The sequence below is a fragment of the Diospyros lotus genome, chromosome 3, assembly GCF_014633365.1.
Source record: "Diospyros lotus cultivar Yz01 chromosome 3, ASM1463336v1, whole genome shotgun sequence".
Classification (NCBI taxonomy): Eukaryota; Viridiplantae; Streptophyta; class Magnoliopsida; order Ericales; family Ebenaceae; genus Diospyros; species Diospyros lotus.
Window position 1 is genome coordinate 23,453,934 of NC_068340.1, and position 72,089 is coordinate 23,526,022.

The 72,089-nt window shown below is 34.4% G+C and overlaps 1 protein-coding gene across 2 annotated transcripts; it reads right to left on the reverse strand.

Moving 5' to 3' along the window:
• Positions 1-20,242: 20,242 nt before the first annotated feature.
• LOC127797457 (leucoanthocyanidin reductase-like) lies at positions 20,243-24,427 on the reverse strand. 2 transcript variants are annotated; one of them, XM_052330378.1, is made up of 5 exons: positions 24,139-24,427; positions 23,887-24,027; positions 23,139-23,376; positions 20,874-21,077; positions 20,243-20,776 (listed from the first exon to the last, which is right to left on the reverse strand). In XM_052330378.1, exons 1-5 carry the CDS (start codon positions 24,334-24,336, stop codon positions 20,508-20,510), a joined length of 1,050 nt encoding a protein of 349 aa, XP_052186338.1. In that variant the 5' UTR covers positions 24,337-24,427; the 3' UTR covers positions 20,243-20,507. The 2 variants fall into 2 exon arrangements, with proteins under 2 accessions (XP_052186338.1, XP_052186337.1); XM_052330377.1 differs by having other exon boundaries at positions 23,887-24,030.
• Positions 24,428-72,089: the final 47,662 nt, after the last annotated feature.

The following is a 72,089-nucleotide window of genomic DNA, read 5'->3' on the forward strand; positions in this document are numbered from 1 at the left end:
GTTGAATCAGAACGGAAATTTTAGAGAAAATTTTTGTGTCCCTTTTTCTCTCAAGTCTATTGAAGTCTTGACGGTTTCGAGTGGACAGACTCGGCATCTCATGCATGGGAGATATCAGATGGGTTATCAGCTACAAAATCAGATTTCGTTTCAAGATAATTTTCACTTTGTGTCTTCGATTTAAACCGTAAGATTTGAAAAACATGATACCAATAAAATCATATTTTATTTTTTCACTACGTATGATCAGATCATGATTTCTAACAAACCCTACATCTCAAACGCATAACAAATTGAATCTCATGCATAGCATGCCATGTAATCTCATAAACTGTCATAGGTATAAATTGTATAAGTAACAATGCACATATATAGGATCTTGGGACCCAAATAAAGAATGAACTAGCACCCAAGTCCTTATCACAAACTTGCTACTGCCCTGAAGGTAGACTATACCTATACTACAAGCCAAAGCTCGCCTGGGTGGGAGCGACCACACCCTCTAGCCTGCATAAGCGACCAAAACAAAAAGCTAGGCATGCTGGGGTGTCCTTAAATAACTTGGTTTTCAGAAAACTCGACACCGTACAGCTGTATCTCAACACTGGCACCATGACTCATGAAAATGCAACAAATAAGGGGTGGCGTAGTAGACTGGATAGGATACAAAGCCCCCATAAGCCAAGCATCCTGCCAAGCCTCGCCCAACTAGTAAATCACACTCCAAATGCAAATGCTTGTGCTTAACAACTAGAAAGTAAATATCATGGTGGTGTGACAAGCACTCGAGTCACATTTATTCCCCAATGCATATCCCAAGCTCTTGCATGCATATCAACTGACCATGTACTAGAAATAAAAGGAACATACCCAAATACTCTTAGCCATAGCAACCTCTGCGAGAACCTACCCATACAACCTAGCTTCATTCCACAACAATGAGAAGGGAGAATCAAGCCCTTCAAAGTTCACAACAATATACTGCTCAAATGTTGGCCAAATGGGTTGAATTCTATACCAAAACAAAGCCTTTCGAGTGTAATTTACAATGCTTTAAATGTATCTTAATTTCGATATTAGCATAAAAAGTTATGACTCAAAGTGTACAACATGCACAAAATCTAAAGCTCATGGTCCTGTCATGGAATGCATTACGCGGTAGGACCGAGGGAAGAAATGCTCGCCGGAGCTCACGGTCTGGCCGCCACAAGCATGCCGCGATAGGATCGCGATTTGACATGAACCTCGCCATTCTTGCAAAATTCCTCACTTTTCTTGCCCAATCCAAACCCTAACCAAAAAATACATCATTCCTTGAGGATGATAGGGTGAAACACACCCTATTTGAACCTCCAATGGAATTTAACAAGATCAAACAAAGAAAAAGAGTGATTTACAAATTACTCTACATAGATACAAGCAAACCCTCATTTTGCAAAACAAAGAGATTTACTTATGGAGCATCATCAAGATTCTTACATTCATGAGCTTAGAAGTGAAAGAGATGATTGGAACTTGCATTTAGAAGAAAGGAATGGAGAGAACTTGCATCCAACAAAAAAAAGAAAAGGAAGAAGAATAAGAAGGAGCTTGCCTTTGCTTCAATGGGTGTTTTAAGTGGAGAAGAAGAAGATCCTCAAGCTAAGCCACCAATACCAAGCAAAAGCCCTCTAATTTCCTCCACCAAATCTCTTCTTAGAGCTTAAATTCAAAGAAGATGGAACTTGAAGAAGGCAAGAAGAAGAGAAGAACGAGAGTGAAGAGAATTGGAAACAAGCTTGCTTATATACCCCTCCATTTTCCCCATTTTGCCCTTACTCTTGCACCATTTCACAATTTTGCCATTTCTTTTTTCTATCCATTTGAATAAATGAAAAAAAATTATATATATATTTTCACCAAACTAACATAAATATTAAATGGCATAGACCCGATAATGGGTCATTACACTAATTCTGTTGACTAACCATTTTCATCTCTCGACTAAGTCTCTATTGCAAAAATCATAACGGCTAGTTTTTACCGCATTTAATGCTCGACCAACCACCCCAACGGCTCGATTTTTGGATTTTTCCATCATCAACTATAAATGGGTGGTTGAAGGATCATTGAAGGTTGCTGAAAAAATTTTAGTATCATCACCTATTGAGCATTCACTTTGTATTCGCACTTTCAATTTGTACTCTCTTGTTTTTCATTTTGAGGCTTCACATTCAACTATTTCATTCATTTACAGCCTCACATTTATTGTAAAGAGGGTTTATACTAAGAGTTTTTAACTCTTAGATTTATCTTTGTTGTATTCGTTACAGTTTACCTAGCGTAAGCTAGAGGGCCCATTCGAGTGGGAGGTTTGTAAATTACCTAGTCGTGGACTAAAGGACCTACTCGGTTTGAGAAGGGGGTTTTAGTGCATTTATTTCAAAATCTTTAGTGGGAAGCTAAGGTAGTGTGTAATACTCGAGAATTTTAAAAAAGTAAAATTGATATGGGTAATTTCTTGGGGTAAAAGTAAAATTACAAATAAATTGAGGCTATAAGGGTAATTTCTTACCGCTATGAATGACCGAATCGACTACAGGGAGTGCCCTAGAGCCAAGATGCCAAAGGAAATTGATATGGCTGTGATGACTATTTCAAGGCATGATTTATGGCATCGAAAGAAACTGAATCAGGAACGATTTTTGGTACAACTAAAATGCAGCTGTAATTTAGGCTGTAAAATTGAATTATTGTAGGGGACTTCCAGGAAGTCAACAGAACCTTGATGGGGTTCATATTCAGTATGCAGGATAACTCTTCAATGGTTTCAGGAAGAAACGAAAGGGGTTTATGGCCAAAACAAATATTTAGGCCTAAGTACAGTTTTCCAAAATTGCTAGAGGGAGGTCGAAATTATGTTTTTTTAGAATCTTTGGGAATGAAATGGATGTTTTAGGACTTGATGGTCTTAAATGCAATTATAAAAAGTTGAGGGGCTTAGTGAAAATGGGCCAAAGTGAGAAAGCCAAAGTTTAAGGGGCCAAAGTGCAATTTCAAGAAAACCTCCAAACAGCCATGGCCGACCAACCCATCCAATCGCCAAAATTGGCCATGGGGAACCCATAGGGTTGGTCGAGGATGCCTTTTGGTGAAGGCTTGGTCGACAACGATCACAAGGGTGGCCGAATTTCAAGAAAAATCGATTGAAAGTTTAGTCATTTTTGTCAAGACCTGGAAATGGCTATTTTGGTTGGCTAGGGTCGATTCCAGGTCGATCTAGGGAAGGTAGAGACTTCTAAGGCATGGTATTAAGCGGCCAAAGGGGTTTCAAGCTTTGGATTTGCTTATAAATAGCAATGGGTGGCCGAGGGTTTCAAGGAATTGGAGCTTCAAATTTCTCCAATTTTTGAACAAATTAAGGCACCAAACCATAGGGCTTTTGTTTCCCATGAGGTAAGGATCATTTCGGGAGAATTAAAAGCGTTTAGGTTGAGGTTTGGAGGAGAATCGATGCTCGTTGGAGAAGAGGGGCGGTAGCTTTGGCCGAGGCTTTAAGCCTCCAGTTGAAGGCCTTCCGGCCATCCGTTAGAGCATCTAGTCATGCCATGTTGATCATCACGTGCAACCCGCTTGCCCTAGCATGTGGGGGAGCGTGGAAGGGCTAAAAAATTTGAAAAAAATCTTAGAAAAATAATTTATGGAGGGTTATGCAAAAAGTTTTGATGTTCGCATTCTAGATGTCTCAGTTTTTGCCATAACCAGCCTCATTTTGCGTGCAAACGAAGTTTCAAGGTAAGTTTTGGAATTTTCTATTAAACTTCTTAGAATATGATGAATTGTTGTGGAAAAAGACCATAGAAAATAGTCTCGAAGGTATTTATTTGGATTTTTAGAAGGAAAAATGGGAGAAAATGAAGGAAAATATTAAAAGACCAAACTTTGTGCTAAAGGTGAGTGGTTTTATCCCAATAACTTATATGTATGATATTATTGCTCATATATGCATGATATTTATGAAGTTATGATCATTTTTGTCATATTGTATGGAAAGTCGTGATTTTTGCATGGCACGATATTATTGGTATATTGACACACGTGCATGGGATTGGGATGTCGCCCTAATAGTGTAGCCGTAATTCCCCAAGGGCAATTGATGGAACAACGTTAGGATTATCCTGTCGAATGTGTCGGGATTCTGCCTAAGGTTTTGTATCGGGCTGGTGGGCCAGGGAAGTTACACTAAGGCATGTGATTGTTCATGTTATTGCATCATTCATTCATGTATCTGTTTTTAGACCCTCACTAGAAGTTTTATCTTCTAATTGTGTTATGCCCCTAGAACATTCAACGTTCCAGTTGAGACTTGCAGCTTAGGTAAGGAAGAGGTTGAGATGTGACGGCATGGGGTGATGTGTCCAATGGATTTAACATGTTGATCCGGTATTTTGTTTATTCATGAAGATCTGGATATCTTTTAGAAGAGTTGGGAAATGGCTATGTATTAAGGCTGTTAAAGATATGATGTTAAACTATGGTACGAATTCTTATATTATGATTAAAGTGAATTGATTATGTACCATATTAGGTTTCGATTATTGCTTCCGCATTTGTAATGATATGTTGGGGGTTTCTCTTTGAAATACGGTATTTGAGGTTTAAGAAATGTATTTAAGAAAGAGAATGTGTATTTATATGTTGGGCCCCAACATAGTGACACGCTCAGGAAGATCAGGGTGTTACATAGTGGATTTAGGCTTGGAAAACTGAACCACTATAAATCATCGTCTCTTGTGTTTGTGCTTTCTGTTTGCTTGTTCTTTTCAGCATCTCTATATTCCCTTCTTAATTTGTGTATTTAACCTCTCATTCATAAAGATTTCATATTTATTATTCTTAAGACAAGATTTTCTTCACATAGTTGATACCTCATCGTGCCATTTTAAGGTCTTGAGGTTTAACGAAGCCGTGGTCTTCACGAACGACATCTTTGTTTCTCAAAAGAATTTTTTTTTAAGGAAAAATGATTTTTCTTTTTTATACCAATTCACCCCCCCTCTTGGTATATGCCATAGCATTTCAATTCTATCAATTGATATCAGAGCTTGGTTCCCGTTGTTTTTAGTTAGGTTTAATAACCTAGGGATAAGGTCCACACAATGGAATACTTTTCTAGTCCCTCTCATCATGAAAGACAGAGCACTTCACGTCCACCTTATTTTGATGGCACTAACTACAATTATTGAAAAGCAAGAATGAATATCTATCTTATGCAGGATTCAAGCTTTATGCAAGCTATTAAGAAAGGAGTCACGTTGGCTGACATGGAAAAAATGGACAAATGAACTGCTGAAGAAAGAACGAGTACGGAGACAAATGCAAAAGCAATGAACACATTGATTTGTGCACTATGTTTTTCTCATTCAACCTTTGATTTTACATTTGAAGAACTCCATGATGCATTCAATGATTTGCTAAGTGAATGTCAGCATATGAATGAGAAAAACATTGATTTAAAAAAGAAATTAAGTTCACAAGAAAGTGAGGTAAATGGTTTAAAAATAGAAAAAGAAATCTTGGAGGATGAAAGAAATAGACTGAGTGTTGAAAAAGAAAGTCTCTTAAAAGAAAATAAAGACATGAAGGAATCCCTAGAAAAATTAGTTGAAGGGAAAAAAGAAACTAGAAATGATTCTTGGAGCTCAAAGAAATTTTGGAGATAAACAAGGAATTGGATTTGATCCATTTCATGCAAGCTCCAGTAAAACTATTTTTGTAAAAGCTTCAAACCAAAAGTTTATTCAAAGAAAACTATTCTTCAAACCAAAGTTTTCAAAAAGAGGCATTGCATGACACTACTATGGAAGAAATAGACATTCAATTAATAAATATGTTATAAGAACTTATCCTCAAAGATTCAAACAAGTTTGGTTTCCTAAGGATGCAGTATCTTCTAACAAGAATGGACCCCAGATGATGTGGGTACCAAAGGGAACAACTTGAATGATTTTTTTCTTATAGGCTACTTTGGTTTCAAATGATTCAAGGAGAAAGTGGTTCCTTGATAGTGGGTACTCAAGGCACATGACGAGAGACCAAGATCTTCTCAACATGATCATCTTCAAAGGGGGAGGTAATGTATTCTATGGTGATAACTCCCAAGGTAAGATCATAGGTATGGGTTCTATTTCTTTTGAACATCTTGTTTTGGATAATGTGTTTCTTGTTGATGGTTTAAAGCATAATTTGATAAGCATAAGCCAATTATGTGATATGAACTATGAAGTTCATTTTGATGCTAGTCTCTATAAGGTCATATGTCCAAAAATGAAGGAAATAAAACTAAAAGAAAAAAGAGTAAGGAATGTTTATCTTACTTTTCTATGATCATCAAAGATAGAAAATTGTTTAGTTACAAATTCCTCTCAAAACACTTGCATGTGGCATAATAGGTTAGGGCATGACAGTATGAACTTAATCAATAAGTTAGTTAAGCATGATCTTGTTAATGGGTTACCCAAGCGTAAGTTTGAAAGAGATCACATTTGTGGCACATGCATGAAAGGTAAGCAAATTAGTGTATCATTCAAACCAACTAATGAAGTATCAACATCTAGACCTTTAACACTACTTCACTTAGACTTGTTTGGTCCAATGAGAACTCTAAGCTCAGGAGGTAAACAATATGTTTTGGTAATAGTAGATGATTATTCTAGATTCACATGGGTAATATTTCTTGCATCTAAAAATGAAACTTTTAAGTCATTTGAAATATTTAGTAAAAGAATTCAAAAAGAAAAAGGATTTTGCATTTCAAAAATAAGAAGTGATCATGGAGGAGAATTTGAAAATGAATCTTTCAAGCTATTTTGTGAAGAGAATGGAATAGATCACAACTTATCTTGTGCTAGGATTCTCTAACAAAATGGTGTAGTAGAAAGAAAGAATAGGTCCTTACAAGAAATGGCTAGAACAATGCTTTGTGATAAAAATCTTCCTAAGTATTTTTGGGCGCAAGCCGTTCATACCGCTTGTCATATACTAAATAGAGTCTCAATAAGACCCATTTTGAAAAAGACTCCCTATGAACTATTCAAAGGAAGAAAGCCTAACATAAGTCATTTTCATGTTTTGGTAGTACTTACTATTTTCTTAACAATGGAAAAGAATCTCTAGGTAAATTTGATGCCAAAAGTGATAAAGGTATATTTTTAGGTTACTCATCTCAAAGTAAAGCTAATAGAGTACTCAACAAAAGAACTTTAGTAGTAGAAGAAACAATTCAAGTAATAGTTGATGACATAAATGTTGAAATCTCAAAACTTCGAGAAGATTGTGAAGATGAAGTAACCCAAAATCTTGAAAGATTTTCAATAGAGCAAAATGAATCAAATACTCAAGATAATGATCCCTTTAAAAGAGAACAAGAGCATCAAGTAGAAAAAAAATCAACATTTCTAAGAGAAACGAAATATGTCAAAGAAAATGAAATCATAAGAGATCCATCCAAATGCATTAGAACTAGATCATCCATTAGAAATAAATGCCAATATGCCGCCTTCTTATCTCAAGTAGAACCTAAAAATGTCAAAGAAGCTTTAGAAGATGAAAATTGGATCATTGCCATGTAAGAAGAATTAAATCAATTTGAAAGAAATGAAGTTTGGAAACTAGTACCAAGACCAAAAGATTATCCAATTATAGGCACAAAATGGGTATTTAGAAACAAGATGGATGAGAATGGTATAATGACTAGAAGCAAAGCAAGGCTAGTGGCTCAAGGATATAGCCAAGAAGAGAGCATTGACTATGATGAAACTTATGCCCCTGTTGCTAGATTGGAAGCAATAAGGATGTTATTAGCATTTTCTTGCTACAAAAAATTCAAGCTATATCAAATGGATGTTAGGAGTGTTGGTTCCTAATGATGGCAAATATATCCCAAGAAGGGGGGTGAATTGGGATTTGTATAAATTTTCGATAATTTAAAATTTTGATTGATGGCAAAACACTATGTTTCAAAATATAGGATATATGTTTCAAAATAAACCTTTATGTTAAGTAGGGTTTGAAACCTACTATATATGTTTCGAAATATACCTCACTATTTTGCAAGTTTCGAAATATGAAATGTATGTTTCGAAATCTACTTTACTGTTTTGCTAGATTCGAAATCTTTTACCTTGTATTTCAAAATAACGATCTTTGAAAAAGATTATTTATATAATTAAGAATATACCAAAGGTGTTTGTATATCAAAGGTATGTTTATATGTATGTATATAATTAAGCTCAAGAAAAACTTTGTTTTAAACTTTAATAACAAAACTTATGAAAGGATGTGCAATAGGCAATAATAATAAGCAAAAGCTAAAGAACACTTGCACACAAGATATATAGTGGTTCAGCACCCCGCCTAGTCCACTACCTTCAAGCTTACCCACTTGAAAGATTTTCAATCCCAATCACTTTTTACTAGTGATCAGCACAACAAGGGTTTTACCACGGTTCACCCTGAAACCTTACAAAGTCAGTTTTTACGGGCTTAACTCAAATCTAGCACCAAGTGAGTTTTTTAAAGGCTTAACTCAAACCTTACACCAAATGAGTTTTAAGGCTAAACTTGAACCTTTGACACAATGAGTTTTAGGCTCAACTCAAACCTTAACACCACAATGAGTTTTAGGTTAAACTCAAACCTTGCAACATTAACAAGATAAATAACTTATCTTTACAGCCTAACAAATTTATAGCAATTAAATGCCTTACCACATGGCTATAAAAACCTCTTGGTTTGAGAGAGGAGAGCTTGAAGGATGATACTTTGAATTTCAACTTGCTTCTCCTTTTTACACCACAATGCACATCCAGGAATGGATGAATGGAACTTCTTTGAAAGCTTTATCAAGAAGGATTTAGATCACTTGTGCTTGTGTGTGTGTGTCTAGTGTGTGCTCACTTGTTCTTGCTTGTTGTCTCTCTATCAATCTCTTATTGTCTTCAAATACCTGCTATTTATACCAAGAGTTAGAAATCTTGCCGTTTATAGCCGTAGACAAGACAGAAAAGTAGGTTTCAAAACATACTTAATAGGTTTCGAAATATCACAGAAATACACTAAGGTTTCGAAACATAGACAATAGGTTTCGAAACATATAGCCTTTTATAGTTGGACAAACACTTCGAGACAACAAAGAATGGGAGACAAAAACTTATACCTACTTTGAATATTTTAAAAGCACTCACATTCAAATTCAAATATGAATCTCATAGCATGGAGAATGCATTAAAAAAAAAAACATGATTGAGAAGCTTTTAGATAGATACAAAAATACAAAGCAAAAGCATCTCAATTTTGAATAATCTGCTGATAGAAATGTCAGAGGTTTCAAAATATGATATGCATATGTTTTGAAACATACCTCTCTAGAAATGAGGTTTTGAAACATGACATATATGTTTTGAAACATAGTCCAAAACCTGAAACAAATGCTAATACATAGATGTTTTGAAATAGCATGCACATTTTAGAAAACATGAAAACCTTTTCAAAGGGATTTCGAAACATGCATAGAAACATGACAGATTTTCCTAAGGATATACTTGAAAGCACAATTATATTTTACCTTCCATTTACTTTAATACATAAATGTAAATAAGAAAGTACCCCCTATTTGGATTCAATAAAAATAACTAGAAAATCAAAATCCACAAGAATAAGAAAGTAGAATTTGGGTTTTAGTACAAACTTAGGATTTTACGATTTTACCACCTCCAAAATATATACTTTCTATTTAATGAAAAATTCATTAAAAATCGTTTTAGCACTAATGAATATTAGATATCAAAATATCGTGATATAGTTTTTCAAAATGAACACATTTTGAAAAACATATCATTTTGAAAAACTTCTAGTTGGTCTTTTGCCTTAGAATATTTTGACCAACGATTTCAAGACTAGTTTTGAAAATCACTTTAGGAGATTCTTTTAAATCATAACACTTGGTTTTGCAAATCTTTATATGAAACTATTTTGGTTTTCATTTGAACAAAATAATACTTGATATTAAAATTGATATATGTTGAAAACCATAGCTTGACTCATGACTTAGGGATTAAGCCAATATATGTTTTTCATCATCAAAACTAATATACAAAAAGTACAACAACAAAGAATGCTTTCTTAAATAGGTATATCAATGAAGAAGTTTATGTAGAACAACCTCCCAATTTTGAAAATCACAAGTATGAAGGCCATGTGGTCAAATTATCCAAAGCATTATATGGTCTAAAACAAGCCCCCGGGGCATGGTATGAGAGGCTTAGTAAATTTCTCTTAGATAAAGGATTCAAAAGAGGTAAAATAGACACAACTTTATTCATAAGAAATCATGACAAGGACATATTATTAGTTCAAATTTATGTGGATGATATCATATTTGGATCCATAAATAAATCTCTATCTGATCAATTTGTAAATCTTATGCAAGGAGAATTTGAGATGAGTATGATGGGTGAACTAAAATATTTTCTAGGATTGCAAATAAAATAAGAAGATGAAGGTATATATATCTCTCAACAAAAATATATACTTCTCAAGAGATTTGATGTTCAAGATTGCAAACCTATGGCTACACCTATGAGTAGCTCTTTAAGCCTAGACAAACATGAATTAGGCAAGGCTATAGATAATAAGCTTTATAGAAGCATGATTGGTTCATTACTCTATTTGACAGCTAATAGACTTGATATTATGTTTAGTGTTTACTTATGTGCTAGGTTCCAATCTAATCCCAAAGAATCCCATTTCAAAGCAGTAAAAAGAATTTTGAGATATCTAAAAGGATCCTCAAACTTAGAATTTTTCTATCCTAAGTCAAACAAGTTTGATCTCATAGGCTATATTGATGCAGACTATGATGGTTGCAAAATTGATAGAAAAAGTACAAGTGGTTCATGTTAATTTTTAAGGCATTATTTGGTATCTTGGTCAAGTAGAAAGCAAAACACTGTTGCATTATCATCTATTGAAGGTGAATATGTAGCAACAGGTAATTATTGTGCTCAAATCTTATGGATGAAATATCAAATAGAAGACTACAGCATAAAACTTGAAAACGTTCCTATAAAATGTGATAATACAAGTGTTATAGCTCTAACAAAAAATCCTGTATTTCATACAAGAACCAAGCATATTGAGGTAAAGCATCATTTTATTAGAGACCATGTTCAAAAAGGAGATACAAGTCTAGAATTTATTAATACAAATCATCAAATAGCTTATATCTTTACAAAGTCTCTTGACAAAGAAAAATTTGAATTCTTTAGAAGTGAATTAGGATTAATTATGTCATGATTGATGATCCTTGAGTTTGTATATTTTGTGCTTTCTAAAAATCATTTTATGATGTAATTTAAATGTTATATGTATATGTTTGATTTTACGGCCAAGTATCGAATCTGTCGTCAAAATAAGATAATTTATCGACAAAATGTTAATAGGCCAAGATTTCATACGATAAAAGCATATCTCTTTGTTGACTAAATTCTTGTGTCAGTCGACAGAAGACCATCCTTTGTAGACCAAGTTTCCTAAAGTTAAAAAGTTAGTCTACAGAATGATATCTGTTGGTCGACCAAGCTCTAGTTTTAAGGCAATTAGTCAACAAAAGCCTCGCATTGGTCGACCAAGCTTGCGATTTTCCTTCTGTTGGTCGACCAAGTGGGTCGATCTATTTAAGGGTTAGGCAACAGTTCGCATTCCAAACCCTAAACCCCTTTTAAATCCGGCCAATTTTTCTTCCTCTTTCTCTCTCTATCGCTCTCATGACAGACTCTTGCATTTCCTTGTGCGACTTCTCTCCCTTCTCGGCCATCTCATTTTCTTCTCATTTCCCTTCGATCTCTCTGTTAGAACAGGTAGGTTCTACGGCACACACCAAGAGGGGGGTGAATTGGTTATTTTAAAAACTTAAATGATAGAACTTAAAATAAAAACTTTTTGATACAGATTGAGGTTTTAGAGTTTTAAAGTGTAAACCATAAAAATGACAAATGAACAAAGATAAATATGAGAACCGAGGAGGAATAATGAAATGCTTGGAAAGATAAATATATCAAAGAACACAAGCATAAGAAAACACAAGGATTTATAGTGGTTCGGCTTAACCAAGCCTAATCCACTACCTTAGCTCCTCACTAAGGATTTTTCAAACCATCCACTAAAACCCCCTACTTAAACCAAGTAGGTCCTCTAGTCCAAGACTAGGAATTATAACCTCTTGCTTATACAAGCAAGCCCTCTAGCACCTAGCTAGGAAATACAAAACCTCCCACTCAAAATGGGCCCTCTAGCTACACAAGCTAGGAAGCATAAGAAATATAGAATGAGAGAGAATCTAAGAGATGAATCTCTTAGTTACAATGTCTCTCAAGATTAAACAAGGCTTAAATGAATGTATTAACAATAATAGAAAGAAGCCTTGGAGAGAAAAGTATAACAATGAAAGCACAGAACACTGTAAATACAAATGAATATAAAATGTAAGATCAATTCAATTCGGTCCCGTCCATTAGCCTTCTCTTGATCATCCATGACATGTATATATAAGTGTCCCACAAAGTTGAAGAGAAATATAGCCGTTTGGAGCCGTTGGGATTTGAAAAAATAGCCATTGGAAGCTTTCTGCGAAACACATAGTCGACAGAGAAAATAGATTTTCAACAGAATGAATTTTGAAAACATTACAACATATTTACATGTCCTCATTTTGTTTAATTTATATTTTACCTTCCATTTACTTTAATACATAAATGTAAATAAAAAAGTACCCCCCATTTGGATTCAATAAAAATATCAAAAAATCAAAATCCATAAGAATAAAAAAGTAGAATTTGGATTTTAGTAGGAACTTAAGATTTTGCGATTTTACCACCTCCAAGATATACACTTTCTATTTCTTGAAAAATTCGTTAAAAATCATTTTATCACTAATGAATGTTAGCTATTGAATTACCGGGAGTTAGTTTTCTAAAAAGGAAACATTTTCATATATATCTCCTTATAAGGTGCTAGTCTTCCAGACTTAGAAAAAAAATATTGAAACGTTATCAAAATGAGTTTCAAGATATGATGCATGAACTAAAGAATTTCTCATATGATTAAGTTTCAAGCCAAAACCTTTCATGCACATTTCAAAATATGAAAGCTTATTTTGAAGTATGAGATTAACATAAATGATTTTTCATACTTAAGATTGGATTTTCATCAAACATATATATGTTAAAGATGGTCTTTTGCCTTAGAACAATTTTAGCTCTATGTTGACCAACGACTTCAAAGCTAATTTGAAAATCATTTTAGAAGATTCTTTTAAGACTAAATACTTGACTTTGCAAATCTCCAACTAATATAGAAAATGATAAATCTTTTTGGTTTTCATTTTAACAAAGCATTTGAAATTGATTTTTTGTTGAAAACCATAGACTTGACTCATGACTTAGGGGATAAAACAAGGTATTGTTTTTCATCATCAAAACTAAACACAAGGGTAGAACATCACTCTCATCCTGTTCTCTTATTTTTTTTTATTGTGTCAGACAACTCCATGCCAAGGGCATCCATTCCATCTTCTCATGGAAAGAACAAAGAATTTGGGTAAGGACAAACGTAAAGGCAAGGAACTGGCATCTTCAAGTCATTCGCCACCTCCACCTACACCTCAAATTTGCCCCTTCATTTCAACAAGTCAACAGGAAAGCTATTCCACTTATTTTGATTCCAAAGAAATTATGGAAGGTCGTTATTTGGATATAGGGTTTTTAGAATCTACCGGTTTTCCATATATTGAAACTCTTAAGGAATTTGGTTGGTGGAATTTTTTGACTATCCATAGAAGTATCTATGAAGACTTAGTCAGGGTTTTTTATTCAAATGCAAACAATACATATCATAAACATCAATCAAATAAGAAATTCAATACCAATATAGGGGATACGAACTTTGAAATTACTACTCTTGTGATCCATAACAAATTTGGAATTACGTTAGATGGTGAAGATTATGCTTCTTGGACCCAAGATTATGTTAAGGAAAGTCAACAAGTCACTAGAGATGATACACTCTCCACTAGAATCACTGATACAAACCTGATGGACTTGAATACTAGGCTCTTACATCTTATTTGTTGTCAAATGATATATCCTAGAAATGACAGTTTCTCATTTGTCACTAGAATGGATTTATGGTTGCTACAATGTATTAAGGCGAAGAGAAGGCCAAATTTGTGTTTGTTGATGATAAACTTGATGATAGAATCATTTACTGGAAAAAATATATCTTTGCCCTATGGTATGGCTGTTAGTGAATTATTGGATAAAGATGTGAAAATTTTGGACAATGAGAGAAAAACCTATCTAACCCCATTTCAACACATAAATGGAAACACAACCATTAGAATTGGATATCACGAGGTGAATGAAGCCTAGGTAAAGTCTGAGAAGGTAGAAAATAATGAGAAAAATAAGAGAAAAACATCTGAAGGACCATCAATAGAATCTTTAGATGAGATAGTGGTTCAGGGGCTAGCAGCTCTCAAGATGGATATTGCAAGGGTGAACCATAACTTCTTAGAATTTAGGGAAGAAGTCAGAGCTGATTTGCAGAGCCTTCATCAGCAGCAGCAGAAGATGTCATCTCAGCTGGGTCATCTCGTGCAGATGATGCTCACCCAGTTTCCTTCTCCTCCTACTCCATCAGCATCTCTGCCGTCTGCTTCTTCTCATCTATCCGATCCATCTTTTCCCTCCTCTATTTTCCCTAATCCTTAGATGTTGCTTTTATCAAACATTTATTTCTATGTATGTTTTTTTCTTTGTATCTCAACTTAATGATTATCCTTAGACATATTCCATATGTTGTATGCATGTCTTTTGACTTTAAATCGTGAATGGTGAATACTCTATTTATGCAAGTCATTGGATATTACTCCTCATTTATTTCATTGTTCTGTCCATGCAATGGGAAGCCTATCTTGTTTTCCAATTCTTTTGAAGCCCTATCTTAAGGAGGAGTCTGTTTCTCTATGTGTAATTCTTTTTTATTATGACAAAAAGTGGGAGAAACATTTAGTTAAAAAGTTAAAATGGAAATTGATTTTCTCAACTTAATGTGTTTTGTCATCATCAAAAAGGGGGAGATTGATATCTTACTCTTGTGATCAAATGGTTTTGATAATGACAAATAATATAAGTTTCATAACTTTGGAATTAATGTATTAAATGTGCTCTATGTGTTTTAAAATTCAATTTCATGAAGTCTTGCAAAAAGAAATGAATTTAGGCTATGCTATTTTGAGTCAAAGGGTTTATTTGAGTCAAAGACTCAAATTAAATTTGTAAAGTTTTTTTCATCAAATTGTTTCCATCCTAAAGCAAATAAGTCGACAAGATTTCAAGATTGGTCAACTAACATAATGTTTATTTTTTTTCTTTCAAAGCTTGGCTTGGTCGACTAACTATAAGCATTGGTCGACTAATAGTGTTCTTGTTTTAGTCTTGGTCAACTAACTTTTAGCATTGGTCAACTAATAGTGTATATGTTATGACTTGGTCAACTAACTCTCTAAGTCTCTCGACAGAGTGTCAGCCTTGGTCGACTAAGTGTCATGCTTGTTTTTGTTTGGGTCGACTAAGTGCCCTATGTTTTTATGACTTGGTCGATCAACCTATTTTGTCTGTCGACCAAGCTTATCATTTTATCTAATTCTGTCAACTAACCATTTTCATCTCTGGACTAAGTCTCTTTTGCAAAAATCATAACGGCTAGTTTTTGCTGCATTTAATACTCGACCAACCACCCCAACGACTTGATTTTTAGATTTTTCCACCATCAACTATAAATAGGTGGTTGAAGGATTATAGAAGGTTGTTAAAAAACACTTAGTATCATCACCTACCAAGCATTCACTTTGTATTCTCTTGTTCTTCATTTCGAGCCTTCACATTCAACTGTCTCATTCATTTACAACCTCACATTTATTGTAGAGATGGTTTGTACTAAGAGTTTTTAACTCTTAGATTTATTTTCATTGTATTCGTTACAGTTTACCTAGCGTAAGCTAGAAGGCCCATTCGAGTGGGAGGTTTGTAAATTACCTAGTCGTGGACTAGATGACCTACTCGGTTTGAGTAGGGGGTTTTTAGTGGATTTATTTCAAAATCCTTAATGGGAGGCTAAGGTAGTGGACTAGGCTTGGAAAGCTGAACCACTATAAATCATCGTCTCTTATGTTTGTGCTTTCTGTTTGCTTGTTCTTTTCAGCATCTCTATATTCCCTACTTAATTTATGTATTTAACTTCCCATTCATAAATATTTCATATTGATTGTCTTGACACGATTGATACCTCATCGTGTCATTTCAAGGTCTTGAAGTTTAATGAAGCCGTGGTCTTCATAGACGACATCTTTGTTTCTCAAAAGAATTTTTCTTTAAGGAAATAGGAATTATTTTTTTTTATACAAATTCACCCTCATCTTGGTGTGTGCCATAGCATTTCAATTCTATCAGTGGGTAAATGTTATCTTCCGTGATAGTAAAGTGTGTGAATTATCATAAGAAAATAAAGCATGGTATATATATACAAATTGAATCATGGGTAATGAGAAGGCATGATTTGTGTGTCATCTAAGTTTTTGAGATTGCAAGTGTCCATATGTGACATGATATACATGATGTTCAGGGAAAGTCTGGTCATATCCAGTTTTCATTATTTTTAGACACTTGTCGAGCCTTATGGCTCGCTTTGAAAAATGTATTTTGATAAAAAAAAGTAAGAATTTGTCTTCTTGGGGGATCATGTTATCAAGCGTAGAAGGCATGAATTCAAGTGAGGTTTAGTTGTCAGAATTGTGATTTTCCGTGGTTTTGAATTGTTAATGCCTTCATATATTATCCTATTGATGTATCCCTTTGATATATATACTTGTTGAGCCTTGTGGCTCACCCTTACTTCTTTGTCATTCCAAGTAAGTGGAAGATAGATATTTGGGGACAGTTCTGGTTAGTTGTGTACAGAGATGTCCCAGCCTCAAAGATCCGTGGGTGTAGATTGGAGGGCATGAATAGAGGGTTTCATAATGTATTTAAAGTCCTAATGCCCTTGTATATTTTAAAAGGTATGGGTTGTAAACCCAAGCTTAATGTAAATAATGTTGTATAATATTTTATGGCTCTTATTGATAATGAGAAAATATGGAAATGAAAAGAATTTTTTGGCAAATTTTGAGTGAGTTGTATCTATATCCATCTTGAATGGACATTCTCTCGGATTTCCTATCCTAACAAGTAATCCGAGAGTGGGCCCTGACAATTGTTGCCTAAAACATTCTTGTGTAGTTAAATTAAAAATTGTAAGGTTCAATTACGACAAGAACAAATATATCAAATGAAGCAATGGTGATTCAATGAAGCAAATGGATTGACAAAACAAAGTAAGTAGATCAAGGGCAAGATGAAGTACCTTTATGTTTAAGGATCTGGAAGTTGTCGAGAGTCTTGGTTCAAGGACCTTGAAGGGTTGGTTGCGACGCCAGAAAAGCTGCAAATCTGAATCCCGATAGAAAATTGAAGGTTGTGGTGGAGAAAGAGAAAATGAGATAGGGAGTCGGATGGTGGGGGCAGCAACGGTGAGAATAAAAGGCCTATGGGGGAGAAGGAAATGGAAAAAGATAGAGAGACAGAGGGTGGGGTGACAGTGATGGTAAGAGAGAGTGGGTTATGGCGAAGAAGAAAAAAGGGAGAGATAAGAAGACAAATGATGAAAATAGGGGTGACGACAGTGTTGACGGCAAGATAAGGTTTATGACGAAGAAAGAGAGGGTGAGAGACAAAATTGGAGATGGGAAACTATCTGTCTCTAATTATAGTTTTCTATTAGAGACAAAATTTGAGATAGATTCCTTATTTTTTAGTAGAGACAGAAAAAAAAATTACAATAATAAATAATATATATTTAGATAATAATAAAAAATTTCTTTTAACCTTAGAGGTAAAAAAAATATCCATCTCTAATCATATGTTTCCATTTAGAGATGGATTCCTTATTTACAAATATAGACAGAAAAAATACAAAGACGGAATTAGAGACAGATTTCTTTTGAGACGAAAAAAGCCAACTCTAATTTTGTTTCTATATTCTTCTTCTACTACTAAAATATAAACTATTGATTTTCTCTACAATTTGTTTTACTTCCATCTCTATTAGATATAAACTAGGTCACACGAAAACGAAAATGAGAAATGTTTCTGATACGAAATAAAAATAAAAATAAAAAGACATTTTTAAAAAAATAATAAGAAATAAAAATGCAAGGTAAAATGTAAATTAAAAAAATGTAGGAGCTTTTTATAAATATAATTTTTAATATAAAAATTATAAAAAATAGTTCAAACATAATACAAACAAATATAAATAATAAACATAAGTTTCATGATACATTCAAACAAACATAAACATAAAATCCACAATACATTCAAACAACCATCAACAATATTTACAAAGTTCTATTATCCTTACCATGACTTGGTAATAAATTGAATATTTAGTATAAGATTAAATGTTGTTCAACCCAACAAATCTCAAGCCTGAAACAGAAATTGCTTATAATTAATCACACAAAAACAGAGAAACAACTATTTATCAAAGTAAAAAATAATTGATGGGGAACAATAAATGAAGTTCTAGAATTGGGGCTCAAACTTTCTTATTAAGTGTTCCTCTAATCGAAACAGTATTAGTTCACAACACCATGGATCTAACAAGAGAAAATGAAAGTAAAATATACATAATAAAAGAAGTTTCTCTCCAACCTAATAGATAGAGCAGAAAAAGAAAAGGCCTTATATGTGAAAGATTAAGAAAAGAAAAAAAAAAAGCAAAAAATATCACTCACACACACATGCACACTCATTTCCTCACCTTGGTCTTCTTTAGGTAGCGTCTGTTTAGCTAACTATGTTATAATCAAGAGGAAAAACTAATATGAGAAGCTATTTAAAGGAATAATTACATAAATATATATGAGAGGAAATGACCGGCGATGACCAGGAGTGGGAAAGGAATGACCCGCAATGACAGAAAGAGGAAACGACTAGCGGAGAACGACGACAGAGAGTAAGGGAATGACGACTGAAAAAGTAAGGGAGTAGCAAGCAATGACGATTGAGAGAAGGAACTTTAGGAGCACCAGAGCAGCAATGGCGAAGGAGCACCAAAGTAGCAAGTTCTCATGACCGAGAGAAGGAACTTAGGGATTCAAAAACAAACAACTGAAATAAGAAAAAAAAAAAAGAAGACTAAAAACAAGGAATTTTGGGTTTCGAGACTTTGATCGTCGAAAATGTGTTTCTGGTCATTTTTTTGTAATTTGGGAAACAGTCCTAAAATGTTTCGCAAATTTCAGAAATGGTTCAAAAAGCATTTCAGGCCGTATTCATCAGTTTTGAAATGAGAAACAATTCAGAAACGATGAAACGTCTCCGAGCCATTTCTATACTTTAGAGGATGTAGGTAGATATGTTTTAGTATCTGATTTTGATAGCTAATTACAATTTTCGTGGCAGTGGATGTGAGTACTATTCATCAATTCGATAATTCACGCATGCCAGATTGCACTCTCACCTTTTTCATCCCTAATTGTACCACTACACCTGTCCTCACCGATTCGTCCTAAAATTTGTCGGGAGAGACGTGTACAAACGCGTCTCATCTTGCAATAAGGATAAATATCTTTGGATCTAGGTGGCGTTGCTGGTGGCCTCTCATTCTCACCGACGGCGAGGGTGGGGGTATACTGCCACCCAACCCGGACTTTAAATATACCAGCACCCCGGCCCACAACGACTTTCAAGTATATTTGTTGTTAAACGCTGTACTTTATATATTCCGATGATACATCGCCAGCGGATTTCCTTCGGTGGCAGAGCAACATTTTGGCCAGCTGGGATCTTGTTCTAATTAATTTTTTTTATTTTTTTAATTTATATATATTATTATTATAAATAATTATAATTTTTATAATTTGACTAAAACTAAAATTATACTTTTGACTCGGATTAAAATTCTTTCTTGGTTATGCCACTTATTTCCTTCCCATGTTCCAGTTAACGATCTTTGAAACAAACTTTGATATAAAACTATGGCAGTGAGACAGAGTGAAGTCTGAGAGTTGGAATAACAAACTCTAATTACCGTTACATAAAAGTACTTTTAACTAGTGAGTTTGAACTTATTTCCTTGAATTATAGCGTTTGTCAACATGCATGCATGCATTGTCGACAAATACAAAAGTCCCAGCCTCTCTCAGAAACAACGCATTCAGACACGTTTATAAGAAAATCATAAATTATCCAAACAAATCACAGCCAACAAAGTTGATTTTTGCTGACTAATGGATGATGGCAAGAAAAAATTTAATAGTGGGCTAAACAGCACGCAGTAATTAATTAAGAAGGCTCCCTCATAAACCATCAAGCACACATGGCTGTGATGGGCAGCATCTTTTCCACAACATGGTTTTGTGCAGCAATGCCGTCGTCCTTGGCTCCTTCTTGGTGCATGTCCTTCATCTTCACAGCAAACTCATCGAAGCATTCATCCACACTTCGGAAGGATTCATCTGGGTACAGGCTGCTCAATTCTACTTCGTTCGGACCATCGATCGAAAAATTCACTTGACAGCCCTTTATGAAAATGTCGTGCGTGAATGATGCCACGATGCTTTGTGGGATTATGTTCTCTGCAAAATTAGACAGAAAATATATAATTATTCCTAAGATGATTTATTCAATGATATACATATATATATATGTATGTATATGAAAAAAGGGAAGGACCTCCGGCGGCGGCAAGTAAATCGTCTTCGGTGACGGTAACTCTGGGGAGGCTCCGACCGATCTTCTTCTCCCACAGAGATGCAAGTTCGTTGATGTTGAGGAAATTGCAGGGTGGTCGGAAGTGAAGCGATTTGTTCAGCGTACGAATATCGTCGGCAGCTTTGATCGTGAATTTCCCGATGTCCGAGCCGGCAACAAAATAAGCTGCGCATTCATGGTCACCGTGCATTACCTCGTCTTCGACATTGATAAACGTGAAATTGGTAGGTGAAAGGGGAAAGTTGATATTTCACCCCTCCACCCACTCTTTTTGGACTCCATATTAAAAGAAAGTTTATTTGGCCCTAGTCTAGAGAGACCAATTAGCTGACTCTAAGAAACTACCAAAACTTGCATACTCAAAAACATGGAAACCTAAGAGCATATGCTCCACAAATAATGGCATACCTGCCTTATTTATATATTAGATATACTTACTTGTGGCAATTGTCTGCTGGGGTACGACGTTTCTATTTAGTGGACGTATTACTAAAAGATAAGCTGTGCCATTTGAATGGTCCATATTATCTAGCTTTTTTTTTCCTTTTTTTTTTTGTGGCATTGATGTGCCAGATGTACTTCCCCTTTTTGCATGTCCCAGGATGGTCATATTAGAAAAGTAAAATATAACTCTTTATTAAAAGATCATCAATTTAAATTATAAAAAATAAGATTCCTTGTAGAAAAAAACAAGCACTACTTCCTTTTATGTGATTACATATTAGGACTGAAATTGAACTGACAGCGATATATGACAGGGAATTCAAAATTCAACATTTTTGTTTTCCAATGGAAATGTGTTCAATGTATTATTAATTAGTTGGAAAGAATGGTAGGTTACTATACGACACTTGTACTCCCACTTAAACTTGAAAGGTCAAATTTGTTCACATGTATGTATGTATATATGCATATATATAATATAAATGTAAATATATATGAGTGAAAAAAAAAAATTCATTCTATGTGCATATAAATAAAATTTTAAAAATTTACTCAAAAAATGTACTTGATAGGTACAAAATATTAATAAATCTTATAATTTTGAAGTGATTGAATTCAAGATCATCAAAGTTGAAAAAAAAAAAAAAAAAACTTTTGACTTGTTTATAAAATTACATAAATTTAGTAAACATGTCATATTCGCGATACTTTTCTTCGTCCACATATGTTTGGTGCCAGACCCTGACAGAGATTTATGCTATCTTGCGGATAACCTACGAAACCGCCGCAACATTGATAAACCATGGCCCAATCCAATGTATGTAAATAATTAATAAAAGAGACTATTGTATTATACTCCAATAATAATACTAGGATGCAGTGTGAAAATAAAAATTTAAAGAAGATGCGGTGTATTTTAAGGAGTCCAATATAAAAAAAATAAAGAGAAGAGTGCAATATAAAATAAGCTAGCAAATATATAGAGTGTAAAAATAAGAAGTAATAATAAAATGTATGTTACAGTTGAAAATAAGATTGCGACAGTATTCACAATGTGTGGGGTAGGGGACTCCTCTGGAGCTTGGCATTAAATATATATAATAGCCTAGTAAAGAATCTTTACTATATATAATAGTAAAGATTCTTTTGCCAGTAAGGAAAGTTGGTATCGTTGTAAGTGCAATAATACATTTTTAATGGACTCCATAAAAGATAAGAGAGTACGTCAGGATTCCCTGAAAGTATAGAATCCAAAAGAATAAAAATAAAAATAAAATATATCAAATTAATAAGGTAAAGTATTCTAATAACATTCAATAGACATCTTCTCGAAATATAGGCCAACTTATTTGATTATGTATAATAATAAAATAATAATAATTAATATTTATATAGTTAATTCGACATAACTATTTATGTAACAAATTTACAAAAAAAAAAAAAAAATGACTCCTATATGGTTGAGACAAGTAGGGAGCTAAGATGTATATAATTGAGTCTAATTTTATTATATTAATACTTAATATATTTTCAAAAAACATGTTGGAGATTTTCCCCACTGGTCGATGATTTTCCCAGCCATTAAATAATTGTTTCATAGGTCCACTTTGGCGTTTTGTTATTTGTCTTGAGATAGAAATTAAGTCAAATCACATTATTGCATATGTACATAAGTGAAGAAAATATGGCAGGCGTCATTCTCAATTCTCAAATGAGCCAATATTTTAGTATAAAGTAATTGCTTTTTAAGTATAAACTTTTTATTGATCCCTAACAGCTTACCTTTGACGCTGCCATCGCCATAAATTTGGAAGTGGTCAAGGGGAGGAAGAACTTCCGAAGGGTGAGTGTTATCGTAGTACGGCCAAGATGCTATGGAGTTGCAGCAGATGTAGGTGTAGGGCACGCCGGATTCCTCAACCACCCGCCGCACCGTCCGCTTTTCGATGTACATTGCCAGCCCGGGCTCCACCGGGTTAGCTCTGTCAACGTCGTGCCCAAACTCTGACGGCAAAAATCTCTGCAACAGCGGCACCAACAATAATAATAAATTTAAAAAAATAATATAGCTAATATATTATATCAGCAATTTTAAAAAAGAAGTTTTATGTGAGAAAAAAAAAATTATTATTAAGTAGTAGTATTTTTATGAAAAACCTTTCAGTTTTTGGATTATCATACTACAGACAAGTGCTTTTTTATTTTTCACTAGAATAAAAAAGGTAACAAACCTATATAAAACTAAAATCTAAAAAGCTATATGAGCTTGGCACGAAAGAAAGATCAACATTTTTCTTTCTTCCACTTACTCCAAGTGAAGGCAACTTCTTGCTCAAGAATAGAGGTATAGCAACATTTTCAATAACTAGAGTTTAAATTTTCTTAGAGGTGAGTCCACATGCACAAATGTCTATGCCCTTACTTTGGTATGCACGGTTTATGGGTTATTACACTTAATAAATCTGAAAGATAATGTCTGTGGACTCTCATTAGTACGAGAAAACAAAGAAAAAAAAAAGAAGTAATTAACCTTGATGGTTCCAACAGCTTTGATGGCATGAACTAGCGTTAACTGGTCCCGGATGCTGGCACCGCCGACAGCAGATATCACGACATCTATCTCATACTCCTTGAGTATCTTCTCCAAGAACTCTTGATCATTGATATTGCCCTGCTATTAACAAAGCCAAAAGTTTAGACACAGAGATGACTAGTTCTTGAATTAAGGGTTTCAAACTAGAAGGAAAATAAATAAAGCGGGGGAGAAAGGTAAAGGTAGTACAGGAACGGGGATTGCCCCTTTTTCTTGGAGAGCTTTGATGGTCTTGGCTTTAGAAGGACCTGAGCGAACCAGCACGTAAGTGATTCGACCAGCTTCGAGGCTGGCTTCGGCCACGAACTGGCCTATGAAACCGGTGGCTCCGATGATGAGGACTCGGCCCTGTTTGGCTGCAGCAGCAAATGAAGGTGACACAGTCATTTCTGCTTTTTGTTTATTCCGTTCTCGCACTGCACCCACTGTATCTTAGCCCTTCCAAAATTTAAGAGTCTTTGACAACATCGAACCAGCGGTGTGATATATATAATTAGGGTTGAGATGGCTCCAGCTAACTTTCAACAAATTTGTTTCCAACTTCATCTTTCTTTTTCCACTTTGTAAGATGATAAATATATTCCCAGAAATTTTATTTTACATCGGGTTACCAGCTAAATAAATTATTAGTTGACATAACAATATCAATTTTTTTTAGTAATTATATATCATTTTAGCAAGTACTTTCTTTCCTAATTAACCTGCGGTCATTATTATAATAGGGTACATAATTATTATATTGATGGAAATTTGTTTTAAAGTAATTTATTCATCTTTCTAACTTTATAGGCAGGTCTACTTCTAATTGGTATTGACGTTTAGCTTTGATTCACCCTGGCTACTTTTTCTGGACTTGACTGTTAGTTGAAACTCTCGTGTCCTCGATAAATTTTGTCCGTCAGAAGGCAAAATCTTTTTCGTTTCTTCGTGCTTTGAAAAGTTATAGAAAGGTTTCAAGGAGAAAACCACTACGCAAGCCATTACATTTAATTTGCGAAGGGAGTAGCTAGTGAATATATAATAATAATTTGCGAAGGGAGTAGTGAATATAATAATAATAATAATAATAATAATTCATTGGATTTGACCATTGTTCACGCACAATTATAAAGTCACATCAAGCATGACTTTCCAATGTACTGTCAAAGATAATCCCACAATTAATGACAGTAGTTGGTTTAGCACATCGAGTTATATACCTTGTGATGAATTGGAGTAGGTTCATTTCATATATCTTATATATATTTCTACCCTACAAGAGCCACGCGTGCTCTCCGTAAGGAAGGTTAGGAACTCACAAGTTGAGGGAAGACATCTTGATGGAAATTATTACATAATTGATAGCTCCAGAACTTTTGTATGTATATAATATATATATATATATATTTTTGAATAACTAGAGCCCAGAATCTGTATTCGTGGGGTTCATTTCATAATGGATATAAAATATCTTCTCTGATTTAATTTCTTACTGTTTATGTTCAACATCATGGGGATCAAAATATAGATTTTAATAATATGGATCCTGAAAATCTGTCTTTTGATCCCCATGATGTTATTGATTATCACCGTGGGGTTTGTTTAAATGAAATGACTATAATTATTGAGCAAACAAGAAACAAAAGATGTACAAATTTTCAAATTTTTCAACAATTTAATATTACTTTCTACCTACACCTAGCTAATATTCATGGCCAGATTAAGTGCAAGTATTTGAAATTAAAGAAGACAAATCAAATAAGGAACTGAATTATCCTTGAATCAGAGAGCCGTATATGTATGTATATATATTCTCTCTCTCTCTCTCCCTCTCTTTCTACATATATAGATATATATCTGCATGATATAAGCTTCTACATAGCTTAATTAAGCTCGTTGGTAAATATTCCATCATTTTTGTTGTTGGTTCACTTCTATGGCCTTTCTGCATGTTGGTCCCTTGTTCATCAATTGTAACTAATAGATTTAGCCACCCGACATGCATGTATACATGAGGAATTGACAATGCGTGTGCTCGAGTTGCTTGATAAGATGAACAAATTATATATCTTTTGATATTAGAGACAACATAATATATATATATGAATTTCATGGATTGACCAAATTTATCAAGACTTTGAAACATTACAAGGCCGTACGTAGGTTGGTAAAGTGACACTACTAATAATAAATACAGTAAAAAAGAACAAAACCTAACTCTGTGTGTGTGTGTGTGTGTTATACACGGTAGCCCACAATGAAAAAGAAAACAAGAAATGGATATCAAATAGTTGGCTGGTTAGAAAACGGGCCTACATTATCGATCAGTATAAGATATAACGAAAAACAAATTCTTCCAACATCCTGACACTGCCAATTACAGACACCAAGTACTACAACAGTGTGTAAATGGGATTGATTATAGATTACCCTACGGCCAGTTACAAGTTCAGTTACAGTAATGTATCCCTACCATGCTTTTCTTTCTTTTATTTTTTTTTTTTTTTTGTATTTGTTAATCAAGATAAAAGAGAAAAAATGCCAGATATGAGAAACATTTCAGATATTTGGCCTTTTTAACGTATTTGTTAAGCTTATCTGACCACTTCCGAAAAAGTCCTCACGTGACCTCTTATCTCTCCTTTCAAGATAAATTTATCCGACCTCCCCCTCGGATAAATTTATCTAACTTTTTCAAGATAAGACTCAATTACTTATATGCCTCTTATAGGATACTTAATGTCATTTAATACATTTTAAAATTTTAAATTTATTAAAAAAATTTATTTATTTAATTCTTATAATTAATATTATTTAATATATTTTTAAATTGTTATATGTTGACAATTTTTAAATTTTAAATAACATTATTCATTTTATTGATTTTTAAAATTTAAATTTCTCTCTCTATATATATTTTATTAACTAATATAATTCCTTTCACCAATTTTTAAATTATTTTATTTAATTTTATATTTTATTACCTATTATGAAAATATATATGTTTTGGCAATTTTTAATTATCTAGGTGGAATTATTGTAATTTTAACAATAATTACTTCTACTTTTCAACTCTTTTTAAATTTATTTTTAAACATGAATTTAGAAAATAAAATATTATTTTTAATTTTAATTTTTTTGACAATTCATATTAATCATAAAATACTATTTTAATCATAAATTTGGTAATAATGATATTTTGGTAAAAAAAAACTCTTATCTTAGTGCTTATCATATGCATTAACAAACACATAAAAAGAAAAAATACAATTATCAGTGAATTCTAAAAAATTTAACAAACACTCTGATAAAAATCTTAGAATATTTTTCAGACTTATCTTGATCATTCCATATATCGATTCGGAATACATTCCAAACTTATTTTGATACCTCTTATCTTGCTCATTTTAACAAATATCCCCCTTACTAAGTATACACACAGAGACTCGCACGCCCACACAACGCATGCTTCCCAATACACAAAAAAACACACACACATATATATTTAGTACATAATAATTAGTCTTATAACGTCTTGCATATATAATTTGGGTTGTATATATTTCGTTTCGCTGTAACATTTGCACTTAATCTAGCTAAGTAGAATGGCTGTAAGTTCTTTATGAAAAAGACGGAAATTTTATTATTAAGGTTAAAATGGCTGTAAATGTGGGAAGTTTAATTATGGACAGCCACAACTGATTGGCATGTAGCACCCGTGGGTCATACAGCTTAGTGACTTTCGTATTGTTCTGCAGGTAGGCTATTGGGGGCACTTAACGGCCGTGGTCTGCCAGTACTGACTAGCTAGCTATTTTAGTTTGGATTCATGTCACCTGTAAATTAGATACAGCCATATGTACTGGAATTTTGTGCAACAGAGTTGGAAAAAATTTGGGTAGCACGATCAATCTGCAATTTCTGGGCAGTTTGGTAGAAGCAACAGTTGGTTGGTCCATCGGGCGCTCGCTGGGCAGCCACTCATCTTATAGCTAGTTAATTAATCCTATGCATGTTCTATTTCTGAACAAAACTTGTCATTTTGTTCGAGAATGCGCGACTCTTCATGAACTTCACTATATTTTATCTCTATTAATTGCCAATTAAATTGCTGGCATTTTTTATAACCAAGTTTGCAAGGGACAACAATATATGAAGATACTTGGGTTAATTTGTAATTAAGTGTACATTTCAAAAGTGGATCTAATCTAAATGTATGTTATGATGCTGGAATTCTTTTTTTTTTTTTTCCTTTTCTTTTCTTTTCTTTCACACACACACACAAATAGCATGACTTAATCCGCCTTTCTAATTAGTGGAAGTCAAAACCTAGATATGTACTCTAATGATTGGTAGCTAGAAATTAGGTGACCGTTCGAAAATGAGAGATGAACAAGCAGCTGGAGCTTTATTCAATTTAGCAATGTTTCCAAAATTGAGTTATTCCGTCGATTTACGGGTACTGGCAATTGATTATTAATTAGACCGATCTGGGCGGCTGAAAAAAAATTGGCCGAGTAATTAGTGAACTAGTTATCCATGAAGCTTAAGATAATCCAAACCTGACCAGACAGGAGCTTTAGTCCATTTAGCAATGTTTCCAAAATTAAGTAATTCCGTCAATGGACGGGCACTGGCAATTGATTATTAGACCGGTCCGGGCGGCTGAAAAAAAAAACCGGCCAAGTAATTAATGAACACTCTGGGTCGGTTTGAATAGAAAAGGCTAATTAAAGAGGTTAAATTTGCCTTTTCCGCATAGCTTTTCGCCGGAACAAAGTTTAGTAATAGGACTAAATTTAATCTTAATTAAATATATTTGAAAAATAATATAATTGAAGTATACAATAACAACAATTCTAATAAAAAGTTTTGAACAGATGCATCTAGATAGCCTACTCGTTCCCTTCTAATTAAGCTTGGATGGAATACGAACGCTCAATATTTCTTTAAATCCCAACTCTGCAGAGCTATGGATAAGGCAAGGGATCTGCAAAGACAAAAATCCCCTCAACCTTGTTCAAAGGTATGGAGAGATGTCCTGAGAGCTAGCTAGGAAGGTGATCTCTAAAGAGTTCTTCCAAAGTGCTTGCTTGCTAGCTAGCTAGGGAAGGGGGAACCACTATAAGTTTAATTGGCTTGAGTTCATTGTGAAGAGCAACAAATTAAAGAGTATTTAGTATTGTTAAAAAACAACAAATGAGATATTGAAGCCCAACGGTGAAATATTTGAAAAAAAAAAAAAATTGTTTAAAAAATTAAGGATAAATTATATGAAATTTCCTGCATTTAAGCTCATGTGCAACTTACACCTTATACTTTCGATTACATCAAAAAAAATTCCTTACACCACTTTCAAAATGTTGCAATCAGTCATAATTTGTTATTATTTTAAATAATTTTGTATAATAATTTACATATAAAATATATAATTCTACATACATAATTTTAATATATAAAAAAAATACATAATTTAAATATATAAAAAATACAAAATTTTACATTAATTAACTAATAAATTGCATAATATTATATAAAATAATAATAAATTGTGGTTGATTGTAATATTTTAAAAATGTAAGGGGTTTTGTGGTGCAATCAAAAGCACAGTGAGTAAATTACATATGACTCTAAGTGTAGGGAAATTTCATATAATTTATCCAAAAATTAAATAATTTGTGATGTAAAAAATTGTTTATGAGATTTTTTTTAATGTAAAAAAAATTAATATAAAAAATTAATTTTTAATTTAAAAATAATAATTTTTAATAATAATCTAATAAAAAAATTACAATCTATAACAAAATCTTTGTGCAGTTCTACACTTTAAAACAAAAAAAAAAAAAATTAACCGCCCTTACATAAATTTTTAAATCTTTTTAGATCCATCCCTTGACAGAAATATGTAACCACCTCCCCTCTCTCTCTCCCCTGTCTCTTTCTCTTTTCCTTAGCTGAGAAGGTTCTTCTCCTTCTCTACCTTCTCTTCCTTATTCACAAACCTCACATTTCACAAACCTCACATTTCTTATCTGAAGCTAACACACGACTCTTCCTCCTTTCGGAGTCCCATAACATTAATTGGGCTAATTTTCCAAATTGAGAAACCAATACAATTAAAATATTAAAAATATAAGAGAAGGGTTTAGGCGCTGCAAATTCCTTCTCTCTGCTCAAATAAATTAATATATTCTAAATATTTGTAAAATTTGAAATGTTACACTCACACTTGCTCAAAAGAATTTTGTCATTAAAATAAAATTATTTTTAACATGTTCTAACATTTTTTTTTTTTTTCTCAAAGAAAACCATTCAAAATATTGTATATATATTATCTCCCAGATCAGGGCAGGGCAGATGGGATGAGTGGTAGATATGCAAATTTGTCAATGTTGGCCCGTTACTCCCCAACTTTTGAGCAGCGTCTTAGGTTAGGGTCAACATCCAACTCCATTCAGCCTCGTCAATAAATTAAGGTTGTGAATTCTCCGATGACAACCACGATGAACTTGCAGGGATCATCATCTAGTGTTGTCATGGGTCCCACTCTCCACCAACATCAGATTGACAAAGAGATTTGCTAATCGATCAATTATAGAAGCCCAAGTTTTTTATTCCACTTGTATAAACACAATATTTCCATCTCTTTTCTTTTCAACTATATATATTTATTCAATAAAATTGCTAATGCAATTTTGGATTTAGAAAACGTTTTTTTTTTCTCAAATTCATCCATCCCCCAATTCGATGGACTTGCTTTTCATGTTCTTTGAATTTTATTTCTTTTAGATATGTGCAAAAAAGAGATAATTATAAAAGTGTATATATATGTGTGTGTACTTTTTATAACATATATATACTTGGACTGTCCGGCCCAATTTGGCCCCTCCCTCTTGGCCCATCTCACGGCTCAATCATGGCCCATCGTCTGGGCCCAATTTAGCCCTTCCCTCTCGGCCCATCTCACGACCCAATCTCTACCCATCCCTCTAGGCCCGATCTCGGCCATATCCTAGCCCTACGTCAGCCTACAACAATATCATTCCAGCTTCTACTAGGTATCCGCACCTCCGTCCCAAATCTCATCCTCATTAATGAGGGATACCATCCACATTAATAAGGGTCTCGTTGACACCATGTGCCTGTCTAAGAACCTTGCTGGTCCTAGATACTCAGTCTCATCACTTACAAACGCGCGACACATGCAAGAGAACGTCTCCTCCTCCTATATCAACTACCTCTCTTCAGAGCCAATGTATGTTATGACCTCTGAATTACTAATACGTTGTCTTTTCTTTACTCTCTTACTCATTCAAGCGTCGGAGTGCTTGCAGGTGCCAGTCGGAGCCCACTCCCTGTAGTCACAATCCCATCTCTAACCACTCCCTTTGGTCAGGAAGAAACATCTGGCGCCCACCATGGGGTCCGGTAAAACTTACCTACCGCATAATCTCATTAGAGCCTTTTAAGTTAACCACATCACCTTACCATGGTGTGAACCAAAAGCACCCCCGCCTAGGAGCCAAACGACGCCGACCATCTCTCACAAAATCCAACTATCATAGAAGTCCTCCCCTAGACTATTCAACAACTCTAGAACCAAGTTATTGAGTTGACCTGAAACTAGCAGCGCGACCAACCCAACGAGCAAGTTGACTGCGACGTAGAAGGTAGTCGTCACCAACACCATCAAGCCACCCACACCCCTATTCCCTCGCCTTTCACATCCTTGTATTCCCATAACCACCATTTCTCAGAGTTCAATATAACCGTCCCTTTACCCGATGGTTTTCTCATTCCCAACACTTTAGAGCCTTCTGACGGCACCATTGACCCTCAGGACCATCTCACCATATTTAGCACCTCCATGTTGCTAAGCAAAATCTCGGACCCAATCATGTGTCGATCCTTTCCTATCACCTTGAGGAAGTCGACCATGTTATGGTTCTCGTCCCTAGAGCCAAACTCCATCCATGACTTTCCCGAGCTAGCCACTCACTTTCTCACTCATTTCTCCACCAGTCGAGCTTATCATAAGACATCAGTCAGTCTCATCAACTTGAAGCAAGGCAAGCATGAGCCACTCTAGGCATTCATGAACAGGTTTTTTCAGGAGGCCCTTCAAATCAAGGACCTCAACTCAACAGTCTTCTTACACGCCATCATAGCCTGACTAAGAGTAGGCCCTTTCGCTGATTCACTGGCCCGAAAGCCTTCTGCCGTCCTGGATGATCTCAGGGCATGCGCGACAGGGTACATCAACATGGAGGAAGCCTCAACCACCCGATACAATAAAGCCGAGCTACAAGCACGACCACAACTGGTCCCCCAACCGGGACCTTCCACCGAGTATCAGTGCAATCCCAGGAGGGACTTCCACGTAAAATAAGAAAACTGAGATCACAACAAAGGGCGTAGAGAACCACCCTGGGCCCCCGAGCCACCTCGGTTGCATTACAACGCGTATACCCCCCTCATTACCAAGCGATATCGGATTTTCCAGGAGGTCTACAACACCAGGGTCATCCCCCTCCTGGATATCAGCGAGCAACGACCTCCTCATGGCAATACCAACACCAACAAGAGGTGCGATTACCACCGTATGTTCGAGCACATGACCAAAGAATGTGCAGCCCTAAAAGACCAGATAGAGCGCCTGGTTAAGAAAGGTTACCTCCACCAATATGTTTACAGACCGAACCGAAGGCGATTCCCTCAGGGCAACCCGAACAGGCGAAGAAGTCATAGCCCTCAGAGACGACCCTGAATAGACAATAGACAAAACGCTAGACCACCCCCGAGGAATCTAATAGCTGGGCTCATCGACACCATCTCGGGAGGTTTCGCAAGCTGGGAAGAATCAAGCTCGGCAAGAAAACGACACCCCCGGGCAGTAATGTCAATAGATAGCACCGAGAGAAAGCTGAAGATGATAGCTCGACATCCCGCAATCTCCTTCACAGATGAGGACTTCAAAGTCATTGATAAAAACCTCGATAATCCCATGGTAATCTCGGTCATCGCCGCAAACTTCTTCGTAAAGAAAGTCCTCGTAGATCAGGGCAGCTCCAACAACCTGTTATACCTATCGACCCTAAGAAAAATGGGTATCCCCAAAAAGGAGCTGAGACCATTCCATAGGAAACTAATTGGCTTTTCTAGAGAACATGTAGGTGTCAGGGGTTATATCAACTTGTTGACTTCATTCAGGATAGCCCCCCTTGTCAAAACAATCAGCATCTGTTATCTAGTTATCGACTGTCAGACACCATACAATACACTCCTCAGCCACCCCTCTCTCAACACCTTGGGAGCAATAGTATCCACTCTCTATTTGGCCATGAAATTCCCAATGTCAAATACCAAGGTCGAGGTCATTCACTCCGACCAAAAGAAAGCCCGACAGTGCTACCACAATAGCCTCAAGGCCGAGGCCCCGAGCTTAGCAAAAACAACAAGGGAAAAAGAACCTCCGGACGCAACAACCAAGCAACAGGAGCCGGTAGCCAAGCCTTGTACCCTAGCATGCACATGGCGAAGGCACGCCAGACCTCGAGTCTACCTCGATCCGATCCTAAAGTCATGCCGGATATCAAAAAGTGCACGGGACCTCGAGCCAGCCTCAGTCTGATTCCAAAGTACATTATTTCAAGACACGACCGAAAGACTAAAAGACACTATCAGCAAAAAGAGCATGCAAAACACAATAGAAAATAAGGTACCTAGATGACACCTACATTTCATTACGAAAGCTACATCTAATTACAAGCTTCATAGCTATAATAATTGCATGTTACACTTGCCTATCACGCTATAACCACTACAAAGCACAAAGCCTAAAAGCACACCCAAAGTAAAAGCAAGGCTAAGCAGCAATAGCTGCAGGATGTGCTCCCCCTATAATCATTAGTAACCGTTTTCCCCACAGGCCACTTGGCAATGGATGAAACTCTTTTATACCACCTGACAGCCTGTCCCCAAAGGGGTCGGATTCTATCGGCCCAACAGCCGCTCCTAAAGAAAGTCCAAGAAGACCTGGCACCCGTGCGATGTCAAGATCTCCCACTTTCAACCTTAGAGCAATCAAACGGCCTATTACGTTCAGCCTAGTGATCTTGGCATAAAAAATCAGAATGCTCAGACACCAAAGTATTGTGCTTCCCTCAGAGGCAAACTGCAAGAAAGCCATATCACCCATTTTAGACACGACATCTCTCACTCATTCTAGTACTGCTCTCACCCAAATGCGCTTAACCTCAGACCTCTCGGTCACTTCTACACCGATTTCAACCCCACCCATGACGTCACTAGTGGAAATGCCCCTCTCAGATAAAAAACCCCCACTGCAAACCATCGACCCTATTTCCTAGTTCCCCAAAACTAGGGCACAAACAAATGTTGACGGCATGGAAAGGAACCAGGGGCTTTCCTTCCCTTTTTATAGGCGCAATCGCCTAATAGTTAAAAGATCCTCACCATTTCTTAAAAATTAAATATGGTCAGACTCTAAAAAATAGTGCCATCAATACGATCATACCCCCACCTCGAAAATTGAAATGCCACTCCCACCATGACTAATTAACTCCTTCCACGTGCTAAATAGAACACCCAAGCGTCAAAATGTCTCGCAAAAAGCAGCACGCCTAGTCCACTCACGTGATTCCGCTGAAGCGTCGCCTTATTTATAACCTCAAACCTCGTGCCACACACGTGATTCCCCTGAACCTCTACAAGTGACATCTCCTTCTCCGGCATCACCAGAAACCTCTATTTTCCTCAAAAATAGCCTTTAGCATTTCCCTACTAAGGCAGGGTGCCATTTCGGAAAGATTAAAGAGAAAGACTTAGGAAAATAGCACACCTTTGATGCAAAGAGGAAGAAGAAGTAACGATGGAAAACCTAGAAGAGAGGGGGAAACACCCTTTATACTATTCTCATACGACGCATCTGGAAGAAAATGAAATGCCATTAGGCACTTAGCAACAGCCGAACGGCATATCGGAGGGTCGAAAATTGTCCACTGCGAATCCACCATTAAGGGCATGCCACCTGTCGCGCATTCAATCTGAGAGGGAAATCATAAGCCGTCGCTTGTGCATACGACACCACGTCTCCTAATAATGACACTCCATATCCCGAAGCTCCAACCGTCATATGTCAGAACATTGGGGGGACTCTAGTCCCAATCTTGTGAAGATTAAAAGGCTGACCATAACCAGAGCACCACTTACAAAAACATATTCAGCCCTCGACAAGAGCAGCTCGGCCTTCTCCTCTACCTTTCGAGTTTGGTTAAAACCAAGCGCAAGCTCGGCCATACCCCAAGCACGTCCCAATAGTAGCTCAAAATCAGCTGGCGGCCACACCCAGATGTCACCTCGGGCTCTCCTAGGCATAACTCCTCGAATCTTGAAACCATGCACATTACGGATCAACACACGAATAAAATTACTTTACCATAAAGACCAAGCTGACGTCAGATACCTCAGAACTAGCATTTGTTCAAACAAGACCATGTGTCAGCTCAGCCGTCCACCTCAGGCCATGCCTTGATGGCAATCCAACTCCCCAAAACTAGCCTATGCAGCAAAATTACCCAGACTTTCTTTTTTTTAGCTCAAACGCTCTCTTCTCGAGCATCCAACTTGAGAGGCTATGGACCATCCGAGCCCAATCTGGCCCCTCTCTCTCGACCTATCTCTTGGCCCATCTCACGGCCCATCGGCCCATCCTTAGGCTCGATCTTAGCCCTGCACCAGCCTGTAGCAACATCATTGCATCTCCTGCTGGGTATACGTGCGTCCGTCCCAAATCCCATCCTTATTAGTGGCAGATCTCATCCATATTAATGAGGGTCACGTCGACACCATGTGGCTGCTTAGGAACCCTCGCCGGCACTAGATACTCAGTCTCATCACTTACAAACGCACGACATATGCAGAAGGACATCTCTTCCTCCTATATAAACAAGCTCTCTTCAGAGTCAAGGTATGTTCTACCATGTGACCTCCTTATACATTATCTTTTCTTTACTCTCTTACTCACTCGGGTGTTGGAGTGCTTGCAAGTGTCAGCCGCCTCCCGGATGGACTCGTCGCCGGAGCCCGCTCCCTATCGTCACGATCCCATCTTCAGCCGCTCCTTTTGATCAAGAAGGAACAATACTATATAACAAATCTCTAAGTATGTTTTTATAATAATTTAATAAAATTAACAAATTAAAGAAGAAAGATATAATACAAAATTTTAAGGAACTGTAACATATATGTTTGTTTATATATAAGAAGAGAAAGTGACAAATTTGCTCTATTATTTGGAAGGACAGTGGAGCATTTCCTTTACCACAAAAAAAAAAAAAAAAAAATGGCACGTAAGAGTAGATAAAGAGAACCTTAAGACTTAAGTTTATCAAACCCATATATAGGAAGTTACAAGTGCATGTCATATTTTATTGAAAAGGATCTCTGCAGATCTCTCTCGGATCTCTGGAGATCTCTCTCTGTCTCTCTCTCTATTATATATATTGACATCCCTGGAAAATTACGTGTTAATGCCAGTTGTTGTCGTCACTAGTCAATTTGCTTAGCTAGCTGTTTGAATTCTGTTTGTGCTAAGATAAGGCAATGGTTTTGTCTTGCACTAGAACATGTAGAAGAACTACAATCGAAATTGACCAAAAAGGCTATAAAACCACGACATCTTAGTCACCAAATCATTAATCAATCGGCAGTAACTTCTTTGTTTTGTCTATAAATCAGTTTTTCTTTTACATATTGATGAAAAATTATTTGATACTTAAAAAGATATTTTGTGTAACACCAAGCATTGGTGTATAATAGTAAATGTGTATTATATAAAAATCTTTCGTGTTATAAGTATACATTCCTTATGTTATATGAACACCCTTCATATTATACTAAACATTTTCAAATATTAACATCCTTAATTTGGTACTATATATAGAATTTCCCTTAGTTACTAACATTTGGTAAATTTTTAATTAATCGAGACAAAAATGTAGTTCATACTAAACTCGGGCCCAAGTCATAATTAAAATTAATTTTGAATAAATCATGCTGAATTAAATCACAACTCATAGAATGGACTTGACTTTTTTTCATTTTGGAATAAAGTTCAAATTAGCTCACTTTTTTTTAATTATAGTCAAGTCAGATTTAATTTTTAATTTATGATCCTGCATGGCATTCACTCAGCTCAAAAGAAAAAATAATAATTTACTGTATTGAAATAATTTTTAAAAATAATTTACAAGATAATTTGTCGTAATTTTTAAAAAAATAATTTTTTAATTTTTTAAAAAAATAATTTTTATAGTTAAAATTTAGTGGATTATCGCAACGTTGTTGCATTGAGAGTGATGATACATGATACAAAGAAGTAGAAGAAAAAGATTTTTTTACATCAATTTGTGTTTATCGCCAAATTGAGAATTTATGAATTTGAAATCGTTGGAGTGGATTGGATTTCACGAAGATTACTTCTTCTTCTTTTCTTAATTTAGTATTTTTTTTTTTTTTTTTTGAGCCTTGTGAATGCCACATATTAAAAGAAAAGCCATTTTAAGTTTAATTGGCCACAAAATAAAAAGTATTGGGTTAACAAGGCGTTGATCGCAATTTAATTTGAAGTTTAATCCTTTCATTTTTTTTTCGTGGGATACTGTGGTGGGGCAAAGGCTGCAATCTCTGTACTGGAAGTTGAAGGACGGAGGCTGTAAGGTGGCGCAGAAAAATTGGCACCAGTGGTTAGGATGCCGGCAAGCCATCGCGGTCGTCGTCGTTGTCGTCGTAATCGTATCTTAATTTCAATCTCTCTCTCGTTTTCGCCTTTGACCGATAGACTTAACCAACTTCTTGATGCCGCCTTCACATGACATCCATCTACCTCACCTCTTTCACGTGCATTGCACGACATTCAATACAGATGGCTTTGTATTTTACTTTTATTAATTAATATTCATCCACATAATTAATAGTGTCATTCAATTGTCTCTGCGTCTTCCAATAATGCTAACAACCACCATGTCACAGTTATAATGTCAATTGAAAATCATATTTATAATCTTTTTAAATTGAAAAGTACTGTTTCATATTAAACATGTATGTTACAGTTACAATTTTTTTAATTCTATTTTTCGTAATAGGCTGAAGTGACGTGAAAGGGCCTAAAATAAAATAAAAATTAAGAAAAAACAAAACATGTAGATGTTTGTGTTATAGGCAAGGTGTTTTAAGAAAATTATCATTAAGATAGTAATTTTTTTCAGGTTTGTGGAAATTCTAATATCAAAATACAATATCTAACTAAAAAAATCAAAATTACACCTTTTGATCTCTTTTACTACCAAAAATTCAAACCCACCAATTGACAGAATAAAGAAGAGTTGTTTTCACACTTTTGCGCCCCCACCCCTCCCCCTTCAATTTATAGATTATGAAATGGTACCTTCCGATAGACACAAAACTAAATAATACGACCCTTTAAAAGATCATATCTCTTAAATAAATGACTTATCTTTTAAAAATATCACAACTCTTCAATATAAAAAGATATGACTTTTAAAATATAAAAATATATATCTTTTCAAATTTAAATCAAAGCACATACCTTTTGGTCTCATAACTATCACTTTCTTTAAATAAAGTCAAACTACATATATATATCATAAAATTATCAATGTTATTATTATCAAATAATATTAATATATATTTATATATAATAATCCCCCACTTATTATCTAATAATAATACTAGAATAAAAAAATAAAAACTTGTTGGATTTTTGTATAACACATAACTAAATGTGGCCAAGACTTGAACTCTTAGAATGAAGCAGCCTCTCACTTTCTTACTTGTATAGGCAATCTCTTCAGAAGTGTCAACAATCGTTTTATCACTCCACTTTAAGTTATGAGAACTATTAAAAACATAGTTCAACCTTCTCATTGTGGAAAAAATAAAAGTGCATATAACCAAACATGAGACTTCAAAAAAATAGTCCTTACATATATTCATTTCACCCCACTATGCCTTGAACATATTATGCACTGAAAATGTAACCTCTATGTTAACATTTTAAGGATAATTCTTGATTGGATTGCCTTTGAACTCTTATACACATAAATTTTTAGTAAAAATTGATATTCATATGAAAAAATAGGATTCAAACAAGATTATCTCTTTAAATTTGTGACAGTTTCATGTTCGTCATGGCTTCCAGAATTTTCTCACCTGACAAAGGTTTTGTAAGAGAACCTGCAAGCATTTGATCTATAAAAAGATACTCAAGAATTCACAAGTATGAGGGATTCAATCAAGATAAAAGAAAGAAAAAAGAGTTCAAATGCAATAAAATGAAAAGAAAAAAGAAATAGATCATTTAGAAAAAATAAATAAAATGGAAAAAAACACACCTGGAACAACCACACACAAAACACGACAACGTACGTGTTCAGATTTGTAAGAATCCTACACATAGCAAAGGGGATACCCCTAGTCAATCCACTAGAAAGATTGAATCAAGGATATGCACAATACATACACAAAATCCTCATAGCCACTCGCAAATTAGAAACCAAAAAAGAGACAAACACAATAGAGTACAATGCTCAAACACATCCCGAACACCTCAACACTCTTTCCTTTCAATTTTTCTCACAAAACCCCTAGTGATTCACACTTATAATGAGTCAATATCAGAATCACCTTGCGATTTTCGTCTGTTCTAATCATCGAGAGTTTCATTCTTATCGCACTACTTTTAGTTGTGTTCTTCAATCCCTATAGGGGAATGAAATGCAAGGCAGTAATAACTATGAAGCAATATGTAAATATACGAAACTTAATAAGAGGTTGAACTGCTATTTATAAAACTCAGTAATCAACAACCTACCTATTTTAGAGTCACACATTAACACAATCAAAATAATTAAACTTTCTAAGCATTTTCTCAATATAATGTGATTGAGTAAGAATATACACATTTTCTCTTCTAATCACTTTTATACCTAGTATCACATCAACAGACCTAAATCTTTGATGTCAAAAATTTGCATAAGAAAATGTTTTTTCTCATTAACACAATCTATATTAGATCTAAAGATAAGCAAATCATTAACATACAAAGTTGTTAGAACTTTATAATCATCAGTGCATTTAGAGAAAACACAACTTTCTACTTTGTTACAATTGAAACCAATAGATTTAATTTCTTTCTTAAACTTTTTATACCATTTCCTAAGTGCTTGTTTAAGACCATATAGTGATTTGTTGAGCTTATATACCTTGTGTTCTTCTCCTTCCACCACATAGCCTTCAAGTTGTTAGATATAGATATTTTCATCTAGCTCACCATTAAAGAAGGCTATCTTGACGTCCATTTGATGAACTTATAGATTATATATAAAAGCAATTGCAAACATAATTCTAATAGTAGTAATCTTAGTAACAAGAGAAAATGTTTCAAAATAATCAATATCTTATTTTTTACTATAACCCTTAGCTATTAACCATGCTTTATACTTATCTATACTAGCATTGGGTTTACGCTTCACACTTCTTCTTTAAAACCCATTTACAACCAATAATCTTAGTATTAAGAGGAAGATCTATCAAAGTCCACGTATTATTGTCATGAATTGACTTAATCTCATCATCCAAAGCCTTCTTCCAAAGATCTACATTAGGTAAAGACATAGCTTCCTTATAGGTTCTAGGTTCCTCTTCTAAAGAATATGTATACATTCCAAGACCTAGATCATTTTCTATCCTACCTCTTTTACTTCTCCTTAACTCAATAGCCTAGGCAGTTGTTTCAATAGTTGTACTAGGAGAAGGTTCAACCACAAGTTTGGACAAAGACTTAGAATCTCCAATATCCTTTATTTGCAAAGAAGATTCTAATTCATTTGACAGATCTTTCTCTAATTCTAAACTATTAGCATCTTTAATAGTTAAATGCTCAAAATAAATAGCATGCACAACTTCAAACATACTATTAGCATGCAAATTGAGAAATCTAGATGATTTAATATGCATAGAATAACCTAAGAAAATAGACTTAACAGCTTTGGCTACCTAACTTAGGTCTTTTTTGTGTAACATCTAATACATAAGCAATGCAACCCCAAACTTTGAAATAACTAATGCTTGGTTTCTTATTATTTAACAATTTATAAGGTGTTTTATCTTGATCTTTGCGCAAAACTCTATTATTAATGTAACATGCAATATATAATGCTTCACCCCATAAACTATTAGGCAATTTAGAATGTAAAAGCATATCACTTACCATTTCTTGCAAAGTTCTATTTTTTCTTTCCATTACTCCATTTTGTGGAAGAGAGTTAGGAGCAAATGAAACACCCCACTTTCTCAGGCGTGTTATAACTTAGGATAATTCTGGGATAATAAATTTTTTCTTTCAAACTAATGCTAAACTATATCATTCTTCATATCTATCCCAAAATTTTCAAACATTTTATCGAAAGAGAATTATTATACACATCAAATGCGGAAGCAAGGATCGAAGCTGACATTTTAACATTAATCAAAATTTAGTTCTTTCATCATCGTTCCTCAACATAACTTAATTCAAAGCATAAGTTCTCAATTAACATTAATCCTAAATAAGGTTGTACATCATCATTCATCAAAACGTTCAGAATTCAAAGTAGCAAAACTTAAATACATGGGCTACATAACATACATTCCATTCATCATACACTTTGCTAAGTGTCATTTCATGTCTCATTCATCCTCGTTTCTGCTACAATCTTTATCTAGAACATTTGAATATTCCAAGGGCAAAGCCCAAGTTAAATGATGAATCATCTAAATAAAGGGATAATAAACATATTTTGTGCATAAATGTAAAATGCAAAATGTCATTTTCATATAATTTTGGTTTGAGTCGACCGCACCCAACTGCTGCTCCCCATTTTTATAGCCTCCTTACCAGGCCTATGTGTATGGGTGCACCCTTGGCAGAGCAATAATGCTAGTTTATAATCTCAAACCCTTATGCGATGCATGATCAATAATATCATAGTGAACATATGCACATTTCATCATTAATACATGTAAATACAATTTACATAATATATTCACATCAAGGCATGACAACATGATAAAATCATTTACTTAATATCGGATTTTGGTTTGAACCAGTACTTACAAACCAACCATTTTTCATAAAAATAAATCCAGTTAGGAAGTACGACTTATCTCATACGCATCTCATAACATCTTGATTCTAGTGTCAGGCTTCTAACGTACTCAATTTGGAACCTCTACATACCCTAGACATCATATTAATTCCAAAATATCAATATTATATCTTTCCTAATTTCCTCATAACTTTCTTCCTATTTTCCTCAATAAATCCATACTAAATATTCTTCAAATATTTTCTCAAATGTTTCACTATGAAAATTCATAAAATAATATTCCTGAATTTATAAAATTTTCTAAAAAAAATTTACTTACCTTAACTTAGCCTTTCAGGCTTCCTCGGTATGCATGTCATATCCTTGAAATACATGCTCGAATCATTTTCTCAGCCAAAATCTTCAGAATATTAATAAATCTCATTTTCCTATTTTTTTAGAAAATTCTAGAAATTTCTGAAATTTTTCCTATATTTTTTCTTCCATTTTCTTTTCTATTTCTTTTTCTTCCTCATTCTCCTTCTTCTTCCTTTACAACTCTCGCGCGCATATCGCGCACCAGCCGCCGCCGCTGCCACCCCCAAGCTAGCCGGCCTTACCGTCGCCCACGCCAGTTGCTAGCGCCTCCGCCGACCACTGCACCGGCTCCCCCCGCAACCGCCGAGAGCAACTACGGCCAGCCCTACAACGCACTGCAACTTTGGTCGTCTTCGGCCATTCCAGTCGACGCTCTGGCCTCCAACGAGCTGCCTTAGACCCGCCATACCTTGCTTGGACATCGCCTTGGTCGCTACCGACCACCAATTTGCTGTCCAGCCTCTTGAGCTCGAGGCCATAGCTACCATGGACGGGGCTTCATTGCTTCTGACCATTCTCGTGGCTGCCTCTTGGCCACCGGCTTAAGTTCCCAGCATCTCCCTCGATATTTAGTTGCTTGCTCGATGCCACGACCGCCCATGCTTGCTGTATTCGACTTTCATCTTGCTGCCATGGTTCATTCTTCTCCCATTCTTGCTTCCCTCAATCTCTTCACTCTTCCTCTATTTATAGGCTCACACCACAGCCTCATGCCTACCTCGCCCATTCTTCCTTGCGTGCAAAACCTTCTAAATCTTGTAGGACATGGGTAAGTTGCAGAAGGATGGCTGTGAATGGCCTCACACACGTGCATACATATATATATAACTATATATTACACTAATTTATACATTTAAACTTTACATTTCATCCTAAATTCATTAGGACAATTCCTTAATTGCAAATACACCCTCAAACGCTGAATTAAATTGCATTTCAATACCGAAAATGCAAAATTAATAATCTAAGATTACTCGATAATGATGATTCTGCCTCAATATCCTCGCCGGGCTATTGTTTCATCCCGAAACCACTTAAGGGTTGCTCATTACGAAAAAACGAAACCCCCTAGGCTTTTGTTGACTTCCTGAAAGTCCCTTACAATAATTCAGTTTTACAGCCTAAATGGCAGCTGCATTTTAGCTGTACCAAAAATCGTTACCGATACGATTTCTTTCGATATCATAAATCTTATCTCGGGATGCTCATCAATGTCGTATCATTTTTCTTTGAAATCTAAGCTCCAAAACACTCCTTGTAGTCGATTTGGTATTGATAACTGTTATCAAGTCAATTTTTTGATATTTTAAACTTGCTTAAATTACGTAGCAACCTCACGAAAATATAGGTTCTTACAGCAAAAAATTCTCTCATAATCACATGTTCACAAAAAACAATAAACTCAGAAGATTAAAATTCATCACCTTTATTAGACCTAATTCTTTTGATTTTCTTACTAGTTTTATTTTCTATTTCTTCTTTAAAAATCTTGAATTTTCAAATGTCTCATCTTTTGTTCTTAATAAATACATGTATGTATATTTTAAAAAGTCATCAATAAAAGTCACAAAATAACATTTACCACCTCTAGTCAAATAATCTTTATTATCACATAAATCAATATGGATGACTTCTAAATGAGATGTGGTTTTGAAAGTAGACTTAAAAGGTGATTTGGTGATTTTAGCTTGTGCACAACATTTACAATTATTTATGGTGAAAATATGAGAAGACTTAAGAATATAATCATCTGAAATCATGCAGTGCATAACATTCCTACCTATATGATCTAATCTATACTGCCAATAATTTTTCACATCATCGACAACATAAGAAAAAGTACTTGAATATTTATTCATACTAAGCGCATACATATAATCCTTAACATATCCCTTCCCACCAAATGATCATTTCTTTGAAATGATTACTTTTTAGGAATCAAACACAACCTTAAATCCATGATCATCAAATTTCTTGACAAAAACAAGGCTTTTCCTAAGTCAGGAATATGATACACTTCTTTGAGTGTAAGCACTTTATAAGGAAGTTGCACGGAGCCTATTCCCAAAACATCACAAGTAGAGGAGTTGCCCATGTATATCATCTTCTCTTCATTCATTGCCCCATGAGTCTTAAAAACATTCTTATAGGGAGTGACATGACAAGTTGCTTAACAATCTAGCCACCATTCTTCATTTTTGTCCACCATTAGAATTTTGAATAAGAAATGTTATCATCTCATCTTTCTCAACAACATTGGCTTTTTCTTTCTTGCCTTTACGAAATTTGCATACTCGAGCCAAATGCTCCATCTTGCCACAAACAAAGCAAGGTCCTCTCTTGTTCTTGTTAACACATTTCTTGGACTCATACCTCTTTTTTTACTTGTTTAAAAAGCCTTTCTTTCCATTATGAAACTTGTTGTACTTGGATTTAAAAGGTTTGGATGTGGAATTCTCAACATTATGCACATTATCCTTTTCAACATTAACAAACATATCTTTAATCCTAGCCTCATTCTCAATTTGAATATGTTGAAGTAGTTGATCTAAATTCAAAGACTTTGTCATATGCTTTAACTTCTTTTGATAATCTCTCGATGACAGTGGAAGTTTACCAATTATAGTAGATACTTGAAAGTCTTGAAAATTGGTTCACCAACATTAGCACATTAAGAAGCAATATCATTAAGTTCATTGACTTGATCTATAACAAGCTTAGAATCACTACAAAAAAATCAGCATTTAGCGATAATTCTTTTTGCATTTTGCGGCAATTTTTTTGCATTTTGCGATGGTTAAAGTAATTTAGTGATAGTTTTGAAAACCGTCGCTATATCAGGTGTCACGAAGCATTTAGCGACGGTTTTCAACAACCGCTGGAGTAACCGCAATTAAATGATATTTTTTTACGGCGGTTTGTAAACCTCCATAAACTAAGTGATGTAGCAATGGTTTCAAAACTACAGCAAAAAAATCGCAAAATATTGAATTTGCAAAAAAATCAAAATTTTTGAATTTTAACGGCGATTTTAAAACCGTCGCAAAAAATTCATAAATTTTGAATTTTAACGGTAATTTTAAAACCGTCGCAAAAAATTCATAAATTTTGAATTTTAACGGTAATTTTAAAACCATCACTATTTAGCGCACCAATGCACAAGTAACCGGCAAGGCCGAGCGCCTGGTCACGGGCCCATATGCCCGCACCTGGCCCTGCGTGCCACGTGGTCATGTTGAAAATTTAATTTTCCAACCTCTTCCTTCCCTAGATTTGAACCCGCAACCTCCCATACACGTGTGTGCGCTCGAAACCATATGATATGTGAAGCCTCCTTATTAAATATTTGCGCATATAAATTATATATTAAACAAATCTCATTTTTTAGAATTATATTATGTATTTTTTTAATATAAATTAAAAATAAATTGAAAAACATAAATTAATGGATTATTTTTTAAAAGGATAATGGAATAAATTTTAAATAAATTAATTAGATTAAACTAAATAAATTAATTGATTACAAAATAAAATGAAGATTTGATATATTTTTTTAAAATTAAATTTTTTAATGAATTTTTATTTTAATTATTTAATTATTTTTAAATTTTGCTATAATTTTTCAACATCGCTGTAAATATTAATTTAATTTTTATTTAATTATTTTTTAAATTTACTGACAATTTTTAAAAATCATTGCTAAAATTGATTAAAAATTTGTATTTTGCTGCTATGTTTCAAAACCACTACACATATTAATTTAATTATTTAATTATTTTTTAAATTTAGCGACGATTTCTAAAAATTGCCTCTAAATTGATTAAAAAATTATATTTTACAATAATTTTTTAAAATTGTCATAAATATTAATTTAATTTTTATTTAATTATTTAATTTTATTTAAATTTAGCGACGATTTTGACTGTTTTTTCAAAATCGCCTGTAAAATTTAATTTAATTTTTTAATTATTTATTTATTTTTTAAATTTAGCTATAATTTTTTGAAAATCGCTGTAAAATTAAGTTTTTAATAAATTTTGCGACGATTTTGAAAAACCGCCACTAAATGTTAAAAAAACCTTTGCAAAATATCGTATTTTGCGGTAGTTTTAGAAACCGTTGCAAAAAAATCATCGCGAAAAATTAATTTTTTTTGTAGTAAATCATCCATATTAAAATCAATATACTTGTTAATTACAAAGGATCTATTTCCAATATTCTCATTAATATACCTTGGCTCAATTGCAACCCATAACTCATAAGCAGGGTAGCACTTGTGGAAGACATTGAGGAGAGACACTCAAAATCATCTTCAATCCATTTGTGTTATGCAACGGAAAGTGGTCATTCACTATTCCTATATTGCGGATGCGGAATGGTTAGAACTTATAGAACTTTGGCAACTATCAATTAATACATCATCTTCATGCTCCAACACTTGAAATTCATCCCATTAAATTTCTCAAGTCTTTTCATATCGTGAACTTGCAGCTTGTACAAAGAAGACTCTATTGGAATATTACTATCATAAACTTATTTCAGTAATATAGGAAAAAAATAATAAAATAAAAATTGAGGAAAGACAATTTTGTCAAAAGAAGAAAGAAGACTTATTTTCACACTATTTTACTCCCGTTAGTCCAAATTTATTTATAGAGTATGAAATAGTACCCGCCAATAAGCACAAAACTAAAAAAACACAACTTTTTAAAAATTCATGTCCCTTAAAGAAAAGATTAATTTTTTTGAAAATGTCATAACTCTTCACTATAAAAATATATTATTTTTAAAATTTGAAAGTATATGTATTTTTAAATTTAAATCAATGAACATGATTTTTTGTCTCATAACTATTATTTTTTTTAAATAAAATAAAAAATATATATATACTATAAAACTATTAATGTTATTATTATTAGATGATAATAATAATATATATTTATACATAACACCATATACGTCTGGGTGTGGGTGTGGGTGTGGCTTACACAAGTCTGCACTCAGTTACAAAGATGCCCGCCGCCCAGCACGGAGGCATTTTAGTCTTGTTACTGTCACCGCCAGGCACGTAGGCATTTTAAGGGTGTTACTGTCACCGCATTTGCCGACAGGAAGAATAGTATTATTTTTAGTTAAACCAAACTGAGAGAAGGAAAAAAAAAAAGATAAATAGTAAAAAAAAATATTTATTTAATTATTTTAATTTCAACAATTATTATATTTTAATTGACTAGATTGGGTGCACGCATTAACTCAAGCTGCGACGTGTCTATTTCAACTAAATGCCAGTGTGTCCTTCGATTCTTTCACGGTACGCATCTGAGTTGCGACGTGTCTATTTCTGCGGAGTACCTTTCCAACGGCAGCCGCCCTCCCCTCCCCTCTGCTACAGTCTGACTTTTATTGTCCTTGCATTTATTTATTTTGCCTTAAAATTCATGGATCAACAACAAACGGCACGAGGACATCACATTCGCAAGAATACTTTTTCTTTTCCTTATTTGTAAATTTGTCTTTTCATTGCAGGACTGAGGAATGCAGGCTGGTAGCGGCTGGTCAACGTCCCTATTTTAATTTGCCAACTGTCTTATAAAAAACTAAGTTGAGAGAGAGATTTTTAATGCCTAAGTTTGAAAAAGACTTATTAAAAATAATATTAGAATTTGAAATGTCACGTATGATATACTTATCGTGTTATATATTTATATTAATTAATGTGATATAAAATATAATATAATATAAAAATATTGTTTAATAATAATTATGTACAACGTGAACGCAAACACAACCAACCAACCAATAGTTTTTGTCAACATTAGAAATATATATATATATATGTGATCCGGCACGCATCGTACTCGCTTCTTTTATTTAGCCTTCAAATGAAATTAATTCATCTTGTGGCTTTTTATCCGCCACTTATGTGTCGACTTTCACCTTGATCATAACGTAACTTATTTTTCATATTATAATAATAATATTGCAGCAAAATTTGTAGAAATATTTAAGTTTTGAAATGAAAATTATTATTATTATATACAACTATAAATATTAATATTATATTTACTTGAATATAAAGAGTTCACATCATCTACGGTACACCTTAATTATTATCAAACCTGACACCGAATCAACACCGGATGCAAGTGAAGATAAGATCCGATCTAAGTCCATTAGGGGACAAGATAGGCCTCATTGAACGATACCCATCATGCTTATACATCATTATCATTAAACATGTAAGGGCCCGCTTCGTTGGGTATCAAAATCAATCCAGACATTGAGACAAAATAGACCCGAACGGGAACGGCCTTTCCCAGTTCCTTCACAAGACTCAAGGGGCGTGTTTGACTGTTTGGCTTAACTAAGGGGGTGTTTGGCTTACATTTTTTTTTAAAATAATTTTTAAATTATTAATTAATAATTATGTATTTGATTCATAAAAACTTATAAATTATCAGAATTTGACAAAAAAATAAAAATAGACATATTAATAAATAATATAAATAAAATTTATAAAAATAATAACTTTTAATAAAAATATTAAATATATTAATTCAAGATATATTAATATATATATACGTTAAATATATATGTTATATATATATATAGTGAACGAAATCATATATGAGAGTGACGAAGATAACCCAAAAAGGTAGAGATAAGAGGCAATGAAGGCGACAGACGACGAGCTAGGACAATGGACTAGAGGACTATAGACGACATCGACTGAAGATGGGTGGTCTAGCGACGACAGAATCAAAAAAGGTAGGAAGATGAAGAAAAATAAATATTAAAGATATGTGTTTTGTTTGAAGATAAATTAGTAATTTATTTGGTCAATACAAAAAGTTCTTAGGAGCTTATTTGAAAAATCTGGAGAATTATCTTTTCTCAAATGTTGTTAAAATAGTTTAAAAGTTGAGTAATATTTAAATTCTTAAATATTGTCAAATACTAAATTACATAAGTTATAAACTAATTATTCAATACCTTATAAGTGGCAAAATCAGTAAGCCAAACACCCCATAAATTAGTGAGATTATAAGTTTTAGAGTTATGCCTTAATTAGAGTTTTATTGGAAAATTTTAAGAAAAGTTGTTTACTTTTTTTATTTGATCATTTATAGTGTTTTGAGAGATCTTATAAACTATAATAAAGAAAAGAATACCAACTTTTGAAAGATGTCGTGAGGAAGAATTCATAAGTCAAAAGTAGTTTATAAACTCCTTTAGATAGACATACAGCTACAGTTTTTTTTTTTTTTAATTTTATATATATAAATTGTTAATTAGTGAACTTATAGACTCTGTTTGATAAGCAGAAACCCCTCTTAGTTACCTTAAAAGCTTTCCTGAAGAAGTAAAAAGTTGCATTTCAATATGGCATATATGATTGCATCTACCACTATATATTCCCGTCGACGGATATTGAAAAAGATATCGCATCCATCAATGACATCATACATCCAGTTGTCATGCCACAATTTTAATTGGCCAAATGCATAATTACGCTCTTAAATTTTTATCTTTTTTTATTATGATACTTTTCTTCTATTTATACATCTAAACTAAGCCATTTTTATATTATATTAACCCTCAAATCAGTTTGCTCAGAGTGTTTGTTGTTCACGCCTATGTTGCACGAAAACGAAAACAGGAAACGTTTCTAATAAGAAACGGAAACGTAGAAACGGACATTCTTTTCAAAAAATAGGCATAAATAGAGTTCGAAACGGAATAGAAAACGTTTCGGAAACGGAGAAATGGCTCCTATGAGGTGTTTTCGTACAACATAGGTTCACGCACTTGGCGGGGAACGACTAGTCTGAACCCAACCCATGTAGCCAGCCTTTGTCGGCTGTCGGCCAGAGCCGTCGTTGTTCAGCCACCGTGGATGTCGCTCCTTGTTTGAAACGGGTTGCTTTCATTCCTTGCCTTCAGATTGAAACCATAACAAAAGATTTTGTTCTCGTCCACAAAGAATGTAGGGTTTCCAGGCAAGAGGGGATTGCAGGGAATGTAGCAATGGTTGAAAATGGGGAATCAAAAGAGGTGCTCGCTTGACAGCGTTTCTAGTGATTTTGAGAGCTTTTTATGGGTCAAATGGTCTTGAGCACCAAGCCTTGGACCAGAGAGCATTGCACGCGATGTGGAATGAGATGGTAGTGATTGGTAGCTCGATGGAAGCGTGAGATGGAGCTGAATGGAACCGAAAGACTGTTAGTCAGGGACCCCTGGCCCAATAGGCAAACAGTCGGAGAGTATGGCCTTGAGATTGAGAGGGAATGCAAATCCAAACTCTGCTTCGGCTGGTGCAAACTCAGCATCGAAAAAGCCAGACTAGACCTGGATTTTGAAGCTCTTCAGGTGGGTGATAACTTTGTTTGCGAGAGTAGTGAATGAAAGTAGCCCATTCTGGACAAGGATCCGTGTCGACGGTGGCTGAACGGTGGTGGCTCTGGTTGACAGTCGGAACATGCAAGCTACGTAGGCCAAGTTCAAACCGGTCATTCTCCACCAAGTGAATGAACAACAAACACCGTGAGCAAAATTGGTCGATGGTTGGCCTCGGGGCACAAGTCAAATGGTTGAATCACGATAAATTAGGATTTGCACTAATAAGTTGTGGGTTTAATTTTTTGTCTTGTATAGTGAGACAAAACTTTTACATGTACTTTATCTCTTCTGTCAAAACTGAAGGCACGAGTGACAGGGAATCGCGCAAGAGTGGTAATCCTAAAACTGATCGAAAGTTAATATCGTGTGAAAATGGTTAGTTCAGGTGTGTAAATAGAACAAATGGATAGTTTAGGTCTGTAAATAAAATTAAGTTAAAGATACTAGAATAAAAAAGGTAAAAGTTTAAGTATAAATTTATTCATTTAGCCATTTTAATTACATGAGTGCATGTTAACAAAAGTAGGTTGAAAATGCAAATTTAGAGTAGTGTAGTGTGATAGTAAGTAGAAATAAAGCATTTATTTCAAAGAGTTTTAACCTACCTATCTTTTAGAAGAGAGTGAGATCATTTCAATCTAGAATAAAAGGTATTGATGGTAATTGAATTGATCAAAAATCACTAACTGAATTAATTGAATTGAGTGCCAAACTGAATCAAATTGACCAATTAATTTCGAATAACCGAACTAACTAATAACTGAAAAAATTGAAAGTAAATTGAAGAAATTGAACCGAAAATTGAAAGAAAATTATAGAAACCGAACTGATTATCAAAAATCAAACTAACACAAACAATTGAATTAATCAATAAACATTTTGAACTGAACAAATTGATTGAGGAAAAAAAAATCAAAAACTAATTGTAAACTACAAGAAATGAGAAAAGGTTTTGAAAGGAGAATAGATTTAGAAAAAAAAAACATACGAAAAGTCAAAAAAATTGAAAAATCCAGTTGAAACTAACCTTTGTCAATTGTCGGTGTCGGTTGGTTATCGAAACACAAGGAAAGGAAGAAACAACTACAAGGAGCAATGGAGTGGCCGAAAGGACAAGGAATAAACAAGAAACAAGGAACAATCATTAGTCGACAATTGACGGTGAAAGGGACAACGATTGATGAGACAAAGGATGACGATGAAGAAAGAAACAAGGATGAAGGGTGAGACAAAAACGACAATCGATTGTTGGAAAAGAACAAGGAAAAAAGAAACAATGATCAGGGGAGTGTGGTTAAAAGGCGAAGGCTTGGAGGTGATGAGTAACAGGAGACCAGAGGACAGTCGTCGATCGACTGCCAATGACAAAGGGAAAGGTAGGGAAAGGCAGAGGCGACGAATGAGATTTCTAATGGTAGGGTTTCAATTTCAATTTAGGGTTTGTGGGTCTCTCTCTCTCTCTCTCTCTCCATCTTGATCTTTCTCGAAGTATTAGTTGGTCTCTCTCTCTTGGTCTAAGTCTCTTCTTCTTCATTTGCAAGCACTAGTTAAAAAATGACATCGTTTTATAAACATCAAAACAACGTTTTTTATAGTTCGGTTATTTTGACCAAGAAAACTGAACCAAAAATCGAAAACTAAACTTCCCAAAAAAATATAACCGAACCAAACCATTGCAAGAAAAGAACCAAACCGAACCGATAAGTTTGGTCAGTTTGATTCGGTTAGTTCGATTAAACCAACCTTCTGCTCTCTCCTTACTATTGACATCTTACAATTATATATATTAAATTTTGATGATTGTTTGTGGGAGGAAGTATATATATATATTTATTCAAAGAATGAGTACTATTAGTCTATACTAGTTGTTATGAAATTAGATCGAATATAAACCACGATCAAACCATCAACCACACATATGAACACAAAATTTTACGTGAAAAATTCAAATCGAGAAAAATCATAGGTAAAAAGAACAAAATATCACAAAGCAAATATTATTACAACAAAAGTGATATTGACGTACCTAATTTCAGAGTATTGTGTACCTATTTATAGACTTAAAATCATCTATGAATGTACACAGAAAATCATATTATGATAAGAAGATGATTCATGATTGATATTTTACTCTTGCTAATAAAATAGTTTTGATAATGACTATATGAAAATCAATCTCTATGGATTATATGAATGAGAAAACAAATTTGTAATATATGATTTTTGAAGCAAGGTATGAAATCCTATGGAAGAAATATTGAGTATGGTTGAGTGAGGTTTTGTTTCAAAATATACTTTTGATAATCTCAACTTACTTTCAAAAGATCAAAATGAGGATTTATTAAGTTTTCAATGTTTTCAAATAGATAGTCGACTATGTGATTTAATGCTGTTGACTATGCTTGAAAATAGTCGACTATGTTATAAGGATAGTCGACTATGTTATAAGGATAGTCGACTATGCTGATTTGATCTGTCGACTATTTAAGGCTTCTGTCGACTATTTTTCAGTCTGTCGACTATCATGTAAGGATAGTCGACTATGGCTTTTCATCTGTCGACTATTTTTGTTCTTAGAATTCAAAATTTTCTTTACATTTTTGCAATAGTCGACTATGCATATGTATCTGTCGACTATGAAATTTTTGTGTTATAAGATAGTCGACTATGCGTTTTTGTCTGTCGACTATGTTTTGTTTTATTTGTAAAAATAGTCAACTATGCATTTTCTTCTGTCGACTATATCTTTTACAGAAAGCTTCCAACGGCTAGTTTTTCAACTCCAACGGTCACAAACGGCTACATTTCTCTTCAATATCTTGGGAAGCTTATAAATACAAGTCATGGATGATCAAGAGAATGCTAATGGATGGAAATGAATTGATTTGAGCTTACGATTTATCTTCGTTTGTATTTACAGTGCTCTGTGCCTTCATAGTTATACTTTTCTCTCCAAGTTTTCATTCTATTATTGTTAATACATTCATTTAAGCCTTGTTTAATCTTGAGAGACATTGTAACTAAGAGATTCATCTCTTAGATTCTCTCATATTCTATATTTCTTATTCTTCCTAGCTTGTGTAGCTAAATGGCCCATTTGAGTGGGAGGTTTTGTATTTTCCTAGTCTTGGACTAGAGGACCTACTTGGTTTAAGTAGGGGGTTTTAGTGGATGGTTTGAAAAATCCTTAGTGAGGAGCTAAGGTAGTGGATTAGGGTTGGATTAAGCCGAACCACTATAAATCCTTTGTGTTCTTCTCTTGTGCTTGTGGTTTTATTTCATTTATTATTTCAAGCAATTCAATAATCCTCACTTGCATCGAATTTTCCATCAAAAGGATTTCAAAGTTCTATCAAAGGTTTTTAAAATATCCAATTCACCCCCCCTCTTGGTGTGTGCCATAGAATCTACTGTTCTAACAATGGGGATATTCCTCCAAATAAAATAAATCTCAATCAAAATCGAATTTGACAACATCCTAATCACAGTCAAATTTGAAGTTATAATCACGGTCAAATTAGGAATCCAAATAACAGATAAATTTGAATTCTGGGTCATAATTATAACAATCTCCACATTGACACGAAATTCAAATATGAAATTATCCAAAATTCTTTTTTTCCAATAAAATCTCGGAGAGTTAATCTCTCTAACAAATACCAACCAAAACTATACCACGGGGAATACCACCAAAATCCACTCAATGGTTACTATAGTGGATATCTTCAACCACACTCAAAATATATACAAGAAGATTAGACTCAGTATCTTTACTGACCTTAATGACTCCATATTCACCAATATAAATCCCCCTTGATGACTCCACCTTCATTTAAATCCATCAGTTCAAAATTACACACATTTTAACGTACCATGATAAAAGTCAAATATTTCGATCTAACAAAGAAATATCGTACTTCAAAGTAGACATCAAATAATTTCAAATAATATCAAACGATTGATAAATAAACCCCAATAGAAAAAAAAAAACCCAAGGTAGCAAATTTGGACAACAAATATGGATGAATCTAGGCTAGACAAATCTGATGGGTTGAATATGGTTTAATGGGTTAGATCTGGGTTGAACAGATCTGAAACGAATCAAGCTTGGCCAGTTGGGTTAGACCAGATCTGAGTCGGATTTGGGCAAGAATTTGGGTGTCCTTGGAAGCATAAAGCTTTGTTAATGGTTGATAGAGACAGGATTGATTGGAAGTCGCTGATACAAGAGATAATGTCCAGTAATGGCAAGGCTTCGGCCACTGTAGTTATTATTATTGTGTGCCCTCATGCTAGATTTGGATGATATTTAGGGGGTTTGTTTTATGCATTCATTGTATGTTTGTATAAATTTATAAAAAATAAGGTTTTCTTCATTCATATTTTCTCCAATCAATTATATGAATGAATCCCTAGATCTTCTGTTTAAGAATCTTATTCTCAAGGTGTTGAAACTGTGTGACATAATTCTCTGGTAACAGAACTTCTTAAACTATTCATAGCTTTTAGATTCTTTGAATAGGGACTTCGATTAATCGAGTATTAACTAGTATAGGGGTTACTACCTCGTTTAGTATAGGGATACTGAAGTGGTGTGTCACGCGTCATATGACATGAGATGTCGCAATAGACCTATTGGTGGTTGTTGGGAAACGATCAGTCGAATGTGACGCCGATGACTGACCACATGACATAATGGATAATGCTCGAGTCATCAGATTGCGATGGTGTGTTGATCCTTAGACTTGAACTGACACAATTGTTTTGTGTATTCCTATGCATGATTTACTAATGAGACGAATCATCCAATTGAGAGGTGAGAACTAACATTTATGTGGTTCCATATTGTTGGTATATATAAACAAGTGTTGGGAATGAGATCTATTACCCTCGTCAATAATTGATGGAGTGAACATCTTATATGATATACTATTAGTGTAACGAGATAGTCTCTGGTTAGGGTAGATTAAGAGTAAAGAAAGGTGTTTCCTAAAGTGTCATTTAATCACATTAATGAGGTCTAACAAATTGTTACTGAGTTTGTGAGTTTGTCACTCCATGACTCTCGCTTAGTCGGAACGTTAGGTGATGGAAGGACTATAGCATACAGTAATCGTCAACAGTAATAGGTTCACTTGAAGTGAGACTTCATTGCCACCTATACTATCATGAACCGTTGCTAGGCACTATTTAAAAACTCTCGGATTGTTGTCGGGATTTGGAGACATTTCGATAATGGGTCAATATATTGGGCAATACCAAAAATAGTTTCGGTATTATCTAATTACTAGCGGGTAGTGAATCTAAGAAGTCATACTCTATATAGTGTTATGTCATGATATCAATATCGTGTGATCGAAATATCTCTAGAAGTGATTGATAAAAAATTGACCATTAGCCTTATCAGCTACCAATAATTATAGTTTAATTATTGGAGCATGAGGGCGGGCAGCTGACGTGAATTTGAATTGCAATCGGAGATAGTGGAAGATAATAATTAAAGGAGAAAAATTTTAATTAAATAATTGAAAGAATGATTAAAGGAGAATCATTGAGAGAATCTGATGAATTAAATGGAGTAGGGCCCTCTATTTTAATTAATTGATTTCTTTTCTCACGCTTCTTTTTCTTTTTCATGTTATTAACTAAAAGGGCCAAGACCCTTTGTTTCTAAAAATTGAGTTCTTTCTCTCTCGCGTTGCTTTCTCTCTTTTATTCTTCCTCTGTTTCTTTTGTAAAATTATACGATTGTTAGAAATTAATATGTGTGAAAGTCACACATATAATTTTGAAATGTGAGTATTGATGATACGCAGAACTTCTGTGTTTAGTACAGGAAGAGTTGATTGAAACAATATCATTCTGCATATTAAGTGTAGACAAATTAGAACCACCACAGTTTGAGGTGGATTCTGTCTAAATACATAAACTATTTTTGTATTCCATATCTTCACCGAACAACATATATGCATTTATTTATATTCATTTGATAAATTTGCATATTGCTTAAATATCAAAGTTATTTATGGTGTATATTTTTTTTCGTTGCGTGTATTTATTATATGGTAAAAAATAATATTAGAATTTGAAATGTCACGTATGATATAGTTATCGTGTTATATATTAATATTAATTAATGTGATATAAAATATAATATAAAAATATTGTTTAATAATAATTATGTACAACGAGAACACAAACACAACCAACCAACCAACCAATAGTTATTGTCAACATTAGAAATATATATATATCTATATAATAAAACAGGATGGTTTTTGAAAATGTCTCAATGGGAGACATTTCAATGGCTAGGATCAATTTCTGATGGATTGATGGCTGGGATTAAAAATTTTCCCGCCCACGCACAGTGCAGCCATTTTTTCTATACACACAGGCACATATATATATCTATACACATATATATTCGCCCATAGCCATGCTCAGCGCAGCCATCTTCCTTCCAAACACACCCACAGCACAACCATTTTTCATATACACACACAGCCACATATATATATATATATCTACATACACACTGAGCCAGCGGCAGGGGCGAACTAGCAGTCTGTAAGGGCCGAACCAGCGACAGGGGCGGCCGTGCAGCAGCGGTCTCAGCGGAGGTGGAAGGCAGTTGTTCGGGGTCTCAGCGGAGGTGGAAGGCGGCCGCGGCGAATTGGTCAGGAACGTTGGTGGCCGGCGATGGCTGAAGCAGCTGCTGCGGTCGATGGCTGGAGACGCAGGGGACCAACTGCGGTGGCTCGCGGCGATCGGAGGCGGCCAACGGTGGCGAGGCTGGCTGCAACGGTGGGTGTGTTTGGAAGGGGCCCAGGTGGCGCTGATCGGCGGCGGCTCTGCGCGCAGCGGGCTGTGCGCATGAAGAAGAGAAGGAAGAAATTTTTTTATTTTTTTCAAACTTAAAGTAACGACAATTAATAATTTAAAAGAAAAAATAGGAAAAAAGTAAAGGAATTTAACTCCTAAAGAAATTAATTAACCTCTAAAGAAATTAAAAAGCCAATAAGTCCATAACCTAAGCACAATTCAATTTATTTTTAAGTAACAAAATCAAATTAATCTCAAATTTATCTTTAATTGTGAAAGTAAAGTAATTTTAACTTTAAAAATTAGAACACAAATATAGTGTTTTAAAATTCAATCAAAAATTATATTAAATAAAAAAAAGAAATTTTAAAAAATTATTATTTAAAATGTCAATAAAAAAACCATGTTTACTAGGACAAAAATAAGAAAACTTAACAAAGTTAATTCTTTAAAAATTATCTTACCCAAAATTCAAAAATGAAATGGATTTTGTTGTGTTATGGACGAATTGATTTTTGTACCTTTTTGGAATAAATCAAGATTTTGTTTAGGTTTAAGGTATGTTTAAAGTTGGTGGTTATATTTTTTTACTTTTTTATCTATTTTTTCTTCCCAAGTTATCAAGTGGTACAAATTTCTTTTACTTAGCCATAAGTTTGGTATTTTAATTGTCAATGATTTGTAATAATAGAATTATATGTAATTATTTAAAATTAATCGAAAGCATTATAGCCATTTTCTTTTTTTATTGTGTAAATTTAATTTTGTTTATTTAAAAATGATATCTAAATTAAATTATCGATAAAAATAAAATTATAAAAAAATGATATTTAAATTATTTTGTGTATTGAAACTATTTGACTTTCATCCAAAACATCAATGCATGGTCATCACATGCAACACAACATTGTATGATTTATGTGATTTTGACATTTGGAATTACATGTTGGAATAACAGTACAAGTATAACTATAATAACAGCAAACCCCCTAGAAATACTATAAACCCAACAAGCAAGCAGCAATAATAAATTTGTATATTAATGCACCTGTAGAACTTTCCATGCATAAATAATCAACAATGTTTTAGCAGCAACATATATATGTATGTATCTTTTTGAAAATTAATTTAGAGTTCGATGAGCATGTCAGAGGCTCAAAAATAGAATCAAGGTACAGGGTGGCAGCCAATAAGGTTTCGAGCTAACGGGAGTGCGTGCAAGTCGAAAATTGGTTATTTCAAGGCAAGTTCCTAACTCTATCATCGTGTTCTTCAATCCCTATGCAAGTCTCTGTCGATTAAAAATAAATACGCGTGGTAACTATTTATATAATAAACCAAAACAATTTTTTGAAAATATCTAAAATGTATTAGAGATACAATCCTATGATTGAGATGAGTTTTGAATGTTAGTGAACGGCTGAGATGAATTAGACTTCCCACCTAATTTTTTTCTCTCTTCCTCTCTCTCAAAGACCCACCCACTCACTCTTTCACACACATGCATATACATACAGAGGCATATACACACACATATGCATATACACACACACATACGCATACATATATATACACACATACACTCGCACGATGTGCTCGCAGCGGGGGAGCAACAGATGGTAAATGCTACTTGCGACGATGGGGGGTGACGACGGTGCTCGCATCTGTTGGCCATCGATAGCGGCCGACCCATTGCCCCCGATCGGTGACTATTGGGGGGTTCGAGGAACCCTCGATTGGTAGTCGGAGGCAACTGGCATGGGTGGGAGGAAGAAGAAGATGAGAAGGAAAAAAAAATAAAGAAAGAAAAGAGAAAAAGGAAAAAATAAAATAAAATAAAATATAAAATATGAAAAAAAAAAGAGAAAATGGGGGAAAATGACATTGTTGATGGGTGGGTTTTAGAGTAAGGGAGGCAGTCAAAGAGGTGATGCGGGTGTAAGCGTTTGCTGGGTTTCTCCTTTAGATTGATTGATGTAAAAATAATTATTTTTAAATTATTTATATTATGTGAGGCAATGTAAAATAAGTATTGGTTTGGTTGAATTAAACTTTTGGTTGGTGTTGTTTGAAAATTATTGATGGGTGGGTTTTACGGGTCGGACTCCCTTCCTATTTTTTTTTTTGTGAAAATATTTAAAAAGAATTTATTTATTTATTTATTTTATTAATTCTATTTTTTAATTTAGGCACAAGGGTTTGGGAACACAAGGGTTCCCGACCACTCACAGTCATGCCCATGGCAGCCAGCGACAGTTGGTATTTATTGTATAACAACTACTGATGTACTTATTATATAGATTTGATAATTTTTTTTCTTTTTATTATAAAATGTTAACAAGTATATACAATAATTTTTATTTTTATTTTTTATTCAGTGTTTACAATTTTTTTTTACTTGCTCTTATATTTTGATTTGCAATATATTGATGAACATTATAAATCTTATATGTTTGTTTATTATTTGAGTTTTGTAGAGTGTTTAATACAAGAAAAAATGTTATAAATTTTTCATAATTTTTAATATAATATGTATAAATTATAATTATATTTTGATCTTAATATTATTTACATCGTGCCTTTAGGCACGGGTATACCTTAGTATATATATATATGTGATCCGGCAGGCATCGTACTCGCTTCTTTTATTTAGCCCTCAAATGAAATTAATTCATCTTGTGGCTTTTTATCCGCCACTTATGTGTCGACTTTCACCTTGATCATAACGTAACTTATTTTTCATATTATAAGAAATATTTAAGTTTTGAAATGAAAATTATTATTATTATATACAACTATAAATATTATATTTACTTGAATATAAAGAGTTCACATCATCTACGGTTCACCTTAATTATTATCAAACCTGACATGACCCACCGAATCAACACCGGATGCAAGTGAAGATAAGATCCGATCTAAGTCCATTAGGAGACAAGTTAGGTCTCATTGAACGATACCCATCATGCTTATACGTCATTACCATTAAACATGTAAGCGCCCGCTTCGTTGGGTATCAAAATCAATCCAGACATTGAGACAAAATAGACCCGAACGGCCTTTCCCAATTCCTTCCCAAGACTCAAGGGGCGTGTTTGACTGTTTGGCTTAACTAAGGGGGTGTTTGGCTTACCTTTTTTAAAAATAATTTTTAAATTATATAAAATTTAAAAATTAATTACCATTTAATTTGATAATATATTTGAATAAATATATTTTTAAATTTTTAATTAATAATTATGTATTTGATTCATAAGAACTTATAAATTATTAGAATTTGACAAAAAGATAAAAATAGATATATTGTTAAATAATATAAATAAAATTTATAAAAATAATATTTTTTAATAAAAATATTAAATATATTAATTCAATATATATATATATATATATAGTGAACGAAATCATATATGAGAGTGACGAAGATAACCCAAAAAGGTAGAGATAAGAGACAATGAAGCTGACAGACGATGAGCTAGGACAATGGATTAGAGGACTATAGACGACATCGACTGAAGATGGGTGGTCTAGCGACGACAGAATCAGAAAAGGTAGAGAGATGAAGAAAAATAAATATTAAAGATATGTGTTTTGTTTGAAGATAAATTAATAATTTATTTGGTCAATACAAAAAGTTCTTAGGAGCTTATTTGAAAAATCTGGGGAATTATCTTTTCTCAAATGTTGTTAAAATAGTTTAAAAGTTGAGTAATATTTAAATTCTTAAATATTGTCAAATACTAAATTACATAACTTATAAACTAATTATTCAATACCTTATAAGTGGCAAAATCAGTAAGCCAAACACCCCATAAATTAGTGAGATTATAAGTTTTAGAGTTATGCCTTAATTAGAGTTTTATTGGAAAATTTTAAGAAAAGTTGTTTACTTTTTTTTATTTGATCATTTATAGTGTTTTGAGAGATCTTATAAACTATACTAAAGAAAAGAATACCAACTTTTGAAAGATGTCGTGAGGAAGAATTCACAAGTCAAAAGTAGTTTATAAACTCCGTTAGATAGACATACAGCTACAGTTTTTTTTTTAATTATATATATATATAAATTGTTAATTAGTGAACTTATAGACTCTGTTTGATAAGCAGAAACCCCTCTTAGTTACCTTAAAAGCTTTCCTGAAGAAGTAAAAAGTTGCATTTCAATAAGGCATATATGATTGCATCTACCACTATATATTCCCGTCGACGGATATTGAAAAAGATATCGCATCCATCAATGACATCATACATCCAGTTGTCATGCCACAATTTTAATTGGCCAAATGCATAATTACGCTCTTAAATTTTTATCTTTTTTTATTATGATACCTTTGTTCTATTTATACATCTAAACTAAGTCATTTTTATATTATATTAACCCTCAAATCAATTTGCTCAAGTGTTTGTTGTTCACGCCTATGTTGCACGGAAACGAAAATAGGAAACATTTTCAATAAGAAATCGAAACGTGGAAACGGACATTCTTTTAAAAAAATAGGCATAAATAAGGTCCGAAACGGGAATAAAAAACGTTTCGGAAACGGAGAAATGGCTCTTATGAGGTATTTCCGTGCAACATAGGTTCACGCACTTGGCGGAGAATGACTAGTCTGAACCCAACCCATTTAGCCAACCTTTGTCGGCTGTTGGCCAAAGCCGTCGTTGTTCAGCCACCGTGGATGTCGCTCCTTGTTTGAAACGAGTTGCTTTCATTCCTTGCCTTCAGATTGAAACCATAACAAAAGATTTTGTTCTCGTCCACAAAGAATGTAGGGTTTCCAGGCAAGAGGGGATTGCAGGGAATGTAGCAATGGTTGAAAATGGGGAATCAAAAAAGGTGCTCACTTGATAGCGTTTCTAGTGATTTTGAGAGCTTTTTATGGGTCAAATGGTCTTGAGCACCAAGCCTTGGACCAGAGAGCATTGCACGCGATGTGGAATGAGATGGTAGTGATTGGTAGCTCGATGGAAGTGTGAGATGGAGCTGAATGGAACCGAAAGACTGTTAGTCAGGGACCCCTGGCCCAATAGGCAAACAGGCGGAGAGTATGGCCTTGAGATTGAAAGGGAATGCAAATCCAAACTCTGCTTTGGCTAGTGCAAACTCAGCATCGAAAAAGCCAGACTAGACCTGGATTTTGAAGCTCTTCAGGTGGGTGATAACTTTGTTTGCGAGAGTAGTGAATGAAAGTAGCCCATTCTAGACAAGGATCGGTGTCGACGATGGCTGAACGGTGGTGGCTCTGGTTGACAGTCGGAACATGCAAGCTACGTAGGCCAAGTTCAAACCGGTCATTCTCCACCAAGTGAATGAACAACAAACACCGTGAGCAAAATTGGTCGATGGTTGGCCTCGGGGCACAAGTCAAATGGTTGAATCACGATAAATTAGGATTTGCACTAATAAGTTGTGGGTTTAATTTTTTGTCTTGTACAGTGAGACAAAACTTTTACATGTAATTTATCTCTTCTGTCAAAATTGAAGGCACGAGTGGCAGGGAATCGCGCAAGAGTGGTAATCCTAAAACTGGTCGAAAGTTAATATCGTGTGAAAATGGTTAGTTCAGGTGTGTAAATAGAACAAATGGATAGTTTAGGTGTGTAAATAAAATTAAGTTAAAGATACTAGAATAAAAAAGGTAAAAGTTTAAGTATAAATTTATTCATTTAGCCATTTTAATTACATGAGTGCATGTTAACAAAAGTAGGTTGAAAATGCAAATTTAGAGTAGTGTAGTGTGATAGTAAGTAGAAATAAAGCATTTATTTCGGAGAGTTTTAACCTACCTATCTTTCATAAGAGAGTGAGATCATTTCAATCTAGAACAAAAGGTACTGTTGGTAATCGAATTGATCAAAAATCACTAACTGAATTAATTGAATTGAGTGCCAAACTGAATCAAATTGACCAATTAATTTCGAATAACCGAACTAACTAATAACTGAAAAAATTAAAAGTAAATTGAAGAAATTGAACCAAAAATTGAAAGAAAACTATAGAAACCGAACTGATTATCAAAAATCAAACTAACACAAAAAATTGAATTAATCAATAAACATTTTGAACTGAACAAATCGATTGAGGAAAAAAAAATCAAAAACTAATTGTAAACTACAAGAAATGAGAAAAGGTTTTGAAAGGAGAATAGATTTAGAAAAAAAACCATACGAAAAGTCAAAAAAATTGAAAAATCTAGTTGAAACTAACCTTTGTCAATTGTTGGTGTCGGTTGGTTATCGAAACACAAGGAAAGGAAGAAACAACTATAAGGAGCAATGGAGTGGCCGAAAGGACAAGGAATAAACAAGAAACAAGGAACAATCATTAGTCGACAATTGACGGTGAAAGGGACAACGGTTGATGAGACAAAGGCTGACGACGAAGAAAGAAACAAGGATGAAGGGTGAGACAAAAACGACGGTCGATTGTTGGAAAAGAACAAGGAAAAAAGAAACAATGATCAGGGGAGTATGGTTGAAAGGCGAAGGCTTGGAGGTGATGAGTAACAGGAGACCAAAGGACAGTCGTCGATCGACTGCCAATGACAAAGGGAAAGGTAGGGAAAGGCAGAGGCGACGAATGAGATTTCTGATGGTAGGGTTTCAATTTCAATTTAGGGTTTGTGGGTCTCTCTCTCTCTCTCTCCATCTTGATCTTTCTCGAAGTATTAGTTAGTCTCTCTCTCTCTCTCTCTCTTGGTCTAAGTCTCTTCTTCTTCATTTGCAAGCACTGGTTAAAAAATGACATCGTTTTATAGACATCAAAACAACGTTTTTTATAGTTCGGTTATTTTGACCAAGAAAACTGAACCAAAAATCGAAAACTAAACTTCCCAAAAAAATTTAACCGAACCAAACCATTGCAAGAAAAAAACCAAACCAAACCGACAAGTTTGGTCAGTTTGATTCGGTTAGTTCGATTAAACCAACCTTCTACTCTCTCCTAACTATTGACATCTTACAATTATATATATTAAATTTTGATGATTGTTTGTGGGAGGAAGTATATATATATATATATATTTATTCAAAGAATGAGTACTATTAGTCTATACTAGTTGTTATGAAATTAGATCGAATATAAACCACGATCAAACCATCAACCACACATATGAACACAAAATTTTACATGAAAAATTCAAATCGGGAAAAACCATAGGTAAAAAGAACAAAATATCACTAAGCAAATATTATTACAACAAAAGTGATATTGATGTACCTAATTTCAGAGTATTGTGTACCTATTTATAGACTTAAAATCATCTATGAATGTACATAGAAAATCATATTATGATCAGAAGATGATTCATGAGGATATTCCTCCAAATAAAATAAATCTCAATCAAAATCGAATTTGACAATATCCTAATCACAGTCAAATTTGAAGTTATAATCACGGTCAAATTAGGAATCCAAATAACAGATAAATTTGAATTCTGGGTCATAATTATAACAATCTCCACATTGACACGAAATTCAAATATGAAATTATCCAAAATTCTTTTTTTCCAACAAAATCACGGAGAGTTAATCTCTCAAACGAATACCAACCAAAACTATACCACGGGGAATACCACCAAAATCCACTCAATGGTTACTGTAACGCCCCGTTTTCCCACAACGTGCATTACCTCGAGATTTCGGGAATTTCTTTTTTTTTTTTTTCAACACACAACATAAGTCTCTCGATACATATACCTTCATCATAATCATTTCCCGTCAATCCCGATCGTACCTTCTTAGCATATCAAAATTTAATAATAAGTAAACTAAGACAGATATTAACAATCATATCAGTGGAAGCAAGATCGAAACCTCTATGATATATAATCGACAATTCCTTTACAATAACCAAATTGATGTTTCACATGAAAATATCAAAATATTACATAATCTCTGAACATCGTAATCATAGATAAAACCTACGAAAACTAAACATAGCAGCTACATCTCGATGACATTCTTTCCCTTGGCGCCACTACTTTCACCTGGAACGTTTGAATGTTTTAGGGACATAGTCTAAATTAGATGCTGAATCATCTAAGTGAGAGTTCAAAAATGTTTTCATGCAGATATGAAAAATCATATACAAAATCGATAAATCCCGACATGCACCAGCCTAAGAGAATCCCATATAGCACTTAACCCTAACCGGGGAAAATGCAATCTCTCTAAAGGCGACACGACCATTTCAGCCCATTGGCAAAACAATCATGCTTAAGAGGGACAACCTCGACATATGAACCCGGGAATCACCCCATTGTCATTGTTAGGCTTTACGCTCCAACTCAAAAGCATTCCAAAACCCAACGCAACCCTAGCCCCAAGAGTGTCACATCAGCACTATCCTCGAAATTGACGTCACCTTGGCATTAATGCTATTGCTCAAAGGAACCTGGGGTGGTGTCCACTCGCAGCCCCGCCACTTGAGCCAACAATCGGGGTGGTGTCCACTCTCAGCCCCGCCACTTGGGTCCCGTAGGGTGAAGTCCGTCTCAACCCTGTCCCAAGTGGGTCACCTAGCATTAATCCTAGGTACGCATCCCGAGTGCTGTCACTCTGGGTTACGTCACAGGTTACCAACCCACGTCCCACATGGACGACACAAAACAAGCCAATGTCGAAAATCATAACATGAATAGCTTAAAATCAACATTTCGATGTATGCACTGTACGAAATTTAATGCATGTGTAAATAACCGTTTGGACAATCCATCACAATAAACCAAGCCATAGGGATGAACACTCACAGTAAACCATTCACATGTCACTTAAAGTCTTTTCGGTTAGAACCACTCACAAGTTAAAATAAAGTTGGGGGCGAACACTCACCTCGACGTACTCAGACCGCCTCGATCCTCGTGCACAACCTTGTTATGCATGCCGAATCACAGACACTTGAATTTATAGTCAACCTCAAACCACAATACTTCCTAAGCACCATAATTAATAAAGGAAATATTAAAATCCATTTTCCTCAATTATTTCACAATTTTCTCTATTTTCTCCCATTTTTCACCTTGATAATTCCAAAATAATTATTTTCTCAACTACTTTTCCAAATATTTCAACACCATAATTCTTAAAATAATTAATTAAAAATACTAGAGTTGAAATTACCAGAATACCCTTGCTCACGCGCCCTCACGCGCTAGGCGCGTGTGTGAGGGTGAAGGCTGGCGCGTGGCAGTCACGCGCCACCGTCTTCAACCTTGAGCCGGCCGCCGGCGGTTGCTCTGATCACCATGAAACTGGTACCCCCTGAAAGCCCATGAAGAATCGATCCTAGCCCCACTGATTTCAGGCCGAAAGGACACCAGAAAGGCCTCCAAATGGCCGGTTACAGGTCGGCGGTGGCGATCCGCCTCTAACCCTCGGCCGAACTCGAACAATCCTCAAAAGCTCACCAAAATGCTTTAAAACACTCCCAAAACGATACTTGATGCCTAAAGACCAAAAGCCCTCTATCAAAGCTCCCAAAATCATCCAAAATCGAGGTCAATTTGTGCTTCAAATTCGGCCAAAAGCCTTTAGTATTTATAGGCAAAAATGACCCCCCACGTGGCCGATCTCCGGCCAAAACTTCTTCCCCACGCCTCCTAGACCACCCTAGGCCACTCCCTGATGACCCTAGGCTGTCAAATGGCCGGATTTTCCAGCCAAATCCACGGCCAAATCGGCCATGCATGTGCAACTTTCTGAAAATTATAGTTTAGCCCCTTGGAATTTCTCTTTTGCATTTTGGCCCTTATCCTCAAGCCCCTGATCTTTCTAGCACCATCACTAAGACCCTCAAGATTAGTACTTCTCATTTCTCCCTTGAAAATTTCAAAAAATTATCGTTTTGACCTCCCTCGGGCATTTTTAGAAAATTATACTTAGGCCCGATTGATTGTTTTGACCTCAAATCCACTCGATTCAACCTGAAACCACTTAAGGGTTGTTCTATACATTAAATATTAGTCTTAGACACACTCCGTTGATTTTTCGGACATCGTCTATGACAATTTGGTAATACGACCTAATTGGCAGCTGTATTTTCGCTGTACCAAAAACTGTTCCCGATCTCATTTCTTTTATCACTAAAAATCATAATTTAAATCACTTGTCGTTACTATACTATTTTCCTTGGCTATCTAGGGTCCGGGGTACTCTCTCTGACTAATTTAGTCGTCCAAAGCTGTGTTAGTGTACCCTATAGTCTTATTTTTCCCAAAATTCCATTTATGCCCTTTACCAAATATCATTTTTGTCCTCGAATTATTCTCGGGTATTACACTTACTATAGTGGATATCTTCAACCACACTCAAAATATATACAACAAGATTAGACTCAGTATCTTTACTGACTTTAATGACTCTATATTCACCAATATAAATCCCCCTTGATGACTCCACCTTCATTTAAATCCATCAGTTCAAAATTACACACATTTTAACGTACCATGATAAAAATCAAATATTTTGATCTAACAAAGAAATATCGTACTTCAAAGTAGACATCAAATAATTCCAAATAATATCAAACGATTGATAAATAAACCCCAATAGAAAAAAAAAAAAAAACCAAGGTAGCAAATTTGGACAACAAATATGGATGAATCTAGGCTAGACAGATCTGATGGGTTGAATATGGTTTGATGGGTTAGATCTGTTAGAACGGGAGATGCTATGGCACACACCAAGAAGGGAAGTGAATTGGTTATTTTAAAAACTTAATTGATAGAACTTGAAAAACTTTTTAATACAGGTTGAAGTTTTAATGATTTAAAACGTGAAGCATATAAAATGACAAATGTGAATCAAGTGAGGAATTAAGGGATGCTTGGAAAGATAAAGATGATTTAAAGAACACAAGCACACAAGAACACCAAGATTTATAGTGGTTCGGCTTAACCCAAGCCTAATCCACTATCTTAGCTTCTCACTAAGGATTTTTCAAACCATCCACTAAAACCCCCTACTTAAACCAAGTAGGTCCTCTAGTCCGAGACTAGGAATTACAAAACCTTCCACTCAAATGGCCCTCTAGCTATACAAGCTAGGAAAACAAGAAATATATAGTTGGAGAGAATCTAAGAGATGAATCTCTTAGTTACAATGTCTCTAAAAAATGATACAAGGCTTAAATGAATGTAAACAAATTAAGATCACAGCCTTGAAGAGAGAAAATTGAAGCACAGTGAATGTAAATAGAAACGAGTGTAAAATGTAAGCTCAATTCAATTCGTTCCCGTCCATTAGCCTCCTCTTGATCATCTATGACATGTATATATAAGTGTCCCACGAAGTTGAAGAGAAATATAGCCGTTTGGAGCCGTTGGGATTTGAAAAAACAGCCGTTGGAGCTTTCTGCAAAAAGAAATAGTCGACAGAAGAAATATATAGTTGACTATTTTTACAACTAAAGCAAGAAATAGTCGACAGACAAAACGAATAGTCGACTATTTTATAACACAAAATTTTAATAGTCGACAGACACATTCCAATAGTCGACAGATGCTGAGATATAAAGAAATTTTTGAATTTCATGAACAAAAATAGTCGACAGACCAAAAGGCATAGTCGACTATTTTTACTCGATAGTCGACAGATGCTAAAATAGTCGACAGAACATAAAAAATAGTCGACTATTTTGAAGCATAGTCAACAGAATGATCCTGATAGTCGACTATTCTTTAGAAAAACTTGAATTTTCAATACATCCTTATTCGATTCTTTAAAAACTCATTTTGATTATCTTTAAAGCAAGTTGAGATTATCAAAAGTATGATTTGAAACAAATTATTCTTAACAAATCAATCTTTCATCCATACTCAATATTTCATATCTTGCTTTAAGATTTATATACTAAAAATGTATTTTCTCATTCATATAATCCATATAGTAGAAATTGATTTTCATAAAGACATTCATCAAAACCATTTCATTACTAAGAGATATTAGATATCAAAATACTAGAAGATAGTTTTCTAAAATGAACATACTTTCAAAAACATGTTCTAGTTGGTCTTTTGCCTTAGAATTATTTTGACCAACGATTTCAAGGAGATTCTTTTTAGATCTTAAAACTTGTTTATGCTAATCTCCAACTAATATAAAAGATCATAGATCATTTTAACAAAGCACTTTGAAATTGATTTTAGTTTCCAAACCATATGCTTTGATTGAGAGAAAATAAAAAGATATTTGAAATTTTTCATCATCAAAACTAAACACAAGAGTAAAATATCAAGATCTAGGTTGAACAAATCTGAAACGAATCAAGCTTGGCCAGTTGGGTTAGACCAGATCTGAGTCGGATATGGGCAAGAATTTGGGTGTCCTTGGAAGCATAAAGCTTTGTTAATGGTTGATAGAGACAGGATTGATTGGAGGTCACTGATACAAGAGACAATGTCCAGTAATGGCAAGGCTTCGGCCACTGTAGTTATTATTATTGTGTGCCCTCATGCTAGATTTGGATGATATTTAGGGGGTTTGTTTTATGCATTCATTGTATGTTTGTATAAATTTATAAAAAAATAAGGTTTTCTTCATTCATATTTTCTCCAATCAATTATATGAATGAATTCCTAGATCTTCTGTTTAAGAATCTTATTCTCAAGGTGTTGAAACTATGTGACATGATTCTCTGGTAACAGAATTTCTTAAACTATTCATAGCTTTTAGATTCTTTGAATAGGGACTTCGATTAATCGAGTATGAACTAGTATAGGGGTTACTACCTCGTTTAGTATGGGGATACTGAAGTGGTGTGTCACGCGTCATATGACATGAGATGTCGCAATAGACCTATTGGTGGTTGTTGGGAAACGATCAGTCGAATGTGACGCCGATGACTGACCACATGACATAATGGATAATGCTTGAGTCATCAGATTGCGATGGTGTGTTGATCCTTAGACTTGAACTGACGCAGTTGTTTTGTGTATTATTGTGCATGATTTGCTAATGAGACGAATCATCCAATTGAGAGATGAGAACTAACATTTATGTGGTTCCATATTGCTGGTATATATAAACAAGTGATGGGAATGAAATCTATTACCCTCGTCAATAATTGATGGAGTGAACGTCTTATATGATACACTATTAGTGTAACGAGATAGTCTCTGGTCAGGGTAGATTAAGAGTAAAGAAAGGTGTTTCCTAAAGTGTCATTTAATCACATTAATGAGGTCTAACAAATTATTACTGAGTTTGTGAGTTTGTCACTCCATGACTCTCGCTTAGTCGGAACGTTAGGTGATGGAAAGACTATAGCATACAGTAATCGTCAACAGTAATAAGTTCACTTGAAGTGAGACTTCATTTCCACCTATACTATCATGAACTGTTGCTAGGCACTATTTAAAAACTCTCGGATTGTTGTCGGGATTTGGAGACATTTCGATAATGGGTCAATATATTGGGCAATACCAAAAATAGTTTCGGTGTTATCTAATTACTAGTGGGTAGTGAATCTAAGAAGTCACACTCTATATAGTGTTATGTCATGATATCAATATCATGTGATCGAAATATCTCTAGAAGTGATTGGTCAAAAATTGACCGTTAGCCTTCTCAGCTACCAATAATTATAGTTTAATTATTAGAGCATGAGGGCGGGCAGCTAACATGAATTTGAATTGCAATTGGAGATAGTGGAAGATAATAATTAAAGGAGGAAAATTTTAATTAAATAATTGAAAGAATGATTAAAGGAGAATCATTGAGAGAATGGGATGAATTAAATGGAGTAGGCCCTCTACTTTAATTAATTGATTTCTTTTCTCACGCTTCTTTTCCTTTTTCATGTTATTAACTAAAAGGGCCAAGACCCTTTGTTTCTAAAAATTGAGTTCTTTCTCTCTCACGTTGCTTTCTCCCTTTTATTCTTCCTCTGTTTCTTTTGTAAAATTATGCGATTGTTAGAAATTAATGTGTGAAAGTCATATATAATTTTGAAATGTGAGTATTGGTGATACGCAGAATCTCTGTGTCTAACACATGAAGAGTTGATTGAAACAATACCATTATGCATACTAAGTGTAGACGAACTAGAACCACCACAGTTTGGGGTGGATTCTGTCTCAATACATAAACTGTTTTTGTATTCCATATCTTCACCGAACAACATATATGCATTTGTTTATATTCATTTGGTAAATTTGCGTATTGCTTAAATATCGAAGTTATTTATGGTGTGTATATTTTTTTTCGTTGTGTGAATTTGATACATGGTAAAAAAAAATATTTTTACCCATATTGCAATATTTGTGATTTCTTTTAGCTAAAAGCGACAATGGTAAGAGGAGAAAGACAATTGGCCGAAAAAGAAAACCATAAGCAATGATAGAGTCAGTCAACCAAACAAGAATTAGAGGCAGCCGATGGACAACAACGACG

Excerpts from the sequence above, each read along its gene's own strand:
- LOC127797457 (XM_052330377.1), bottom strand. The coding sequence starts at position 24,336 with ATGACTGTGTCACCTTCATTTGCTGCTGCAGCCAAACAGGGCCGAGTC. Across the intron at positions 23,377-23,886 it reads AAGCTGTTGGAACCATCAAG|AGATTTTTGCCGTCAGAGTT; the intron begins GTTAATTACTTC and ends CCGCTGTTGCAG. Across the intron at positions 20,777-20,873 it reads TTTACTTGCCGCCGCCGGAG|AGAACATAATCCCACAAAGC; the intron begins GTCCTTCCCTTT and ends CTAATTTTGCAG.